Source organism: Barbus barbus (genome assembly GCF_936440315.1).
Source record: "Barbus barbus genome assembly, chromosome: 43".
Taxonomy (NCBI): domain Eukaryota; kingdom Metazoa; phylum Chordata; class Actinopteri; order Cypriniformes; family Cyprinidae; genus Barbus; species Barbus barbus.
In genome coordinates, this window is record NC_136721.1 from 440,997 (window position 1) to 513,085 (window position 72,089).

Here is a 72,089-nt window from a genome sequence, read left to right on the forward strand (position 1 = left end):
CATGTTACATTAAACCAGGAGCTCAGCCAAAATTAAAATGTGCTCATACTCAGGCTGTCTGAGATCAGGATGAGTGTGTTTCTTCATCAGGTTTGTATAAATGTGTCTCTGCATCAGTGTCTCAGCAATGGATGCTCTGCAGTGAATGGGTGCCGTCAGAATGAGAGTCCAAACAGCTGATAAAAACATCACAATAATCCACACCACTCCAGTCCATCAGTTAACATCTGGAGAAGACTAAAGCTCAAACAAATCCAGCATTAAGATGTTTTTAACTCAAATACATGGAGTCCATAATAACTCTTCCTCCAGTGAGAAAGTGTTCTGGTCTGAATCAGGAGAGAAATCTGCACAGATAATTGTTTACAAGCCAAAACACTGGAGGAAGTGTTATTATGGATTATGGACTCTATGGTATTTGAGTTAAAAACATCTTAATGCTGGATTTGTTTCATCTTTTGTCTTCTCCAGATGTTAACTGATGGACTGGAGTGGTGTGGATTATTGTGATGTTTTTATCAGCTGTTTGGACTCTCATTCTGACGGCACCCATTCACTGCAGAGCATCCATTGCTGAGACACTGATGCAGAGACACATTTCTACAAACCTGATGAAGAAACTAACTCATCTACATCTCAGATGAACTGATGGTGAACACATTTTCATTTTGGCTGATGTATTCCTTTAGCCTTAATGCATCCTCAATCAAGCTTTCTGCTTCTGTGTGTAACACAAAATGCTGTGTTCAAGTCCAGTTGTAAAGATTGTATTTACGAGTTTATTGCACATGGAGACCACTACAGTGTTGTGAATATAAGTGCGAAAATAGTAACTTCCTCTAATCCCTGAATTCAGGATTTGTTGAATTGAATGAAATCATGATTTTTCAAAATCAACTTTTTTCAAAAGTCACATGTACAAAACACCACAGTATTGAACAATTAATGCAGTTCTAAACACATGTTCAGGAGGAGCCTAAACATTCAGTCCTGTCAGTCATCATCACGAGCCTCTATAAGCAGCATCCCTCCACCTCCCCATCTCCTCCTGCATGTTCTCTCTCTGGGCAGAACCGCAATGTGGGGTTTAACTTGGAGCTCAAGCCGAGCCTCGGGTTCGAGCTTTCGTCGAGGACAGCAGCCCAAGTTTGTTTTCCTATAAAGGGATAGTTCACCCTTTAATTTAAAATTTTCATTTATGGGTGAACTATCCCTTTAACCATCAAGGCTGGATGGGCAGGCGAACTCGTAAACAATAAAATATATAATGGTTTGCTTTACAGCACCTTTATAAATAGAACAAAAACAAAGCCAAAAAACACTTTTACGCATTCTTTATTCATCATTTTTGTAGAAGTAGAGCATAAAAACCTCACAGAATTTTTTGTAGAAAAGGTGCATCGCCATCTTTCTCCGACCAAAGTAATCTGAACACACCTGACATCATAATCACAATTCCCCAACTCGTAAATATGAACTTTCCAGGAGGATTGAGCGCACCACTATTACCTACATTGATGAGGCCCTTATTGGAGCTTGATCAGTCTGAAGAACGTTTTGAAAAATGTGACAATGTTCATTTTTCTGTGAATTAACCCTTTAATGTTTGCCAGTGTATTTAGGTCAGTGTTTTCCATTGGTGTATGTTCTGTAATTGTTTGGCTGCTTTTCATTGGGTTTGGATTGTGTGTCTTCATGAATTCATGTCCGGTTTTTCTTCCTCGTCTAGAACGCCAAAAATGCTGTTTCAAGCTCCGCCGTTCCTCCTCAGCGGCTTCCCCGTACGAAACCAAAAAACCCCTCCACAGATCAGCGTCATGCCATCGGAGGCCTTTTCCCCGGCGGCTGTGTGTCCAGATGGCGGTCAGTCGAGAAACGCTCTGCCAGTACCCATGCCATCATACTCCTGAACTCGTCTGTCTCACACACACACACACACACACACGCACACACACACACACACACACACACAGGTCACTGGACTCTGCTGACCGTGGCTCCCTCCTCTGAAGCTGTAAATACGTCTCTGGTGCTCTGTGGTCACTCTGAATGTCCATTGCATGTCATGTTGGGTTGTTCGTGGGCTCGTTTCTTAAGCTTGATTCACATAGTGACACGATAACGAGTGCAATAGTTTCATTGAAGTGTGTTTCTCCCACTCCAGCACTCCACCAAAGAACTCCAGCAGCTCTCTATAGCGTGTGCATGGTCAGGGGTCCATGACTGGAGATGTGATGGAAACATGACACATGCACTCTGTAATTACACGTCAATCACCACACGTCTCGTAATAGTTCCTTTTCTATTGTATTTATTATTCTGACTCTGATGATTATTGTTGGTGTGGGAATGCTGTCAGCATCTTGTGAACAAGTGATGTAAAAATCTTCTTATGGTTTAATACGATGATTGAGATGAGTAGTGTGTAGCCTGTTAGTAACAATGTGTGGCATTAAGAGCAGGTTTATGTTCAATTCGTTACATTCATATAATCAGTGACGTGGGCTTTTATTTTTTCCTTGTTTATTTACTTTGTAATACAGTTACAATATGAGGAAATACATGTTTGTGTATGTTTTATTAAAATGTAACTACATCAAGGAAGTCTTATTGCTGTTTATTTCATTCTACACCAATAACCTAATAACCTTGGAATTTTATTTTACTTTAATGGTTTTAAAGAAGTGTAAACAACAGTAGGCCTATATATAAGAACACAAGAATAGCCCATATTTCACACTCAAAGAAGTTTTTCTTTTTGATATCGATTAAAGGTATGTTTTTACCTCAACGTCAAATTCAGTCGATTGAGATATAAATTATATTTAGTCATTTAGCAGATGCTTTTATCCGAAGTGCCTTACAAATGAGGACATTAGAAGCAATCAGAATCAACAAAAGAGCAATAATATACATGTGTTGTGACACGTCTCAGGTACGTAGCAAGGGTTGTTTTTTCCCTATATATATATATATATATAAACACACACACACATACATACATATGTACATATTATAAAAAGAAAACAAGTAGATAGAATAGAAAAGGAGTAGAGAAAGCTAGTTAGAGGCCTTTTCTTAAGAAAACAAGCAGAAAAGAAATAGTGTTAGTGTCAAGTGTTTTTTTTTTCTTTTAAATATATATATATACAGTATAATTCTATTTTATATATATAATAGATAAAATATAATTAGAATAGAGAGTGCTAGAGTCAGAGGGTCAGATAAAGATGTAAGAGATGTGTTTTTAGCTGATTCTTGAAGATGGCTCAGGACTCAGCTGCTGGGATTGAGTTGGGCAGGAGGGAACAGTTCATGTAAAAGTCTGTGAAAGTGATCTTGTGCCTCTTTGGGATGAACAATAAAGCCACGTTCACTTGCAGAACACAAGCTTCTAGGTTACATTAGTCTGAAGTAATGAATTCAGGTAAAGGGGTGCAGAGCCAGAGGTGGTTTTGTAGGCAAACATCAATGTCTTGAATTGTATGTGAGCAGCTATAGCCAGTGCAGATTGATAAACAGAGGTGTGACGTGTTCTTTTTGGCTCATTAAAGATTAATCTTGCAGCCTCTTTCTGGATTAATTGTAGATGTTTGATAGAACTGTCTGGAAGATCTGCCAAGACAGCTTATCAATAGTCCAGCCTGGACAAAGCAAGAGCTTGAACAAGGAGTTGTGTAGCATGTTCTGAAAGAAAGGGCCTGATCTTCTTGATGTTGTATAAAGTAAATCTGCAGGACCGAGTCGTTTTATCAATGTGGTCTGAGAAATTCAGCTGATCATCAAATCACAACTCCAAGGTTTCTGGCTGTTTTTGAAGGAGTTATGGTTGATGTGCCTAGCTGGATGGTGAGATAGTGATATAGTGGGTTTGTTGAAACCACAAGCAGTTCTGTCTTAGCTAGGTTGAGTTGAAGGTGATGGTCCTTCATCCAGCAGGAAATGTCTGTTAGACACGCTGAGATGCGAGCAGCTATCGTCGGATCATCAGGATGGACTGAGAGGTAGAGTTGAGTGTCATCAGTATAGCAGTGATATGAATAGCCATGTTTCTGAACGACAGAACCTAGTGATGCCATGTAGACAGAGAAGAGAAGCGGTCCAAGAACTGAGCCCTGAGGCACCCCAGCAGCTAGATGTTGCGCCTTAGATACCTCACCTCTCCAACATACCTTATGTTAAATTACATTAAAGAGTGTGAAGATGGGCAACTATCTGTTAAACTTATATCTATATAATATCTAGTAATGCCAAGGTGTTGAGTGCAGTGCGTCCAAATAATACTGCTCCTATAATAACTCTTCACTGTACTAAATTCATTCATTATACAGTTAAACACAAACCACTGTGATTGGTCCACGTGTGGCTCTTCTGTGGATGGACCAATCACAGTGTTTCACCGCATTATGAGGCGGAATTTTAGTTATTGCTCAAATTTCAACACAAAATCGTATCTTGCCCCCTTCAGGAATAATCTGTGTTACAGAAAGAAATTAATAGTCGACTTTCGACGTATTGTTTGAATAACCACGCCGATAATGCTATTGTTTAAATCGAGCTGTTTGTGTTCGAGTTGCGTGACTCCGCTCGCTCGCCGTAGCTGCGCCGGAACCGGAAGCCGGATCTTTCCTCTTTCAGTCCATCGGAAGAAAACATCAACATGAAGCTGATCGCGAGTCATGCGGTGATTCTGAACTGAACGGCGGCAGGATGAGCTCAGCACCGGACAGACTCCGCGGGGTGGCGATCTGGCTGATTATCGCGGGACTCGTGCGTCTGTCAGACGGAGGTAAGGTTATAAACACCGAATCCTGACAGAAACCCCCGGAGATGTGACCGGGCTCTCTGTCTCCTCAGATGCGGTCGAGGTCGCTGGCTCGTCGGATCCGGAGCAGGTGCTGGGAGCTCAGGCCGCGGAGATGGAGCAGCTGGCGGGGGAAGCGTGCGCTGAGGGCCGCTGTGAGACCGAGACCGTCACCGGAGAAACACCGACACACAACCTCACCGAGACCCCGAAGACCTACAAACTGACCTGCGATCGGCGGAACATCAGCGGGACCGAGAGCTTCTCGGTGCAGGTCCTCAACGCTTCTCAGGTGAACACACTGCTTCAGATCTCGGGCTCTTCTGCTACAGTTATCAGCAATACTGACAAATACTGAAATATTATTAGAATGTAAAACAGCTGTTTTCTATGTGAATATGTGTTAAACTGTAATGTATTTCTGTGATCTGCAGCTGTATTTTCAGCATCATTACTCCAGTCTTCAGTGTCACATGATCTTCAGAAATCATTATAATATACTGATTTACTGATCAACAAACATTTCTGATTATTATCAATGTTGAACACAGCCAAATATTTTTGTGGAAACTGATATATGACCATTTAAAAATCTGGGGACAGTTAGATTTTTAAAGAAAAATAATGCTTTTATTAATTTATAATGTTGCAGTAGATTTCTGTTTCTAATAAATGCTGTTTTATTAACTTTCTATTCATCTGTGAATCCTGAAAAATAACATGTATCACGGTTTCCACAAAAATATTGAGCAGCACAACTGTGTTCAACATTGATAATAATCAGAAATGTTTGTTGATCAGTAAATCAGTATATTATTATGATTTCTGAAGATCATGTGACCCTGAAGACTGGAGTAATGATGCTGAAAATACAGCTGCAGATCACAGAAATACATTACAGTTTAACACATATTCACATAGAAAACAGCTGATTTACATTCTAATAATATTTCACACTATCACTGCTTTTACTGTATCTTTGATCAAATAAAGGCAGCTCTGGTGAGCTGTATTTTCCTGATGATTTGAGATCTGTCTGGTTGTGTACAGCCGTGTAAGCACTATAGTGTATGTAACCTCCTGCACGAGGCTCTGTCACTCGTTTAGTTTGTGAAAATTACTGACAGACTTATTATATGGTAATAAAGAGATCATGCAAGTTATAGAGTTCAGTGATTGTTCTATCGGAGCACAGAATGTCATGCATCAAACTTTTCCATCACGTGCCTGAAGTCTCTGTAGTTAATAGTTAGATTTGCATTGAATCCTATACCTCCTTACAAACGAGGACAATAGAAGCAATCAAAACAAAAGAGCAATGATATATAAATGCTGTGATAAATCTTGGTTAGCCTAACATGTAGAACTTTTTTTATTTTTATAATAAATAAAAAGAAAGCAAGTAGATAGAATAGAAAAAGAATAGGGGGCACTTATAAGATGCGCTCATCACATTTTAATTAAACGTTAGGAGTTCAAACGCTTTATAATCATGAAACACATCCACAGATGAACGGCTCTCAGGAAGATCTAGAAGATGCATTTATGCTGTATTTTGGTTTCTCCGCAGGACCTGATGGAGCTCCTGAATGCCAACAGCACCGAGTGCTCCTTGGTTCTCTTTTATACCACGTGGTGTCAGTTTTCGGCTAACCTCGCCCCTCACTTCAACGCCCTGCCGCGAGTCTTTCCCAGCATGCACTTCCTCGCGCTCGACGCGTCCCAGCACAGCAGGTTGATCAGTGACGTTCCCTCATCACGGTCTGGCCCGCTGAGGGTGTTTCTGTCCTCATCAGCTGCGTTTCTCTCTCGCTCTGTTCACAGTCTCTCCACGCGCTTCGGCACGGTGGCCGTCCCCAATATACTCTTGTTTCAAGGAGCCAAACCCATGGCCAGGTTCAACCAGACCGACAGAACGCTAGAGACGCTGAGCTCCTTCATCACAAACCAGACAGGTGTGGTGTTCATCGTTCAGCTCCGTCTGCTTCATATTAACCCCTTAAGTGTGACCATAGACGTCAACGTGCACTATACAAACTTCAATTGCTATAAATCATGAACACTTTAGAATACAGACCTAAAGTTGGGCTCTTTTTTAAGAAGACAATCAGATTATTGCACGGAAGCGGAATCATTTCAAAATGTTAAACTATCAAAAAGTTGTAGAAGTTTACATCTGGGGGAAGTCATGGCCTAATGGTTAGAGAGTCAGACTCGTAATCGAAAGGTTGCAGGTTCGAGTCCCCGGCCGGCAGGGATTGTAGGTGGGGGGAGTGAATGTCCAGCGCTCTCTCCACCCTCAATACCACGACTGAGGTGCCCTTGAGCAAGGCACTGAACCCCCAACTGCTCCCCGGGCGCTGCAGCATAAATGCCCACTGCTCCGGGTGTATGTTCACGGTGTGTGTGTGTGTGTGTGTGTGTGTGTGTGTGTGTGTGTGCATTTGTTCACTACTCACTGCTGTGTGTGTGCACTTGGATGGGTTAAACGCAGAGCACCAATTTCGAGTATGGGTCACCATACTTGACAATATGTCATATGTCACGACATCTACTGTAAACAAAACGCATTGTACCATTTCTTTTTTTTTTTTATATCTTACAAATGATTTAAAAAATCCAAAATTGCTATAAAATTAAAGCCTTATGTCTAAGTAAGGTATGTTCCAAATTTGATATAAATAAAATAGAGGTTCCTGTGAGATTTTATCAATAGCATTATACCACAAACAGCCACCGGGTGGCATCAAAATTCCATTGATTTATTTATTTACTTTTTATGCGTTTTTGTGACACAAATGTCTAAATTTATCTGTAAATATATGACCCTGCAGCACAGAAGCAGTCATGAGTAACACAGGTATATTTGTAGCAATAGCCAACAATACATTGTATGAATCAAAATTATACATTTCTCTTTTATGACAAAAATCATTAGGATATTAAGATCATGTTCCATGAAGATATTTAGTAAATTTCCTACCATAAATATATCAAAACTTCATTTTTGATTAGTAATATGCATTGCTAAGAACTTCATTTGAACAACTTTAAAGGAGATTTTCTCAATATTTAGATTTTTTTGCTCCCTCAGATTCCAGATTTTCAAATAGTTGTATCTCAGACAAATATTGTCCTATCATAACAAACCATACATCAATGGAAAGATTATTTATTAAAAATAATTGACCCTTATGATTGGTTTTGTGGTCCAGGGTCATATATTACTATATCACAAAATAACCACCTAATATGGAATTTTGAGACTCAGACCTTTCCGACAGTGTTTTTTTGTCAAGATTATAAAAAGTTTTGATTCCAAAAGACTGTAATATGTTTTGTTTATATGACACTTGACTCCACCCACTAAGGGGGAGGAGACTGCTAAAATATTTTAAAGTACTATTTCCATGATAACACGATGTATGACTTGAAAATATTTAAGCTTCCAAATTATGTAAAATATGTGACATTATGTGAAATATATGTAAAAAGAGCACCAAGCGGCCCACAGGTGGCACTTAAGAGGTTAAACTGCAGCTGTTTCTATGATGAAGTGTGTTTCTATGATGACTGTGTGGTTTCTCCACCGTCCTCTAGGATTTGAAGCAAGTCCAGATCAGGCCGTGCTGGAGGAAGACCACGCCGGACCTCTCCCTGCGGTTCCTGTCAAAGGCATCGACTGGCTCTTTGTGTTCTCGGTGCTGTTCATATCCGGCTTCACTGTGTATGCCATCCTCTGCTCAGACAGCATCCGCTGGCTCATTCCAGGACAAGACCACGAGCATCAGGACTAGAGTCAGTGTACATACTTGCAGAATAAAGAAGTGTATGAATGTAAAGAATCTGCTCATATTGTTTAGTTCTGTTCTGTCGAAGCCATTCTGTAATATCAGTCTATGACTGGACTTGGTATTAAATCAGAATAGCAAAAGAAAGACCCTGGGATACACAAGTAAAAGGCACACAGAAACGCCGCTCAGAATGAAAGCACAGTGATGTTCTCAAGCTTCTGTTCCGGTGGGATCATGTCCTCCATTAACTTATTCCTGCAGTCTCAGCCCAGCTATATAAACTCTGTTTCATCACATCCTAGTGTTTCTAGTATTATGCATATTAGTGCTGTCAAACCATTAATCACATCCAAGATATATATATATTATATTTAATATATAAACATAACATTTATCTTAAATATATCCATGCATGTGTGTGTATTAATATATACATAATAAATATACACAGCACACACACATATTATGTAAACAAAAAGTTTTATTTTGAATGCGATTGTTTATTAATAACACTAAAAAAAACCCTTATACAACACTGATATGAATACTGAGATAAAAGACTAAAAATACAACCAAAAATTGTTACTTTATTGTAACATATATCATCAAATTGTTATATTAGTGCTTACAACAGAAACTTATTTGCAACATTTGAACTTTTAATGCAGTGTTAGTTTGTGATTACAGCATGTTAGTGCAGTCTTCAGTAACAGCTGCTTTATATTGATATGATTACCTAAATTCAGTTTATTATCCCAGCAGTCAGTATTATGACCATCATGTTTACTCCTGGGGCCACACTCAGTCTTTGTGAATTCATATATTAATACTAGACACCTTAAAGATAACATGCTCTAAAAACTCTTTATTTCTCTATATTTGAAGGCAGTGCAATAAAACAGTAACACTTTTAGAGCTTTATAAATGAGCCCCTTCTTTAATAGTGACCGCTGGGATTGAGTGGGTTACTGCTGGCTTGTAAGGGGCCTCAGTAGGGTGCACACTGTGACCAGGCTCCAGGAGAGATGAGCTGGTTAATGTTTACTGGACGGCCACTGAACTAGCTCGCTGTTATCTGTCTGCTGACGGTGCAGGAGCGGGGGAACGGTACGATATTATTCTCCTTTCGACCAAGAACGCTTTCCTGTGGAGTGTGACGTCGGCAGCTGCTCGACCAATCAGCGGCGTGCAGGATAACAGGATCTCGTGTTCGGAAGCTGTTTCAGAGAAAGCGAGGCTGGCGGGTTTATGCGCTGCTGCTTGACTTTGAGACACAGATGAAGCCAGTCAACAAACACGGAACTACAAGCGACACAACTATTATCTTTTGAAGGTTTTTTCCTTCTTTCTAGCTGTGCTAGGGTACTTTTATTTATTTACTTATTTTATTTTTTACAATAAAAAAAAAAAAAAAATCAGTTTTGTTATACAAAATGAGTATTGTTTCCGGGTACAAATTTGTCCTCAAAAGTATCTGAACGCACACTTATAACCAGATTTAACACAATATCAGTGTATTTCAGATGAGCTTGTGTGTAGTTTGCGTTATTTTGACTGAAACAAGATTATAAGAAGATTTGTATTGTTGTATAACCGTGTTCACCCGACAGGTGGCGCAATACACCCGTTATATAAATATGAGTTATTAGTCATATAACATACTACCTTAGAAGCATTAGATCAACACCTTTTGAAAGTGACAGTTTTGTATTTTTATTTTTTTATTAATAGTTTGTTGGTGTTTACATGTGTGTAATGTTTATATATTCTGTCTTGGTGTACATTTATAACACATTTATATGTAAATTTAGCCGTAAACCATAAAGTAAATTAATTTTACAAGTTATATTTTCATTCTATAATCACTGTATCACTGCTGTCATAATGAAAGAGTTCCCTTTAATCATCTTTGTAACGATACTAAAACACCATGGAGGATTTTACTAACTTAACTATGCTATATTTTAATTATTTAAAGAAATAGAAGGCTAAAATCAGCTACTTTTTAAATTTATATTATAAAACATATTTGCATGTTGAGGTTACATTGTAATAATTTGGTTTGATACACAGGTATTGTGTTGTGTTTTTAAATAAATGTCTAGACGATGGAAGAAGGAAGTTTTGAATCTGTGCAAGTTTAGAAAATACAATGTGCAGTTTAATCCTATTATGTGTTTATTCATTATATAATATGACACTGAAGAGATGATGATGTTTGCTGAACCAGATTATTGAGTGACAGCGATGCGTTTGTGATATTATATCTGACCCTGCAGCACAAAAGCAGTCATGAGTAACACAGGTATATCTGCAGCAATAGACAACAATACATTGTATGGATCACAATTATACATTTCTCTAGTAATATGCATTGCTAAGAGCTTCATTTGAACAACTTTAAAGGAGATTTTCTCAATATTTAGATTTTTTTGCTCCCTCAGATTCCAGATTTTGAAATATTGTCCTATCCTAACAAACCATATATATGTGATATGATCTGATATGATGATGTATGATGTGTTGTGTTGAGGCCGCAGACTGGCTGTCCTCCGCCGAGCGAGAGCAGTTTCTCCTGGAGCTGAGGGCCACTGGATGGGTGGAGGTCGAGGACCGCGATGCTCTTTACAAGGAGCTGCACTTCAAAACCTTCAACCAGGTTTGCCTCTACACACACCTGAACTACTACATCTCCACACACACTGTTTCCCTGTGTAACGCTGTAAAGCTGCTTTGACACAATCTGCATGGTAAAAAGCACTATATAATAACAGTGACTTGACTTGACCTAAAGCTACGAAGCATCTCTAGATGTCGCTGTCTGCTCTCACCAAACTCTTGACCGGCAGAGACTCCTGAGTTTGTGCTGCTGTTCAGGGCCGCTTTGCTCCAAATGGCTTTTACAGACAGAAACGCCTCGAATCCCACTCATGCTTTATTAGTTGCAGGTGCAAACCAGCACTTTTTCTCAAACCCTTGTGGAGGAGCGTGTGCTTGGATGGCCGAGTGAAAGACAAAAAACAATACTTTATACATTTTACTCTGCTTAAAAAATACAGTAAAATAGTGAAATATTATTAGAATGTAAATCAGCTGTTTTCTATGTGAATATCTGTTAAAGTGTAATGTATTTCTGTGATCTGCAGCTGTATTTTCAGCATCATTACTGCAGTCTTCAGTGTCACATGATCTTCAGAAATCATTATAATATACTGATTTACTGATCAACAAACATTTCTGATTATTATCAATGTTGAACACAGTCCATATTTTAGTGGAAACTGTGATACTTTTTATATTTTTCAGGATTCACAGATGAATAGAAAGTTCAGAAGAACAGCATTTATTTGAAATAGAAATCTACTGTAACATTATGTCGTTTCTGGCACTTTTGATGAATTGAATGTGTCCTTGATGAATAAGAGTATTAATTTCATTAAGAAAATAGGTCACACTGACCCCAGGCTTTGAAACACACATCGCAGTGTTTTTAGGCCTCGGCCGCCCTCCTCTCTCTCTCTCCCTTCCCCCTCAGAGCCCCTCGTGTCAGTCTCTATTACCCTGAGCCACAGCAGAGCTGTTCTTGGCAGCAATTTAAGTTTTGATCAAAATGATTTCTTTCACAAACAATCAGATTGGTTAAAATGTTTCATGTGCCTCAGAAAACCACTAACTATCCCATGAGTCTCTCTGTTTCTCTTACACGCCGTCTTTTGTTCACTCTGTTTGCCTCTCCTTGTAATAGTGGCCTCACGTTTTTCCATTTGCACATCTCAGTCGTTCTCTTTCTCTCTTTTGCGTGTATTTCGTTCTCGGCGTCCTTCTTCATCCTGGACTGGCGCAGATGATGGACACTGACATGTGAACTGATTTCTGTGCATCTCGTTCAGATAGAAATGTCTCTGATGGAGTTCTGTGCTAATCTGTGTGTTTTTTAGACTAGAACTCTTTCTTTATTTCATTTAATCTACTTCAGGGTTTCTGTGGGTCTCAAAAAGTCTTAATTCACAAATTAATGCCTAAAAGGTTTTAAATCATAGCAGAAAGTCTTGTATTCCAGTACAAATATCCTTAAATCAAGATACAGTTAGTGGAGATGCAAAAAGAACATACAGAGTCTTGTTTTCTGGAGAACTGATCAAAATAAAGTGAGTTTTTGTTTGAAGAACAAACATCTGTCGATGCTAAATGAAAACATCAATTAAGTTGATTATCCTTTGCCAGATATTTGTTCTTTTAATCATAAACTCGCTTAACTTTCATGAGATTCTCATAAAGCAAGATTTAATATCTTATGCTATTTTGTTTTTGCGGTGAATGATCTTTAGATTCGCTCTGGAAAACAAGACAAAAATATTGAGGAAAAACATCACCTTTTTAGCAGTGTTTAGAAGTTATTTATGAAGGTAAAATGATGTCAAAAAGATTTGCATGCGCAGGAAATAACTTCATAGTTACATTCAGAGACCATATTGTGTTCCATTCAGTTCATTACTGAAATGTTCTTTCTTCGCTCCAAAAAAAAGTGTTACATTTAATTAAACCTGCAGAAACGGTGTGAAGGAAATGTCCTCTATCACAGCCGAAACCCTTCAAAGAAATCAAACCCCCATCTGTTGTGTCTCAGAACGCGTGAGTTCTGATCAAAATCAATAGATGCATCAGTTTTTAAGAGACAACAAACCCTTTTGACCTTCATATGTGGAGCCTGGACCACAAAACCAGTCACAAGGGTCACATTTATTGAGATTCAAATTGAGATTCATATATCATCTGAGAGCTGAATACATAATCTTTCCATTGATGTATGGTTTGTTATGAGAGGACAATATTTGTCTGAGATACAACTATTAGAAAATCTGGAATCTGAGGGAGCAAAAAAATCTAAATATTGAGAAAATCTCCTTTAAAGTTGTTCAAATGAAGTTCTTAGCAATGCATATTACTAATAATAAATTACTAAATTAAAGTTTTGATATATTTATGGTAGGAAATTTACTAAATATCTTCATGAAACATGATCTTAATATCCTGATGATTTTTGTCATAAAAGAGAAATGTATAATTTTGATCCATACAGTGTATTGTTGGCTATTGCTACAGATATACCTGTGCTACTCATGACTGCTTCTGTGCTGCAGGGTCAATGCCGCATTATTACCTTTCTCCAAAGACATTCAGAGAGAAGCCTGCACATTCAGGAGAGCATTATATCAAGCTGATTGGCAGCTGTTGGCATCAGGAGGGCCGGGGCCCCTGAGAGGAGCCGTAATCACGCTCATTTATGCTCTGAAGCGTCTAACGCAGCCTCAGTGGCCGATCTGTGTGCGTTTAGGACACTGAGCCCAATCCTGCAATCCAGAAAGCACATGTGTTTGGAAGCGCGGAGGGAATGCCACCCTGACGTCCACATGGGCTCATCCAGTGCTTTATGACAATCATGCCGTAATAACAGAAAATGCCTCTAAAGTGGCATACGGGGAAACGTGCGGCGGTGGTTCTGATTATTGGGGATGAGGGCCTGCAACATGTCAAGACTAATTACCCGCTCCTGACAGAGCGAGGCGTCGTGGCACAATACAGAGCAAACAAAAGACCCCAGAACCTCCGTCCTTGACCTCTCTAGTGCCGATTAGTCTGCCGTATGCGTATTTAATGTTGAGCAACACAAGATTAGGTTTGTGTTTGTGATTCAGCGTTCAGAGCTCGGTTTGAAGCGTGAGCTCGAGTCAGATCGAATCGGACCAGTTCAGTAATCAAAGCTTATTTTGTTGTCATACGCTGACTTGTTTTTGCCTGCCAGAAACCAAACGCCAAAAAGGAAATGTTTTGGCGATCATTAACATGCCCTGCTATTGAATAATTGCCAATATTCCTAATGAAAACTGAGCAAAAGCAGACCGTGTGCTTAAACTGCAGATGGAGTCGAGTTGCAGGATTTTGTCAATCACTTTAAATGGATAACAGGACGGTTTGCTTGATAGCCGGTTTGATAAAATAGCCAATTGTGTTACATCATGTGTTCCCCAAATTACTTACAATATACGACACTCGTAATTTCCTCTTCCTCTTTTTTTTTGAACTACTCCTGTTTCATTATCAGAGCGTTTGGCCAAGCCCACAGATTTGTCTGCAAAGGCTTGTGTACAATGGCGGTTCAGTTGACTTAATTAGCTAAGGAAGTATTTAAAGGCTTAATTGAGATTGCATTGGGAAATTGCTCTGAAATAGCCAGTGCGTTTTTTTTTCGCAGGCGGCTTAGCTCGAGCGAGATCTGACCCGCTAGAATAACCTCTGATTGGAGGACGCAGTTACTCTGTCATCCTCCAATCTCAGCTCAGCTAAACATCTGAGCTCACATACTCACACTATTTAGATTGAGACTTCCTATGTGAAGTTTTATAAACTGAAACAATTGCTTTACTGGACTCTACAAAACATCTCTATTCACTTTGCCAAAGCTGCCATCCATTCCTCTGTTCAGTATATACAGAATGTTCCATTACAGTGTGTTATTGCATTTAACTGTGTATGCCTTGTTAAGTTATTAAAAATATATGCCTTTCAAAAATTGGTATTCACAGTGACTGGCTTCACGGTTAATATACTGTTCAGCTTTTTAACCGTCTGGTGCTGTTCAGTAAATTTTGACCTTTTTTTTATTACTTTATCGTTATGGTACGAAACATGGTAGAGGTTTTGGCATTTGCTGTGTGAATACACACACACACACACACACACACACACACACTCACACACACACACACACAGAATCATGGACATGATTTGAAAAGGTTAAATGGTCCTGAAAGAAATCGTCATGTGTGTTGTTCTCTGTCAAAACTGTGTGCTAGATGAGTTGAGTGAGTCCTGTGATCTTCCAGCACTGCGTCTGTTTTCTCTTCCTCAGGCGTTCGGCTTCATGTGTCGAGTGGCTCTGCAAGCAGAGAAGATGAACCATCATCCGGAGTGGTTCAATGTTTATAACAAGGTAATAACTTCAAACCCAGCCACTTATTTCTCACTGTTGAGCAGCAGTTTATAATGTTTTTCCAAATGTTTAACATGAACACACTGTGTTTAAAGTACATGAGAGGCCACACACATCAGGCTTTTGAAAGTGTCACGTTTGCACAGCAAACAATCGCACTACGTAGTGCAATAGCTCACATTTCATGTCAGGCCGAGTGAGAAAAGTGGAGTGAGCACTGGGAAATAATCCTGACGATCTGCAGTGGAAATTTTCTTTGTGAAATAAGCAGTAGTGGTTTCGTAAATCAGCTTACTGTGCGGTAGGCCGACGTCTTTATTAAAGTAACTGCAGGACAGGACAAGCTTGGGCTGTTCCAAATACTCACTACGGCAGTCGCCCAACACATGGATAGAGGATATCACTGTGTCATCAGCATAAAAATGAAAACTAGCATTTATAATGATAACGTCAACATGAGTAATAAAAAGTAGAGGTCCCAAAACAGAGCCCTGAGGAACACCCCTAGTGATTCCTTAGAGGTGTGGATATATCAAAAGCTAGCTGTTGATCATGACTGAATTTCTGGCTGTCTTTCAGGTCCAGATCACTTTATCGACACATGACTGTGGAGGACTGTCAAAGAAGGACATTCGTCTGGCCAAATTCATTGATAAGGTGGCTCTGTCCCTGTAGAGGCTCTTCCTTCTGGAACATACATTCATTTTCAATGTCAAATCTTTTGTGTTGTATTTCCAAAAAGGGAAATAGTTAATTTGTTAATTCACACATGTTTGTGTTTAAAATCATTTATCTTTATTCAGATCTACATGATTCTGGTAAATGCATATCAAACAGATGTTGGAATACTGTTAGTAGATACATGTCATATTCATTAAATATCTGATACAATTTTAAATCATTTGTTCAGGTGCATTTTTACATATGAAAAAATGTGCATTAAAAACATATATTATTAATATAATTTATCATATTCAAAACTCCGAAATATAGTAAGAAATGTCTGATAATTGCTATAGGCAGCGGGCCGGAAAATGTCCCTCTTCACTTTTGTATCGACGGACACTTGTTCTCTATGCTGTTTGCAGCCCTTCAGACTAAACATATACACTCCCTGCGCTTTACCACTTAAGTCCCCTTCACAGGGCACTGTCAGACAATAGGAAGTAGCTGACCGCTCTCTACATAGACAGTTACTAAGCTTTAATGGGTTTATGTGAAGTGCTCTATGAAGGCACACACAAATAGGCTCCCAGTTGATGCTCTTACAAAAGAGTTTGATGCTAGTATATTGCTAAGCTAAAAAAATTAAAAAATAGACAACACAAATGGAGATTCTTTTTTATCAACGCTGCAGAAGAAAATTTATTTTACATTTTTTTTTACTGGTCACAATGCATTTTGGGATTGACTAATATGTGTGCTGTGTAACCATGACAAGCATCTAGACCTCTGAGTATGTCATAATGTTTTTGAAAAAGAATATATATAATATTTAAAAAATATTATTTCTGTAATAAATCATTTCATAATGATTTGTGTACCAAACTCCATGCATTTAATTTGTAATGAGAGCTGATGTTAAAACCCCAGAGTGCTCCGAAATGTAAGCAGGAAACTTGTACAGATCCATTTTTTTCATATCCATTTAGTCAGTTTGTAAGCATGCAGCATTATGACTGTCCCACGTTTACTTGGGCTACACAAGATGACAACACATTTTCATAGTTTCTTAGGACGAGAAAGAGCGTACAGTATGTTTTCACAGTAAAGATGCCTTCCCGTTATATAGACGAGGTGTGCACCTCGAAGAGCCAACAGAGCGCAGGTGAAGGTGTTTACATGCATCCTGGCGGCCAGAGCTATCTGTGGCTCAGATCAGGCTTGCGAGTTTTGACCGTGGGCCACATTTGAAACTGATAAACTGATATATATATTTTTTAAGTATTCCAAGATTATTTCTTATTAGATGGAGACATTTTAGCATTGATAATTAAGCAAATGATTGAAAATAATAATAATTTTTAATAAAGTGCAGTTTATTGCAGTTTGCTGTTTTCATTTAAAATTACAGCATTTCATTCTTAATTCAAAATTTGCATAATTTTAAACAAGACTATATTTTAATATTATGAAATGAATACAATTTCTGTAACCATTAAGCCAATAATTATCATGCAATATTTGTTTTGTTTGCTGTGCAACAATTTTATGAAACTTCTTTGGCTTTAAAAATTACCATAAAATACACACCAAATGCACCATAAAATGATCATAAAAAGTATTTTATTTGTGTGCTGTAATCTGAATATCATGGTTTGCATGTGATTGCTTTGTGTGAGGAACAGATGCGAATACAACCTTCTTCTACATCCTCTGTTGAGTCTCTTACAGTCCCCTTTGTTAAAAATAAAAAGTACGACAAGCATTATGTTTCCCCACTTTCAGGTTCATTTTGTGCATTCATTTGCAGCATTTGGTAAAACATTTGGTATTAATATTTTTATGCGAGGATTGATCCTCTCGATACAATGTGAATATCGCAAGTGATTTCAACACTTACCAGCATTGTACTAATGACTTCTTTTTTTTCAGTTTCTAACCAGGGAATGACTCCTCAAACGCAGTCATGACCAGTATATCACAACTGTTCTGTAAAACTGCTACAGTAGACTCTACAGTACTTGTTTTCCACTGATTGATTGCAACAGTTTACTCATCTATGATGATTTCACCTCTGAAAAACTGGAGGAGTAAAACGGGTCTGTTAAGCTGCATTAATCGCTGGAGATCGTGGGTCACTGAGCTGTTGGTTTCTCCCACATGCCACCAATATCAGCTTGAGGATCAATTTTAGTGCTCCCATTGGTAGTCGCATACTGCTTCACTGCTTAGCTACATTAAGTTGCTTTGTTGCATTACCAATGGCCAATCTTATTAACTCACACTTTACTGAAGGCTACTGCACCAACTCTTTCCACAAACCTTGGATGTTGTGGTAAAACAGAGCTAGGTTGAGTTAGCAGTAGAAAACAACATCTTCAGGAACTGTAGTCTGGCATTGCTTGCAAGAATAGTATTTCTTGCCTGCTGCTGGAAGTCAAATGTTGTGGTGTTTGTGGACCAGAAGAGTTAAATATCTTCGAATCAAGATAACAAGGTCTCTTACATCATTTCCTTCAATTTAAATAAATTTTACTAGGTTAAATTTCAACCCCAACTGCATTGGTGTCGCTTGTAGGTCTGCGTGATAAACAAACTGTGCCTTCTGTGGTCCAGGTCCTCCAATAACATGCTGGCTTTGTCCCCAGAGCATCCATATATTTGCAGGGAGCACCGCACAGGTCACCGAGGCTATGCCATGCCTCAGTCAAAAGAGATTTTTTGAAAAACTAAAAAGATATTTACCAGACTGGAAATTATTTCAAAAATATTTCTAAAGAGTTTAGGATCCACCAATCTACCAGGCAGATTGTACAAACAAAAGAAATTCAACACCACTGTCCAGGCCCCAGTGTACTCAAATTGAAATTGAAAAATGAACATATTTGAACGAACTTGATGTTGAATGAAATCCAGCCAAAACGAAGGTGATTTTGACCTTCAGGAAAACTTTGATCATTAAACACAACCTAATTGCAATTGGCAGATGGAGACTCAATAGGTGGGTGTAACCTGGTGCTCCATCTCTAGCTGTTTTTAAACTTCTTCCAATTTTGGCACACTGCACTGTCTACTGGCTTTAGAGAAAAGAAAACCTAAGAAACTGGGATTGAATGTCTGCTTTTATTTTGCATTACAACCACACCTTGCCATCCCCAGACTGATGGTTTGGTTGAATGTTTCAACCAAACCCTGAATAGCATGCTGTGCAAATTTCTGACTGGCACCAGTGGTTACTGTACCTCTGGGATGGGCAGCTCTGGTGCTCGGGAACCACTTTCTTGCAGAGTTTAGCTCCAGTTCTCATCTCACCTGAGCCAGCTAATCACGGTCAGGATTGCTAGAAAGCTACATGCAGGTTTGCCTGTACAATCAGGGTTGGAGCTAAAATCTGTAGGACCTTGGACCTCAAGGGCCTGAGTTGCCCACTCCTGCTTTACCTAGTGGTTGCTCCTAACCTCCTTACCTACTGGGGCCCAAGGATGGTACATGCAGTGTGGTCCAATTAAGTAATCCAAATCAGAGACCATCTGGAAGAAATTACATCACTGGCCCAGGAGCCCAGCACTCTCAGAAAACTTGGTATGAGTGCCAGGGAGGGATTCCTAGTGCCAAGTTCTGAAAACAAGTTCCTTTGTTGGCATAGACCCTACAAAGCATTGTGAAAGACTGGCAGCATCACCTGCAAGATCTCATTGCCAGAGCAGGGTAAGAAAGAGCAAAACTGCTATATTAACTTGCTGAAAGAAGTCCACCGCAGGGCCAAGCCAACTCTTTGTGCCATTGGTAATGAGTATGAACCAACAGGACAGCACTTCCAAACTAGCTGGACACAACAAGTGCTGGAGGTTTCCCATCTGGAGCAACCTCAAGGAGACCAGGTAGAGCAGTTGAGCTGTCTCAGAAGAAACCTGGATTTACTAATCGGATGCTGACGTAACCCCATCCCTCCAAACGAGCTATCGTATCCCCGAATATCTGATAAATGTGATTACAGATAAACTGGACATTATGCGCTCCATAGGTGTCATTAAAGCATTCTTCAGTGAGTGGTGTAGTTTCATCATGCTAGTCCCCAAAAGGATGGAGCACTTCGATTTTGCATCGACTTGTGGAGTGAAGGCTCTTCCAGAAACCATTCTTCCAGCAGACAGATGCCTCTGGAGTCAGATCGAGGGCTGTGCTACTGCAGGAAATAGAAGGGGATTGCATATCGCTGGCATTCCTGAGCTGGATTTCCCTGAGAGACGTGATACTCTAGAAGAAGGGTTTGGCCAGAATATGGGCCCTGGATTCTCTCCATTTCTACCTTCTGGGGAGACCCTTTGTGCTAGAGACAGACCATCGACTACAGCGACTGGAATGCAGGAAAGACTCCAATGCACAAATTACAGTCTCGCTCCCTTCAGCCCTATGAATTCATTGTGAAATATTATCTTCTTTCAGATATTGTTAGACGGGCCGAAGTGTGATCCCAGCTGTCCTCTGAAGATGGTTGGGGTTGCTCTCTTGTTCCCCAATTCCCCTTTCTTTCAGTACCCTTATTTGTTTAATAAAGACATAGATTTAAAAATGATTTAACTCGATGTGGCACTGAAGTAGATGTTAGCTGGCACATTGGTGCTATAAACAGCTCCCATAGCAGACACTGTGGTAAACTGTTGTGTCTCAGACTGGCCACCTGAGGACCGAACCAACAGACATCACCCGTATTGCTCATACATGGCAGCAGACATTTTACATCATAAAAGCCCTGAAAGGACTTTATCAGTTTTCTTGTACCCTTGCTGGAATAATGACAGAGGAGGACGCCAAGTATGGTGGGAAGGCGAGGAACTGTTTGTTTGTTATGTTGCTTATGCATTTTTGAATTTAAGCAATTCTCTGTGTAGCCAAAGTGAATATGATAGTTTATGGTATCATGGTATCATATCATATATTGCATGGTATCATGCTGATCTGTTTAACGTTAAAGAATATGATTACCCGTGAGTGTAAACTGTCAGATAATAGCTGCTAGTTGGTCTGTAACTAGCGTTCGGTAAGATAAGTAATTATTGAAGAGTGCTGTTATTGAAAAATTGCAGTTCCTGGTTTGAGGTTGTTTCCTTTGTTTGTTTTGTTTATTTCTGTAAATAATTGGCGTTTTTTATATTGTATTGTATATTTATTTCCTTATTTTGTCACACTGTGCTGTCTGCTGGTTTGGGCTGGCAGTGTCCTCCATTCTTTAAGCTTGGGATTTCTGTTTCTTCATGTCTCTTTCTTGGTGACACCGTAGCTTTATTCGGTTTCTCAAGAAGATTCCTCTGGTCAAGCCAGGAGGTGTAACCTTCAGTAACTCCTCTTGGAGAGATGCTAGCATAGCCTTTATTTCCTGTTTTAGCCCATCTGTAATGTGAAAGCCTGCCACAGATCCAGTGGTCATTCCTGTCTTAGTGATCCTGTCATCTTATTCCTGTTCCAGCCAAAAGGTCAAGGCAGGCAGGTCCAGATAACCTGCTGGTAAATGCTGTAAATAAACCCTATTATTCTCCACTGACAGCCAGGGGTGTGTTTTCCAAACGCAAATATGGTCCATCATTACCAATAGAGTTCAATGGAATTAATGACCATAGCTATCTAACAGTGCTTTTGGGAAACACACTAATTGGACTAATAACTTTTCTGGAGATTGATGTCAGAACCCTTGACCCTTTACTGCAGGGGGTTCTGCTGAACATAGAAGAAGATATTTTGAAGAATGTAACCAAACAGTCCCCACTGACTTCCATTGTATGGACAAAATACTGTGGAAGTCAGTGGCTACCATCAACTGTTTGGTTACATTCTTCAAAATATCTTCTTTTGTGTTCAGCAGAAGAAAGAGACTCATACAGGATTGGAACAACTCGATGGTGAGTAAATGATGACAGAAATGTCATTGTTGGGTGAACTATCTTTTTTAAGACAGTTTCCACTTGACTAGATGTATCACTGAAACTGCTGGATTTAGGTTTACAGGTAAAGTTTTTCCAAAAATGACATCCAGTTGAGTTCATTACAACAGCAGTATATTCGCGCAGCGCTTTGTTTTTAATTTAACCGGGAATCGGAAAAGAAAAAAATAAGTCAGTCTTTTAGTGTCAGCTAGATTTCTTAATCGAGGAATGTGACCGACTCACTGACCGAGGAGAGCAAAATCAGCAATAACAGCTGTGAACTGTGTTGTTTAGCTCGGCTAGTGTGGCCAAACTAAATCTGTGCTAATATTTGTAAATGTTGTTTATCACTGTAGCGTTTTAATCAAGGATCTCCTTCAGTTTTTTATTTTAAATAGATTAACACTTTACCTACCAATGTCCACAATTACAAAAACAATTTCAATTATAATGTGTAATGAAAAAATAGGGTAACACTTTAAGTGTCCTTGATATACGGTATACATGTATTTAGTATTAGCACAAAATTATGCATAATTACATGCAATAACCCTAAACCTAACCCTATAGTCAATGCATGTAGTTAATTAATATTACTAAGTACTTGAATGTATAATTAATTACACTGTAGCAACACCTTTAAATAAAGTGTAACCAAAAAAAGTATTACTCTTTATTATTTATTATTATTTTATTACGGGTAATACAATTACTAGCTATTTATTGCTCATTACAAATATGCAGAGGAACACAGTGTGATCTTTATTTTTTAATCCCCAGAGGAATGTATTGTAGAATTGTTTTGTGAATTGTAGAATTCACCCTTGGCCTATACCCGACATATGCATGTAATATACTGAAGTATATATGTGATATTCACTGTCGATCCAGTGACAGACCCGAGATTTCACCAAAGTTCTCCTTCCCGAATGTTCTTATTGCACTAAAATTCAACTTTTACAAACACATGTGATTTTGCATTTAGAATGTAATTAAGGCTTACAATCCTTCTGGACTGAGCCGCCTGGCAGAACAGATGAGTGTCTGTTCCTCATATAGCAGATCTGGAGAGTCTGAAGCAGCAGGATGAAGAGAATCAGAGTAAGTAACTCTTTCAGGCACTGCGATCACAAACCCGCTGGTTAATCATTCTCTAGACATGATAATAGGCAGGTTTGTGAGTCTATAAAAGCCTTCATGGCTGAAATGCGACTGTTTTAAACACTTCTATTTCATGTTTTAAACACTTCTATTTCATGTTTTAAACACTTCTATTTCATGTTTTAAACACTTCTATTTCATGTTTTAAACACTTCTATTTCATGTTTTAAACACTTCTATTTCATGTTTTAAACACTTCTATTTCATGTTTTAAACACTTCTATTTCATGTTTTTGGGCTGATCAGAAGCATTGCTTTAATTCGCTCTTTGTGGTTTGTTTTCTTTCTGCTGACTTTCAGAGACAATGGTTTTAATAGATTTGTGCTAGTTTTTTGTCTTTCTTCATTTAGGTTAAAAGTCTTTAGCGACCTATTTTGAATTATATATAGATAATAATTGTATCTAAAGTTTATTGTGTTTTTTCGGGCTGTGGTTAATCACTAATGTCCTTATATTGCTTCTCCTGAATTATGTGATTTAAGTGTTCCGCATTTTTTTAACTACATGTTTTCTCAATCAATGTTATGGTTGTTCTGTCTTATCAAGCGTCCCATCTTCCTTTGCCACACAACCTTTGTGTTTGTTGTGACAGAATTATTACACAATATTACTCATATTACAAAGTGCAATGACTGTACTTTATAACATATAACCTCTTTTGATGTTTATATCGATGGATTATGATTAAACATACAAATCATTCAAATGTTAAGTGCGATTTCAGGTCAAATGTTGTCTTGTTCTTGTCATAACATGTAGGTTGCTACAGCTTTACACTGAACTAACTGATAAAGAGGACGAGCTGACTGAGCAAGACATAAAGAAAACAAAAAACAGTTCTTTAAATGTGCATCCTTTTCCAAGCAGATCATTTAATGTTGTCAAATGAGTGTCATATAGAGAGTAAAGCACCAGAGTAACTGTCACATTATTGTTATAGTTATTGTAAAACGAGCAGCAGCACCGTCACAGTATTGTAGTGACCCGGATTAGCCCGATTCAGTGATTATTACAGTACCATTTTAAACAGCAGCCTAAATATAGATGTGGCAACATTTTACATTACCCGATGAAACTTTGATAATTCAGTTATTTTGCTTAGTGTTATAATATTATATAATATATATTATAATAGTATTCCAAATACTTTAATGTTAAAAACTGGTAATGTTAAAAATCAGTTTGTTTAGCTTATATGTGTCACCGTTGTTGTTGTTGTTGTTGTTGTTGTTAGCCTAAATGCTTTAATTATTCCACGATTTGAATGTAGGCTAATTTGAATACTGCGACAGCAGCACACGAAGTAACACTAGATTTAAGCATCCATTATCTTATGAACACACTACACTTTGATATGAAAAAATAAGCCTAAGTGAAAGCATATCCTCTTTAATGTTCCAAGATCATTCTCTAAACCCATCTTTAATTGAAGGAGATAGGAAAGCCGAAGGTGCCAAAGTATGGATTTCCTAGAGACTGATGAAGATTGATTCAGAATGAGTAATTAAACTCGTCGAAGTGACGTGCATTGTCTTCTTATCATAAGCCATTAGAATATCCGTCTACACAATGTGCTTGACTTCATATCAGTGACTGATTGATCAGAGAGGATGATGGTCATTTACTGACAATATATTAGACCTGGATATGACCAAAAACAACTTCTTTTTTTTTAATAAACTTCTTTTAGAATGACAGTATATAAAAAAAATAAACATTTGCAAAAAATTCAAATTCTAAAAAAACTCCTTTAAATCCAACTGATCTAATCCTAACTAGAATTTACACAACATGGCTATTAGAAGATATAGCGTGATTCACTAGAATGTGTTTTTGTCAGAAACAATTGAAAAACCTCTCGAACTGTTACTTACAATGTTATTTCTACTCAAGGCTACTGCGCATAAAGAAATAATAGACTTCTGCTCGAGTGTTTTCTAGAATTATTATAATGTGTGGCAGCTCTTAACAAGTCAATGCGCGTCGGGTTCTGTCCAGACTGAACTGAACTGAACTGAACCGAACTGAACCGAACTGAACTGAACTGAACTGAACCGAACTGAACTGAACTGAACTGAACTGAACTGAACCGAACTGAACTGAACTGAACTGAACCGAACTGAACTGAACTGGACCGGACTGAACTGAACCGAACTGAACTGGAGAGTGCTTCGCTCTGTTTTCACCAGATTCTCTTGTCCTCGGTATGTGATGTTCACTTTCCTCAGACAGTCTCTTGTTTGATTTGGGGAATGGGTTTAACTCGTCCTTGAGAAGGCATGTCAACATTGTGCAGTGAACTCATTCTGTTAGCCTAACAGGGCAAAGCAGAGGAAGTGACCATTAACACGGACCCCTCTGAGCCGACCTTTTAGGAAATTAAAGGCATTATTATCAGTGGAAAAGGATCAGGGGCATTAAGGAACACATCAGTTACGACAGACCTTCTCCTACGTATCATCTAAATACACCCATGCAGATAAAACAGCCACTTAATGTGGCAAACCGTGATAAGGACTAGATTTTAAAGTTTGCCTTTCTCTCTTTCATCCTAAAGGTATATTTGGATATAATTGCGTGCTTTGGAAATCATTTATAATTAAGAGATGTGATGGAGCATTAAAAAAAGCAAAACAATAAAAATAAAAGATAAAAGACCAATGGAAGGATTTAGTGCATTGTCAGACTGCATATATGGACATATATCGATGTCAAGTGTAATTAATGGAAAGAGAAAAGGCATTGATTCGGTATGCATTGAAATTTAGCTCGGAGAATATAGGAGAAAATACGATAGATAGCCTATGATCGAAGATAGGATTGTTTAAAGATACAGTATTTTTTCAATTAAAAATGTCAATTCAAAGCTTTTTTCGATTATGTACAATGTTTTTTGTTTTTAATAATCAGTCTACAGCCCATGATTTATCCAGTCCTTTCGACGAATTATTTTAGGAATTCTTTCTTTCGAGGTTTATTCAAACATTACCATAAACATAAGCACAATTTTAATCAACAGGGGTACAACATAAAGTTATAACTTTGTTATTTAGTCTACACATTCATATCATTTTTACAAAACATTTTTAAGTAAGCATGCGGTAAATCTATCGACACAATAAAACAACTACGTGGAAAGAATCCAGGCTGTCGATGAAAAGCCACGAGGACAACAAACCTTCTCCGTGACACTGAATGCAAGAGAACACGACTCATCACGAGGCTGAATCACCACGACACGCTGCGATAATTATACGCTTGTTTTTGACAAACCATTGTTCCCACTTGGAGCACTGCGCATATCAGATTTGTTCCACGTTTATATTTATCTACAATGTATGAGTTTAACTTGTCTTCAAAACGTTGAAATCCAAATAAAGGATTTAAATTGTTGTGCAAGTTTAGGTAAACACACACAATCGCACCAAATCCAGCACGGCTGTCACTTCTGCAGGGCTCCGTTTACTGGAGCTGAACTCGTCAGCTGTTGTACTGGCATGCGTTTAGACTCGAGCCGGGACTCTGCAAACCGCTATATCCAAAAGATGGATGCTGCTTGGATTTCAGTCTTAAGGAGTTACAAGTGTCCCTGTAGACGCTGTAAGGAGATCCAGGAGGACCGTAGGGGCACGGCGACGAGCTCATGGCCGGACTGATCGCCGAGCTCCCGATACCGTTCAGGTTACCGATGTTGTTCAGGCCGGTGGTCGGCATGCCAGGCACGGCGGAGTGTCCCATCCCGGACGCCATACTCATGGAGGAGATTGAGGTCGGGGCTGAGAACATGGACTGGGACGTGAGGGGACTCATGGAATTAAAGAAGGTGAAGTTCTTTGTGGACAGCGGGGTTGGGGTCAGGCCTTTGTTGGTCCAGTTGTTGTAGGTGTAGGCGGGATAGACGTCCTCGTACGGCTGCATTAGTCCGCTGAACTGCGGCAGGTAACTGTTCTTACACAGATCCATCTGCTGGTTGCGCTCCCTTTTTCTCCATTTCGCCCTCCGATTCTTGAACCAAACCTATGAGAAAGTACGCTATATTAATATTCACTTTTTTTAATAGAAAGTTAATATTCACAATGAGATGAGCACATGAGCTAGATTTGTATGTGAATAGCTAAATTACAATTTACAATATCAGCAAGATATTTTTCATAAACCTTTACCACAAAAGCCTGCAGCACAAAAGCAGTCATCAGTAACACAGGTATATTTGTAGCAATAGACAACAATACATTGTATGGATCAAAATTATACATTTTTCTTTTATGCAAAAAATCATTAGGATATTAAGATCATGTTCCATGAAGATATTTAGTAAATTTCCTACCGTAAATATATCAAAACTTCATTTTTGATTAGTAATATGCATTGCTAAGAGCTTCATTTGAACAACTTTAAAGGAGATTTTCTCAATATTTAGATTTTTTTGCTCCCTCAGATTCCAGATTTTCTAATAGTTGTATCTCAGACAAATATTGTCCTATCATAACAAACCATACATCAATGGAAAGATTATTTATTCAACTTTCAGATGATGTATAAATCTCAATTTTGAAAAATTTGAAAAAAATTTCAAAACATATGAAAAAGCGTAATGCATGTATTTGTCTATATATTTAAGAAACAGTAAAGCATTGGTCATCTGGATCAGAATATGTTTTTTTGAATGCTGTGGATTTATTTAAAAGATCGGCCTGCAAGGAAATATTTCTGAATATCGCTGAAAAAAATGCAATAATATAGGCTACTTTTACTTTCGTGGCCTGTAAGTAGAGCTTTTAATCCTTTAAAAATTAATGAGAAGCAATCCTTAGTCTAATTAAAAAATGTTCTGTTTTCACATTCATAACAGGATACGCACTGAACGAACAAATCAACAATACTGAACACTTATTAGAACTGATAAAACGTGATTTAGTTATATTATTAAATAGGTCATTTTAATTTGCAAGTTAATCTGCACATTTGATCTGCATCATCTTGTAAATATCCCACTGATATAAGTAATAAAATACTCTCCAGTCTCGGCCTGAAACGCATCCAAGCTCATTCTGTAGCTAAAATGTTAGGTAACACTTTATTTTAAGGTCTCCTTGTTACATATTACGTGTAGTTATAATTATAATAACAAATTATGCATAATTACATGCATGATGCAAGTAATCCTAACCCTAACCATATAAGTAGCCTACGTTTTTAATTAATATTACTCAGTAGGTTTATATGTGTAATTACACTGTAACAAGGACACCTTAAAATAAAGTGTAACCAAATGTTGTTTCTGACTGGGCTGTTTTGAGGACTCTCGTACCCGGACTCGGGCCTCCGTGAGGTTGGTCCACACCGCGATCTCCTCTCTGGTGCTCATATCCGGGTATCGGTTCCTCTGGAAAGTCGCTTCCAGCTCCTGCAGCTGCTGGCTGGTGAAGTGAGTCCTCTGCCGTCTTTGTTTCTTCTTCTTGGACTCATCAGCATTTCCATCGTCACTTCTCTGCTCGACAGACCTCTCCTTTTCTGAGGAGAATAATGTTGAGGTGATATGTGGTGCTCAGTCGCACCTATTTTTGCAGGAGGTTTGGAAGGAGCCGGACACAAAACGGGAGTCGGACAAAAGGAATCACGATTCGTTTACACAGACTGACGTGCTCGTCAATCCATAAATATGCAAACATGTCTTATTAAAATATGGCTCTCAAACGGGACCTATTTGCACACAATGCTGACGGCTGTATTATTTTAAATATCCAGGATAGAAGTTAAAGGCTTATCCAGTGGAAAGAACTCTCGGCCGTGTTTTAAACTCAGGCCTAGTTCATTGTTGTTTACGCATCTCCATACTTTCAGATAATCATTTGCAGTTTATGCAAGAGCTTCTCCAGCTAATAAACGCGCATTTAATTGTAATATAATTTCTAGAAACCGGTTTGGTAGCGGTTATCGAGTTCTTTAGGGAGTGTAGGATCAAAACATCCAGCAGCTCAAATATTCTCTAATTAGAAAGTAACAAATGCGTTAATAATACGGACTAAACGTGAATTTATATTTAGTTTTTAAAATTGCAAAGCAGCAAGCTGCCAACGTGCAACAAGCGCTGCACTGCTTCTGCAGAATTAGGCCGAAAAAACAACAACAACAAAAAAACAGCTAAACAAATAAACAAGTTATTTCTATGTACTAAAACAAAAATTTGCATGCATATAGCAGATATGGCAGGGGACAATATAACATGTAAATGCATGCTTTTAGTCAAATAGGCTTGTTTGCATACTTTAGGCATGTTAATGTTGTATGGTTTATTCTATGGAGGGGTATGAAAATATATGTTGTTTACCTGTTGTTTCGTTATCTGAAGATTCGCTGCTCGAGTTCTCTAACGTTTCTCTGGTGCTGTTGCTTCTCGGCAGATGAAAAGATGAGGCCATGTCCAAATGTATTCCACCTTTAAAACAATCATGCGTGTTACAAAAGCTCTTCCAGCTCTGCGACGCAAGAGTCGCTATATTTGCTAAACAATCCACTCCGCTTTTCTAATGGACAGCCAGCGATCTCGCGCAATATTGTCCTCCAAACTACTGCAGATATATTCCTGAAGAGTAAATATGTTTGGTGTGAACGAATGGAGGTGCAGCAGCAGCAAACAGCAGGACCCACCCATCCTCTCGTCCCTCGTCCACTGTCAGTCCCACCCACAAAGCCCAATCCTTTCTTACACATGCTTCTCCTTCACAAACTTTCAGTCGAGCTTCTGGCAATATCGCTGCTCCAGTGTTTCTGGACTCGGGCTGCATGCGCCATGAACAGTAAGAGGATATTAGCTCAAAAATAAAATAAAAACATTTTTCAAACGCACAAAACCAGATTATGCACCCTGACAAAGACCAGTTCTACAGCGCGTTCTGCAGTTAGACTAGTTCAGCTGAATTGTGTTTATAATAAAGTTAAGTTCTTTTTTTACATCAACCATTTTATCCAATGTGCACAATTACTGTAATTCTCGTGCGGTTTAATAACAGTCATTGAAGCAATGTCAGCACCTAATTGTTAACATTAAAAAGAGGCTATTTTGCATTGATTCTATTAGTTCAGTGAGCAGTTGGGCTTTCGCTGCTTTGAATACTGGAGACATGTCGGAACAGCAAACCAACGCAAGCGGTGTGTTCAGAGGAAAGGTCTTTTGCATTTGAGGTTGATGAACACGTTATTATGCTCAGTGCCTGTCCAGGACTAATGCAGACACATTTACTCTTGCATACAAACATTATTACCACTATTGCCCAAATGACGGCAGATTTGGAAACAACGTAAAATGTCCAATAATGAGAAATATAATATGGGCTTATTGTGACAGTTTGATTGTCAGTCAGACAACATCTCAGTGTCCCGTCTGATTGTTCTGTGCTGGGGTTTTCAGGTTAGTGGCGCCTGCTGATCGGGGAGAATATAAGCCGCCTGACAGCCGCCTTACTGACGCAGAATCATCCGCGGCCCTTAAAACAAGAATACTAGACTCAAGAAAAGACATATTTCTAAATGTTTACGACACAGATTCAACCACCAGCTTTCTCAAATTATTTCCGCAGTTTCCACACTGCAGACAATTTTTATTTTTACTTTATAAACAAACAAACCGAAGGTTTATGTTTTTACTGTTGTGGCTTTGAAAAAAAAACAGTATGACTATATGAATAGCAATCCCCCCCCCCCCTTTAGCCTTAGCATCTGGCCTATTTTCTATGAATACTTTATTATTATTATTATTATCATTATTGTAATTTATGGAGAAAACATTTAGTCAGATCTGTGAGCCTGGTCTCATGAAAGTGCGTATAAATAGTAAGCCAAATAAAAACGAAAACTCATGGTAGCATATAATTCAGTTCAATTCAATTCAATTCAATTCAATTCAATTCAATTCAATTCAATTCAATTCAATTCAAGTAGCATGTACACGCCAAAATCCATTTTTGCGTATCAGTACCACGAGTTTTAATTTTTATTTGGCGTATTATTTATACGCATTTTCATGAGGAATAACTGCTGAGATCTGACAGCATAATGCACACTTTTTCTTCTTTAGGTATGAACTGACCCATATCTGCGGTATATTTAGTTTATATGTATTTTCATCTGTTGCTTTAGTTTTGCCATACTCTCGTGAATAACTATCCATTTAAATAATCTTCCCAATGAATATACCAAAACAGCATCATGGACAAAGAGCTAAAGATTTGTTTCGTTAGTTTGCAGGTGAATTATATATTTTCAATCAGTCTGTAATAGAAAACTATGCATTTCTATAATCACAATTCGCGAGAATTATTTAAATGGGAAATGTAATGTTGGTGTCCTCGATAACTGGCATTAACCTATCTTAACTGATATAGGTTAGTCTAATAGTTTAATTCAATCAAATAAATCGATGTTGTAGTATGTAGCCTATTGCTTAAACACCAACGAGCGCACTGATAAAGATAAAGAGAAGAATCATAGTTATAGGTCCATTTGACAGGAGATGATTTAGGATGAGGATGTCATACATTTGCATATTCTAGATATATAACTGTTCGCGTCTCTTCTGTCTAGCATCATTTCAAAACATCTGTGACTCACGAATTACAAACTACAGCCAAATAAAGGTGTTTAAAGAGCACGATCATTTTCATTTCTCTCTTAATGTACGGTTAAACTACTCGATGCTTCAAACGCATATTGCCAGTTCATATTGTCCTTCAGGTTCGTTTAGATAATGATGCTCGCACACACATTCAGACACATTTGTATGGGATGATATTAGACTCATAATGATTAATAGATGCACGCACAATTATCCATGTGTCTTACTCACCACAAACAAATACTATTCCCTTTGAATCTGAGGAATTCGGGATTAAATTATTGTGCAGAGATTTGTACAAATACAGACATGTTTGCGAATAAAAATGTTGTGCATTAATATACCATGAATTGCTCATATCATTAAACATTTGACTCCTTCACTAAACAAACCGAGTATTATTTGAAAAACAAATAAAAACGACTAATAAATTAATAATAATAATAATGTAAATATTTTAAGGAAGCCCATGCACTGAAAAAAAAAAGTAACAAAAATAGCAATGAACTGGTTTTATTCAATTCAAAAATATTATTTAACATCACTGAATCGACCTAAATACATTTATGTATACCAACAAAACTCATTTTATGGGTTAAATCATTTTGCAATGTGTCAGGCTTTAATGAAGAATAATTGTTGGATGCGTGGATGTTATCATTTTTAGACTATATGCATGAGCTGGTCTTAGTAGTGACAGCTACTTTGTTATAAATAAATATAGGCTGTTGTTGTTGTTGTTATTATTAGCCTATTATTATTATTATTATTATTATTATTATTTAGAGATCTAGAGATGCATTCCGCAGGACAACGGAGTAATAAGTAGCTAATAGCCTAATTTATTTATGAAAATACTCCAGATGATTTTGAACAGATAAGGAAATAGACCTACTTTTAAGATTTTAGAAAACTCTCAATCTCGAGCACAACCTTTCGCAAAACATGACAGTGTCTCAAAATACAAATTCTACAACACACTGAAAGCGCAAGGCTGTTTTATTAGTGATGAATTGAATTCGTGTGCTGTGTTTCTGTTCATTCCTACAGTATGGAGAGAGCTTGGGAGCAGCTGTGAAGTGCACGAGAGAGCGTGTTCAATCTGAGCACTACATGCAAAACACGCTTCTGTTATATTGTTACATATTCAGTGTTTATACTGAACTCACTCAGGCTTGCTCTGCACTGACCACACCAGGATTACCGATCACCTTTGAGATTGATCGAGTTATAACGGAACCTGTTATGCACAGCGATCATTTAAAATAAATACATCAACTTCATAGGCTAAACAATACTAGGCCTACAAGTCCCGCAATACTTCCAAACAAACATTGTTAAAAAGCGACGAATTTAGTGACTCACGTGTCAGTTCTCCAAAGGGCTGTTTGCTTCCTTTTCTCGTGTATTAAATCGTCTCCATGCATTTATAGTATATAGTTCCTCAAATGTGTGTTGGTAAGCAATGCTCAAGTTTATGCGGCTGAAGATGCGGCAGCGCAGCCTCTATCAGGTAGATGACGTGACGTCACAGAGGCATGACGTCACGCGCCGGCTCGAGGATGAGTGGATGGTGAGATGATATTTCAGATCTAGAACACAAATTATTGTGTGTGCCCACTTATGAGATATATACTGCAGTGTTTTTATTTAGCTACTAGTTAGTTTAATTAGCTACTATGTTTGTTTTATCCTCTTTTGAAATCGATTGTTAAAACAGTTACGCATTTTAATTATGCTTTATGTTGCCTGAATAGAAACGTTTTATTGTCGGATTGTTTGAATATATTAATTTATTGTAGCCTATACTTATTTTAGCATATCAAATGTTTGAGAATCTGTGTTTTATATTTACAATTTTAAAATAAGTAGCGTACACGGTCTTAAAAGAGCACTTAAAACTTGAATAAATGAACGAATACAAACCAGTGAAACAAGAAATGTTAATATATAGAATATTAGAAATATTAAATTGACTTATAGCCTATTAATAATTAAAATAATGAATTAAAAAGTGTTAGAATTCACACTATCGATGTCTCTATTAATAATTGGAGATCCATGTTCAGTATATTTATGTATATTCCTCTAGTATTTCTAAACACACGCACTGATAAAATATATGACTGAATTAAATTTGAGCAAACTTTAATGAGAGAAACAGATTCCAATAACAATCATTATATTATAGTTTACAGGTCGCTACTATACAAAACTCAAATTCACAAAATTACAGACTTTGATTTCTCTGTTGTTTTATGATTTTTTAAATACAGCCGGCCGAGCCCTTTATTGTGGAGAGCCGTGTATTTCTCACTAAGGTCTGTTGACGTAGCATCTAGGCTTACATTTAAAATTTTAGTATTTTGTAATGTTTTGGGATCTCAGAAGAGCTCTACACCTGCATGGACGATAAATGCACGGACAAAGCTGTACTTGCACGTTTAAAGATGTTGCTTCGTCATTTAAGGATTTACAAAAACATTAAAATCCAACTCGCTTGAAATCGTACCTCAATGTTCACCATATAACAGCATATTTGTGCATGGACTGAGCTCGTGTGGAAACTTTGTGAAAATGACAGCACTTCTTCACAATTGGTTTCCAAATTGTGCTGTTAACATCTGCCCATGCCACATTACCCTCCTCTGAAAATGTGTGTGTGTGTTTAATTATGTGAGGCTTGATCCACACGAACGCTTTGCCTCATGTTTTACGTGCCTCTGTTTATCTGCTGAGATTATTGTCTGATCTCCAAACGGAGTTTAGCATGAGATCTCCTGGAATATTGTTCTTGACACACTCAAGTGCTTCTGTATGCTCGCTTATGACTGCGAGATGCATCACTTTAGAAATGCAGTCAGTTATGTTGTCGGCTATTAACTGATTTGTTTGCTAATATTGTTTAATTTAGTTTAATGTGCTTATAAGTTAAAACAAAGCTGTAACTGAAAAACAGTGTAGGCTATAATGTAAGGAATAATTAATACGGGCCGCTGAATTATTGAAACGCGTGCTGATGCCATAGGCTACACATAAGGGAGTAAATTATTCTAATTAATCCAAGGTTACCGCACCTCACGTGTTTTATTTCAATGCATTTTTCAAGTTTTGGTTCTTAAACGCAAGTGTGTAATTTATTACATGGGCTATCCATTCAAACATAATTTAACTTGAACTGGTAAAGAAGACTCGAGTCATGATATGCAGTAATTGGAGAAAGTGTGTGTGTGTGTGTGTGTGTGTGTGTGTGTAAGACAGACAGAGAGAGGGAGAGGGAGATAATGTTCGGCTGCAACTTCTCTCTAATAACACCTCAGTTTAACTGTTTCTAAAACTGCGACGTAACCTCTCTCCGCTTCTGAGAAGTGTCGCGTGATGAATGGAACAAGTTTCTGTGCGCGTGAAAGTCTCCGTGTGCGCGTGCCAGTGTCTGTATGTGTGAGTTAATTCGATTTCAAGAAAGTGCGTTTCAATGGCACGATTTTCTGTTTCTGTGCGGAGTGCATATGATGCACATTTGGTAGGTTTACCGTTTGTGGATAAATAGCACGTAAACTACAAAAAAAAGAAAGAAAAAAGAACGTGCTATAGATATGCATTTTCAGAGTGTCGTGCTCTCTATAGATGAAAGCTAATTTCGTTTAAAAAGAAAATGGGCATTGTAATTTTTATCGCGCTGTTTGTCAAATTTATTCGGAAAATGAAATAAGACCACCTGTAATGCAGTTATGGCCTTTATTATTTCAAGCAAATACATATTTTATCAAACAAAATAATGGTTTTCACAAAATCAGTGTAATCACAGGTAAATCTAGCTTTTATTATGCAGGTTCGGGATCGGAATCTATTTTTTACTTGGCTAATTGAAATTTGTTAAGCATCTACATAACAGGCCTTTCTAAAGGCAGTCAGCTATGATATGTACGGGTAAATATAGTATAGTGTTTTCAGGAAACAGCTTTGTGGTTCATACTGGAGCGTTTTATGGAAAATCCAGGAGGCCTCTCTTCCTGCAGCTTGTATGTGGCAGGCCATAACTCCTGAAGGTCCTCAAACGGGTCCTGGTCCTCCTGGCTTTTGCCTGTCTCTCTGAGTGATATAATGAGAGGACGATGGTCCAGTTCAAAGGGACAAATTTAGCTGATTTGTCAGAGAGAAAATTGTGTCTCTTCCCATTCTTTCATTGTATTGCCACTTTGATAGCACATAAATGTTGTCAAGTCATTGGAATAAAAGTGTAAGAAATGATATACTGTATTTTTGATATAGAATGATATGTCTTACATCTTACAATACAATGCAACCTCCTTAAATAAACAATGCACAGTTCACACAGTTTTTTTTGTCCAACATCTTTATTTAACAGCTGCTTTAAATGACAATATGAGAGACAACTAGAGAAATCTGCTTTATAAGCGATTTGATAAGTCCAGCATCATTACTACTTTGCATAAGTGCAAATGATTTGATATGATTCAAACTCTAATCATTAAACTTCAGCGTGTACATCATCCTGTGGCATTTCTGCTCCAGACATGAATGATTCCTCAATGCATGTTGTTGAGGAGAGTGTGCTGCTGCTGTAATAAACACTATGTTTCTTCAGAATTAGTAATATCCTCAGCTGATGATCTGCTGTCCTGATCAGCCCTATCTAGCAGGTTATGCCTGGTTAAGATGCTGAGCATGAGCATTCTGCAGAATCTCATGCAATAGAATTTCAGTTTTCTGTATAGCATTAATAAAGCATGTTTATTCATCATTAGATTAACCATCATGTTGAGTCATTCTGACCCGGAGAGGATTTTCTTTTTCCTTAACATTCAGCAATATTATTGACTTGATTGCACAGACACTACTGGCTGAGAACTGAATAATGACCATTTACTGTTGTTTTAGAGCCGCTTTGCAGAATTGAATTCTGTTGGCATCACTGAATCATTATGTTCCTGTAAATCTGCTGTGATACAATCTATACTATATGAAGTACTATATAAATAAAGCTGACATGACTCCTGAAAATGCTAGTAAATATTATTACATTAGACTAAAACTAAACCTCACGCAGGGTATAAAATATTTGGTAATTTTTGAATGTTTTAGGTATTTTTTCTCACCTAGTTACACTTGTGGTGTTTCCAGTCAAAAATAACCAGCCTATAAAAATGCTCATAAATTTCCTGTTATGCCATATTTAATAACTGAGGAGCATAGGTTTACATTAATGAGGCCTACGACCAATCAGTTCCAAAGAAGAAATACAAAACACTGTGCTAATTGAAAGAAAACAAGCTGGTATAGCATAAAGCATAACGAGAGATTTACAAGGAATTTTTCAAAGGCTGGTCATTTCTGACTGGGAACACCAAATTAGATAAAGGATTTCCAGCAGCACAAGGGTTAAGAACCAGAATATAGCCACTCTGTGATGGTTTAGTAACATGTCATGAACCATCAGTTCTACCTTCTACAATTCACTGCAGTGATCGCACACAATTATTCTGCTGAAAGACCAGTATTATGCTAATTAGAGCTGATTAGACCTGGACTGGTGCTGGTCTATGTGCTGGACCAGAATAGTCATACAAAACATAACTTGTTGACCAAGACAGTTCAACCAGTTCAGAGACACCAGCACCTAAAGCACAACACCAGTAGGTGATTTTGGGAAGCTGTTTTGACGGTTATTTAAATTTTGTTTTCTGTTTGGTAGTTTTGTCTTTAGCCTGTTGTTCCAGTAATGCTTTGTAATATTCAGCTAATCTTGAGAAATCTGCTTTAACTCATTCAGTGAATATCTGTGTATATGTGTGTACATGCATTCACATTTATTTGGGAACATCTATGTGCAATATATACTCAATAAAGAATCAAACAATAAATATTTATTTTTGTCTTCATTTCTAAATATATTTGTACGTATCAATATATAGCTATATATTGTCAATGTATATATTGCTGTATATGGAAAAATATAAGCACTAGTTTCCAATATATGGAAATGTATTATGTAATATATTGCATTATATTTTGTGGTATATTACCATATATTTTTGTTTCGTAAGGGTTTGGACTGAAGTATCTTGGTGAGAAGACTGAATGCACATCAACAGTATTTTAGTGATTTGTGAGGATGTAACATTATTTATAAGTTTCATGTTTTCCTTTGCATGAGCAGTTATGACAATGTAAAGCACATGACAGCACACAAACTGTTTATAGATAGTTGATCAAATATAATCATGCTTTATAAAACGCATATATTTTTATAATGAATAAAAAAATATATTAAATTGGTAATGGATGAAGCATTAATGTACTTTCTTTTTTTTTTAACCAGCACGGATGAGCATCCATTTGATTGCTTTATAGAGTAGAGATTGGTGTGCAATTGACTGAAGTACATTTGTCAACAAGGAAATTACAAACATTTAGCTTGAGGTCTGAACCCAAGCCTTTGTTTTGACATCCAGAGGTGATCAAATAATATGTTAAAGCCCCATGATTTCTTCAATCTGACATAGTTTGTGTGTAATGCAAACTGCATTATGTTGTGCAAGATATTTCACACACAAAGGCCTTTAGTCCTCAGTAACTGTCTTTTGTGCTGGTTGTATCTTTAGGTGCTGTTTTGACAGGGCTTGATGAGGAAAAACTTCATCCGTGGGAGTTCAGCATTTTTACGCCATTACTGCTCTCTGTATTCTGGGCTCTTTATGTGTCCTGACAATAAGATTTATCGAGCAAACATTACCGTTGTGAAAAATACATATTTAAACAAATTTTCGGACAAACAAAGAGACAAAGTAAACGCAGGGTGATGTCAGAGCGCAGGGCGTAGCGGAGTGTGAGGACACACACCGGAGCCTTCGTAGTCTCGCTTCACGGCTTCTGAATGAGGGAAAGGTGAGGTCTTCACCAGAGTCCTCGCATGAGAAAAGCACACTGTCGAGAGAGACAAAATGCTGCAAAGATGATTAAAACGCTGTCAGGGTGTGTGCTAAAGACAGAGAGAGAGATTCAGAAAGGAAAATCAAAAACTGAACAAATAGAGAAAATAGAGTTTGTTTGAGGAGACTCTTTTGTAACTGCTTCAGTTTTCAAATTAAACAATCATAATGCATTTGCAGTTTAAAGGAAAGTGACTAGAGAGCATCATGTCTGCAGTTTCCTGCAGCCAGACTTCATTTTTGTATAATTTTCTGGTTTGGTCTGACTATGATAAACTGTATTTGCAGCCCATCTCTCAGATGATGTCCTCTGAGGTCAGGCTGCTTATTCAGGAGTAGGAGGACCATTACAGATATCAGAAGAATATATATGGCAAAGTGAATAATTTCTTGGACATGAAAGTCTTCCTACTGTAGGCCACAAGCAAGCATACTATATATATATATATATATATATATATATATATATATATATATATATATATATACATACACATACATATAGGTGCGTCTCAAAAAATTTGAATATCGTGAAAGTTTTTTTTTTTTGGTAACATTTCAAAAAGTGAAACTTTCATATATTCTAGATTCATTATATGTAAAGTAAAACATTTAAAAAAAAAATTGTTTTAATTTTGATGAGTTTACAGCTCATGAAAGTCAAAAATCAGTATCTCAAAATATTAGAATATTTACATTTGAGTCTCAATTAATGGCCATCTCTACAGTATAAATTCAGCGTATCTCTTTTTCTTTGAAACCACAATAATGGAGAAGACTGCTGACTTGGCAATGATCCAGAAGATGAACATTGACGTCCTCCACAAAGAGGGTAAGTCACAGAGGGTCATTACTGAAAGCTGTGGCTGTTTACAGAGTGCTGTATCAAAGCATATTAAATGCAAAGTTGACTGGAAGGAAGAATTTGGGTAGGAAAAGGTGCACAAGCAACAGGGATGACCGCAAGCTTGAGAATACTGTCAAGCAAAGCTGATTCAAACACTTGTGAGAGCTTCAGAAGGAGTGGACTGAAGCTGGAGTCAGTGCATCAAGAGTCTCCACGCTCAGACGTCTTCAGGAAAAGAGCTACCAAGCCACTTCTGAACCAGAGACAACATCAGAAGCGTCTTACCTGGGCTGTGGAGAAAAAGAACTGGACTGTTGCTCAGTGCTCCAAAGTCCTATTTTCAGATGAAAGTAAATTTTGCATTTAATTTGGAAATCAAGGTCCCAGAGTCTGGAGGAAGAGTGGAGAGGCACAGAATCCATGTTGCTTGAAGTCCAGTGTGAAGTTTCTGAAGTCAGGGATGATTTGGGCTGTCGTGATGTCTGCTGGTGTTGGTCTATTGTGTTTTCTGAAGTCCAGAGTCAATGCAGCCGTCTACCAGGAGATTTTGGAGCACTTTATGCTTTCATCTGCTGACAAGCTTTATGGAGATGCTGATTTTCTTTTCCAGCAGGACTTCAGCACCTGCCCACACTGCCAAAACCACTTCCAAGTGCTTTGCTGACCATGATATTACTGTGCTTGATTGGCCAGCCAACATGCCTGACCTGAAACCTATACGGAATCTGGATTTTAGAATATATGAAAGTTTCACTTTTTGAAATAAGTTACCAAAAAAAAAAAAGAAAAAAAAAAAAAAAAGTACTTTTTCACTATTGTTACGAGGCATGAGTCATAGGGATCCATTTGCAAGCTTTTATTGACAAACATGGTCAGTTAACAGGCTAGGTCAACAACAGCAGACAGGGTTGGCACAGACAAGACACAAGGGTATACCTAAGGCAAGCGTGGGTCGACGATCGGCGTACAGTATCCAAAGGGCTAGATTTAGAGGTAATCCAGTAGCGGGAGAAATAATCCAATCGAGGTGCAAACAGAGTCCAAACGGCAAGGCAAAGGGGTTAATCCAGGAAACGTGGGCAGGAATCAAAACACAGGAAAACAGGCTAGGCAAGACTTGGAATGGCTTGGTAAAGTAGCTATCGACAGAGACTGTGATAAATGCTAAACAATACTCGGCAGTGACAGAGAGGAAGTCCAAGGCTTATAAAGTGTGTGTGATTGGGTGATAGTTCTCAGCTGTGAGTGTGATTAGTGTAATCAGCTGTGTGTGTGTGGTCAGTGCAATGGATGATGGGAAATGGAGTCCAATGTGCTGTGTAGTGTGAAAGTCCATGTGGTGAGCGGGTGAACTCTGGTGGTGAACAAATGGAGGTTCATGGCCAGGATTCGTGACAACTATATTCAAATTTTTTGAGATGCATAAAAAATATATATTATATACTATATTCAATTTTTTTATATATACTGTATATATATATATATATACACAGTATATGCATTTATAGAGCAAATTCAACACTTATAATTGTGAATGAAAATACAAAACCAGGCAGTTTTGGTGGTACTATTGAGTTTTTGAACTGCTCACACTGACAGTCATTTACAAAACCTGGATGAGAGGTGCATTAGCAACATGATGCCTGGTAATAACCAGATATTCAAAGAATGAACACTGGATATGTTTATAAGGCCTTTACATACTGCTGCATAAAAGTGCTAGTTATTTCATAACTTATACAGTATTGCATTTTATTGTGGCTGTTGCACGAGGCATCGACTGGATAGAAAACCTGATGAGAGCGAAATTTGGCAATAATGAAGAAGACTGGGCTCTTGATGTAAATGTACCATCAGCTATAGATAGTTTATTGTCTCTTACAGTTTAATCTTTGCCAAAAAAAATGATGAATGAAACAATGACCTACTAATTTACATTTTCAGTATGACAAGGCTGTGCATTCCAGCCTCTTCAGGGTGAAATCAGTCCAGAAAAGCATTTCTGTCTCAAACACAATTTATTGCCAGGCCTAGGAATTCAACATGCTCCAGATCTGGGAAAAGCCCTCTCAAGCGCCACAGCCAGGAACAACCCTGGCTTTTTTATCTAGATGGTCAGATAAAATGCTATCTGCCCCCATAAAGCTGTTCATGGCAGTCTTTAGCAGGAGGCACTTCAATGTCCCCGCGGCCGGGGCTCTAACAAAGTTCAAGCCGAACACAGGCTAATTTAGAAGGCCAATAAAAGGCTGCCGAAACGCGGTACCTGGGAACGATCAGAACTCTTCCCTCTTTCTTGTCTACGGGCATCCAGGCACATGTGAAGGAATGGCATGAACTCTGGCTATACTCAGCGAGAATGGAAAGTGATAGTTCTCGGCAGAGCGAGACACGCATGTGTGCGACGGGGCAATCAAAGAAGCTCTGTTTGCATGCACATCTCCTCAATCCACTACTCAAGCACGGAGCGCTTTGGTAGAAAAGCATGCATCTTTCGGTAAGTTTCCACTCTTTAACTGTTTGGCAGATATGATTGGCATGCAAAACGGACCACGATGTTGGCTAACTGTTGGCTGTTCATTTTCCTCCCGAAGACGCTGTTTTCTTAGGAGAGAAGCCCAAACATGATGGGCCTGTTTCTTCGCAGAGAATACACCTTTGTCTGGGCCTCCCAGGTAAGATAAAGGAGACAGACAGAGAGAGGGCCTTAAGACGCTCCTTACAGGACCACCAGGGTTGCGTGCATGTGTGTCTGTGTGGCCGTGTTTGCCTGTGTGTTTGTTGCTGGGCGTGTTTGTGTACATATGCAAACATGTGTGACTAATTCAGGCAGCAGGACTTTGTATGGGATCGTTCTGTGAGCTAGGAGGTGTAGTAACTCGATCACTGTCACTCTAAACAGCACGTTTACCCTGGTCTGTCCTCATGCAAAACCAACAGAGGAGCAGAGTATATAGCGGCCAGAGGAGAGTCTGCAGGTAAGAAAAATGAAAAAACGAGAGCAATTTAAAGGGAAAACTTTGTAACTCAGGTACAGTTACTGCACATATTTTCTGACAATGTATGAATGAGTCACCTTTGAGCAAACATGCCACACTTTACTGGGTAATGGATGCTAAATTAAAACACACAGCCCTCTTTGGAATAGTTATAGTTTACTAAAGAGCCGCAATTCCATCAGTGTGACGCTGTCATGGACCAATAACTCCTGAAATAAATTAACATCCCCTATCTGTTCTTACTGCTGCTGCTAAAAATGATAACAACGTAATGAAATGTGTTTCTGATGTGAGTATATCATGAAGCTGGAGCTGTTGACATTGCTGACACGCTGGCACACTGACTGTAACATTGTTCCTGGATACACTGAAGGAAAATATTCAACCAAAGGAAAATACTATACCTACATTTTTGCAAAACTCAAAAAATGTACCTTTACTTACAATTCACTGCAGTTTCCAGCTGAAATAAACAGATTTTTTTAAATCAATAAAGTCACAGTTTATTTTAAGGACCAATTCTCACTATTAACTAGTTGCTGATTAGCATGCATATTACTAGCATATTGGTTGTTCATTAGTATATAAAGCATATATTAATGCCTTATTCGGCATGACCATATTTCTAGATCCCCAATACCTAAATTTAACAACTACCATACTATTAATAAGCAGCAATTTAGGTGTTTATTGAGACAAAAGTCGTAGTTAATAGTGAGAATTTGTCCTTAACCCTAAAACAGGCAAGAGTGGAAAATGATCAGCAAAAAATCATTTCATGTCACTTCTTATATCATCTGGACTTAAGTAAAACATATTCAAAATAATGTTTGTAATATTTGATATATTTATGATTTTATGAGCTGTATCTACCAGGTCACGTTGCCTGTTTAGGGTATAAAACAGCCCAAGTCATCAATAATTCTATGATTTATTTAATGTAAAAAAATTAAATGTGATTATTTAAAATATGCTGCATGTATGACATGTGTAAGTGTCCTAAAATTGAGGCATAGGCATTTTTTGTATTAACTGTCTCATCTTTATCCTCAGGGGTGGGCAATTCCAACCCTTGAGGTCCACTGTCCTGCACAGTTTAGTGCCATCCCTAAACAATCATATAATGTAATTTATGTAACAAAATATATTTTTTTTATGTATTCCTGAAGACTTTTGTCAGATGTGTTTGATCAGGGTTGAAGCTGGTTCATTACCAAACCCTGCAAGATAAAAAATCTTGTTAAAAATGCAAAGATGTACTCAACTAAATGTAATATTATCTATTTTACATGCAAATATTAACATTTGCACAATTTTTTAACTCAGATTAAATAGAAAGGGGACTGTGTGCAGGGGGCCAAGAGGCCAGGAATGCCTATACGGCTCTTCCCTAAGGGCCCCTGGCCCTGGAATGTGATTTCTACTGAGGGGGATCTGCTCTCCTTAATGTGATTTATAACCCCCCCACCCCACTTCTCTGAGAGATTTGTTTTTTATCAAGGGGCTCCCCCTTCTATTTTATGTGATTTCTGTAACTTCTGTGTATTTTCTGTGTATTGTCTACACCTCTCTCACCCCCCATAACCCCACCCCACTCCTCACACACACACACCCCACCCCATACCACCCCAGAATTCACAATAATGAAATAACCAGAACTGGGGGCACAATTTACCTTGTGACACCATTCATTGTCAATACTGAGGATAATCCTTTTTTTATAACCTAAACAGGCAACGTCTCTCAGGAGTTACACATATTTCAAAATGTGATAAAAAACAACACGAACAACATATGACTTAATTTTCTTTTTCAACATCTCAAGACAATGTTCTCAATTAATACGAATAGTTGTATTGCATTTTTTTGCTGAAAAAAGTAAGATTAATATATGCCTACTTTCAGCGTTTTCTGCATGTCCAGCCCCATGGACGGACGTGTTGGCTTTAGGTCAAACAAAGCGAGCACAGAAAGTTTGAACCAAGTGATGTGAGCCCCATAGTCCAAACAACCTCAACTAATGATAATGATAACAGTATTGGATGAAAAATTGTTCCTCGTGCCTCCTACAAGAGACTAAAGAGTATGTATGTCGTGGTACACGTGGCCTGTTTTATGGTTAAAAAATAAAGTGTTGCCATTGATAATTAGTATATTTTCTTGCATTTCCTTGCACAATACTGTTATGAGCTCAAAACACGTTTACCATAATGCATGATTTGTGATTTTGATGTTTGCATCACGTAACTAGCTCCACATGTGGCTTTTCTGGCGTAGTAAACTTGCTCTGTTGCTCACCTGGTACAGCGCTGGAGTCTCGTAATAACACAATAAAATAGTTCAGATATAAATGGCATGGTTGCTTCAGTTTTTTATCTCACCTTTGCTTTTGTTAACACTATAGGTTGGATTAGGGTAGGAACTGTAGGGTTTAGTTTAGCTGGTTCATTTTGATTTGTTTGTACAATAATATAGCGTAATATAATATTAAAATGTAACTGTATTTTTAAATACAACATCGAATTGTTGAACACTTACACATTTTTCAACAATTACAATTAATAATTTTTTATAAGCTAGTAAACTAGTAAATCTACACATTCTGAACAATTATAGTTTTAAGCAATGTATTAGCAGTTAGTTAGCATGCTACACTCCAAGAAAAGACTGTAAAAATAGGGCACAATGTACTATGCTAATATGAAGGAATTTTCCGTACTGATTTTTCACAGGTTTTTTACTTGCATTTTAAATTACGCTTTGTATTTTGTGTTTTTGGGTTACAGGGTTACAATAGATAATGAATAATGGATAACAGATAATGTCCTGGAAAATTACTAGTACCTTTTCCATTTTTCTGGATATATGCAGTGTACTAACTGATCAACAATCGCAGGTACAAGCTACTAACAAAGTGTATCATAAATTATTCAACAATTATTCAGTTGTTAGCATTATTAAATTGAACAAAAGCAAAGAGCAGCTAACATAATTCGTGTGGTGTGTGTATGACTAGGCATCTTTGGTTTCCTCTTTTTGTGTAATTTAGATGGAAAATATGTGCCACTTATCAAAAGTTGCTAAAAGTTGCCAAATAAATTTTAAAAATAGCTAAATTTATTGCTAGGTGCTTTTGGAAGGAAAAGTTGCTAAGTTGGCAACACTACAGTACATGCAACAGCTAACGAATTAAAACATGGCCAGATTTGCCTTAATTTGTTTTAGGTAAAATTGAACCTGCTTTTAGCATCACTCACTGCACATTTGATTTCCCAGTGATACTTACAACAATCACTGTGATAAAAACACCGCCAGATTCACTAAAAACTGGACATTTTACTTTGAAAGTGTCGCGGTGCAAGAAGCAATATCAGTTTAGATAAATGTGGCCACAGGCATGTTTCTCCAATGAGCCTGGGGTTTAACATCACAGAATGACATTCTATGGGATTGTTTCCTTTCAGTTTTGTGTGAGGAGTTTCCACAAGGCACCGACACACAGAAAGGTTCATCCAGAAACGGTTTGGTGAGATGGGTGTGTGAGAACAGGTCTGCACAGAGCCGTGACCTCAACCCCAGTGAACTCCTCTGGAATGAACTGGAACGCCATGCAGCCGGACTGATTAGCCTGATCTCACTGATGTTACTGGGCCTGAACACTAAATCCTCTCTGACATTCAAGATTCAAGATTTTTATTCGTCACATACACAATTATACAGAGTATAACCAGCAGTGAAATGTAGGTCAGGTCCGCTCCAAGGACAGTGCAATTGTATAGCATATAGAATAAAATAAATTTATATAAAAATCTAAATATAAATGTGCAGGTCAGTATGTTGTTGACAAATAGTAATAAAGAGGAATGTGCAAAAAAGTTGTACAGGGTATTTAAATAGCAGTAATATGAGGTAGAGAAAAATTATGAATAGCTTATTGATATGTTGATATTTACATGGAGTCAAGTGATGTTATGACACAGAGTTAGAGTTTAGGAGCCTGATGGCCTGGGGGAAGAAGCTCCTCCTAAGTCTCTCAGTTTTTGCCATCAGGCTACGGAAGCGCTTACCAGATGGAAGCAAAGTGAATAGATGGTTACCAGGGTGATTAGAGTCCTTGAAGATTTTAACAGCTCTATTTTTGCAGCGTTTGAGGTAGATGTCCTGCAGAGAGGGGAGAGCAGACCCTGAGATGCGCTCAGCTAAGCGCACAACTCTCTGTAGTGCTTTGCAGTCCTGATTGGAGCTGTTTCCATACCACACTGAGATGCACTGAGTCAATACACTTTCTATGGTCCCTGAATAGAAAGTTTTCAGGATTGCTGGTGAGACCCTGAATTTCCTCAGCTGTCGCAGATGGTACAGTCTTTGCCTGGCTTTCTTAACCTGTGTTTGGATGTGTGTAGTCCAAGTCAGGTTCTCGGAGATGTTTACACCGAGGTACTTGAAGCTACTCACCCTCTCCACAGGGGTCCCACTGATCATAAGAGGAGAGTAGGGCTGCTGCTGTCTCTTCCTAAAGTCCATGATCAGCTCTTTAGTTTTGCTCACATTCAGAGAGAGACAGTTGTCCTGGCACCATGATGTGAGTCTCTCTACCTCATCCAAGTATGCGGTCTCATCGTTGTTGGAGCTATCTATTATCAATTTGATAATAGATAGATGTAGTGGATGGGATCGTTTTCAGATAACGACATCATTTTTTTTCATCATACAACACATTATGCATTATGACACTGAAAAAGACTTTTATAGCACATGGTGCTAGTTCACATTCCTTGTTCATGAGTTCCCATAACGGTCCAGGCTGGTTTATGTTGGTTGGTGATGGTTTATGCTGGTCTAGCTGGTGGACCAGCATAGTTGTGCTTCTCACCAGTGAAACATAGCTGGCGAAGTTAGGCATCAAACATGGTTTTTCTGGTTCATCTAGTCCACCAGTGCACAAACTGATAAGCGTTCATACTGGATTATCAGCAGGGATAAGTCAATTTATGGACAAGAGATGCTATGAATATCTTTTTGTTTTCCAAACAGATTTTAAACATCATAAATGTGAGGCTAGAGTGACATGGAGTGAATGATCTCTATCAGTCCGAGTTCAGTGTCAAAGCTAAATTTCCTCAGTGCTGCTTTCATTGAGAATATTTGAAGTAATAAATATTCTTAGTATGTGTTATCATGAGCTTATAGTTATAGTATCTGTCAGCATTTGAGCTTTTAATAGTTCCTTCTAATTTATCCTCTTTCTTTACTAAATGTGTCTGTGCTTTCCTTCTAAACTCTTCCTTTGCTATTAATTAAGGTCTGTCCTCTCTTGGCCCTGTCTCATCTCCTTTGTCTCTCTACTTCCTCCGTTGTCAATAACTGAAGCACGAGCAGCTGCGTTTGGCTCCACACTGTTTGGTTCAGCAGAAGGCGCCGCGGCCAGCTAAAACCAATGGGCCATATTTCAGGCCCAAAGTAGCTGGCGGAGTGAACGGACAGGCTTTGATCAGTGCAGACGGCAGTGGGCTGATGGTGATGGGGTCAGCGCTGAGGGATTACAGCCTCTGCTGCACAACTTTACGCTCTATGTTCTGTCTGCTGAAATGCATGACCCTGAGCAGCAATCGTACCACCTCCCTTGAGTGTGTGTGTGTGTGTGTGTGGCAAAACAGAGCTGAATTTACACCATTATTTATTTCATGCTGACATGATTTGCTTATTATACTGTATATATAATGTATAGTATTATTGGTATTGATACGTAAAAATGGACTTTGGCGTATTTATGATACGAACGTGTTTGGCGTACATACAAAACGCAGTTTTCACGTGCATATAATATGAAATTTGTTGTGCATATGATACACAGTTTTCGCATACATATGATACGCATCTACCCCATAACCCTAATCCTACCCATCACGTAGCATATACATGCCAAAGTCCATTTTTGCGTATCAATACCACGAGTTTTCATTTTTATTTGCCCTACTATTTATACGCACTTTCATGAGATCGGGTTGATAATTTTGACCCATACAATGTATTGTTGGCTATTTCTACAAATATACCTGTCACACTACAGCTGCTACAGCGCATGAACGAGGAGACGAAGGAGATTCACAATCACAGACTTTAATGGACAAGATAGCCAGGAACATACATGTAGAGCGGGGTGTAGACAATTCAATACTAGACAGGAAACACAGGGCAGAACACACTATAAATAATGAACATAAGCAGGAGAAGACTGGACACACCTGGAACCAAATTAACAGATAATCAAACTAAACGAGGACAGGAAACAGTGTGGGGAACAAAACACAAGACACAACAAACACAAGCCTGACAATACCTGTGCTACTTATGACTGCTTTTGTGCTCCAGGGTCCAATATATTTAATATATAAACATAACATATTTTTCTTAAATATATACATGCATGTGTGTGTATTTATATATACATAATAAAATATACACAGTACACACACACATATATTATGTAAACAAAAACTTTTATTTTGAATGTGATTAATCGCGATTAATCGTCTGACAGCGCTAATATATATTAGTCCCTATTAATTAATTTAGTACAGACACTAAACATTTTTCCTCCAGTTTTCAGCTCATTGAAATTCAAAGCTTGTATATTGTGTCACTCATTTTTTATTCCCCCCCAGACCTAGTCATTTATTTAAAAATGCATTAAAATTGCAATTAATACAGAAAATGGCTTCAGTACAACTCTTCTGAACATGCTTTAAATTTTTCAAATGAACATTTATTTTGATATTATTTGTGGTGCTTAATGTAAAACATATCCAAGTAGATTAACTTTCCAAAGAAAAAAAAATTCTAATTAAAAAAATTATTTGGGAGGGGAGGGGATAAACTTTATTTAAAGCTGCACTATGGAACATTTTGCCCTCTAGAGGTTTAAGCGTTGAACTACAAGTTAACTTGTGGAGGAAAATTGTTTAGGTGATCTTGTAAATCGTGCTTCAGCTCCGCTGTTCTGCGTAGATGAATCTGTTTAGAGCCAATCATGGTTACAGATGATCGCGATACCATGCTAATGTCACTTATAACATAAAACTCCCCAATTACGGAAGATAGATATCTGAAATGATGTCTTGAGAGCAGGTAAGGCATTATATGTCGCTGCTGCTTTGACTTGTTTAAATCAATTGCTTTAAAGTTTGGCAATGCACATTAGACATAATGACTGCTACATCAGATAAGGATCATGGAAGCTATAACTTGGTACAGCTATTTGTAGGTGAATAGACTAAAGTAGTAATTGGTTTGGAGACTGGTATTGTTACCCACAAAAATGTAGTTTTGTGAACCCAGTCAGCTCACAGCTGCAGAGTATGTTGATTCGTGTGTTATTACGGGAAGAGACACTATCCAATTTTGCTTGTAAACTCTTTTTAAGTTTGAGGTTCAATAGTTGTGGCTTCAAGCTACATCCACTGCACACAGTAGTGGCCTTATCTTCTTTCCTTTATTTACGGATATGACGCAATCATGATACATGATTAAAGTATGGGTTTCCTGGGAAATCCATCCCGACATCTCTAAAATGTAAGTAATTATTATAGGCTTTCCATTGTGATTTAGGGTAAGACAGAACAGTCTTTAAAGATGCTTTTGTGATGTAGCTACTTAAATTTAAAGTTAATAAATTTAGAAAAAGTTACATAATGTAGTTTTCAATTCTTAACATAAGAAACTGTAATGTGTAAAACATCATTGATATTTTGGGTGGCGGATCTCTGCCAAATCAAAGTGTGGTGTACCCAGCATGCACGAAGCCAATTAAGTTAGTCATATGAGAATAAAACAATAAAAGAGAATAATAGACCCTCATGATTGTCTCTTATAAATATCAGATCATTTTTTATAAAGTAACAAGGTTAGTTCAGGTTGTCAAGTGGTAAAACCCCAAGAATGTCAGGAAAAAAGTCATTTGAAAATGCATTTAGAAGTATAGAGTTTTAGTAAAAAAATGCATTTAGTGATTAGATGTGTTCACTCATAATGTCATGGTCTAAGGAAAATATGTCAATACGTCTTTCTTGATGGTTGCACCACTTGACATTGTTGCAACCAGTCACTATTAATTATTAATTTGATACAACATACAAATCATTCAAAATGCAAGAAACCAACAGAAATTCAACGTTTCAATAATATGGCACATGCATTTTAAACTTTATTTCAAAAAGAGTCGTTTTCATAATCACAGACATGTCTTCAGTGTCATTGACCAGCATTCATTGGATCCATTAACAGATTATTAGTCAGAAGATGGTTTCCAAAATGACATCAGACTAATACTTTCAATCCATACATCTTGAGTTTGGAGCCGTTTTTAATGCCGCTCGTGTGAAGGAGCGTAGTGCATGTGTTAATCACGATGAAGGACGGCCGTTAGATGAGGTTCTGTGCCTCTGTCCAGAGGTCACGTAAACACAGCTGGTGTTTATGTCCTGCTTGGTTGTGTCTGGGGCAGCGGTATTCCTCATCCATACAAACGTCCATGCCTCCTGTCTGTGTTTTCAATAAATCAGTGCATCTGTACTTACAGCATGGCTTATCTCAACTCAGATCCTGCTCTTTCAGGAACTGTGATGTGTTTCAGTCTCAATCCCTGCTGTTCGTGCATCCTTCACATGTACGCATGCCGTTTGAGCTTCTTATCTGCTCCAGCATATTTAAACTTCTGCATTATCAGCATCTGGTCTGAGTACTTTGGTGGACAGTAGCATATATTTCAAGACAGTTAGATTTGGATCAGATGGTCTCTTGGTACATTTTCTGTTTTTATCCTTTGACCCAGGCATCAGAATTGCAAAGGAATTTTTTTGCATGAGTAAAAACAGCCATAAATAATATAGTGTATGTGTATGTGTATATATATATATATACATATATATATTTATTATATATATATATATTTTGGAATAATTATCTCTTATGCTTACCAAATCTGAATTAATCAAAATACAGTAAAAACTGTGAAATATTATTAAAATTAAAACAGCTGTTTCCTATGTGAATATCTGTTAAACTGTATTTGATTTCTGTGATCAAAGCTGAATTTTCAGCATCCTTACTTCAGTCTTCAGTGTCACACGATCCTTCAGAAATCATTCTGATATATATGTGAATATATACACAAAACCAGTCATAAGGGTCCATTTTCTGGAAAAACAAAGCGCTGAATAAATAATCTTTCCATTGATGTATGGTTTGTTATGATAGGACAATATTTGTCTGAGATACAACTATTAGAAAATCTGGAATCTGAGGGAGCAAAAAAATCTAAATATTGAGAAAATCTCCTTTAAAGTTGTTCAAATGAAGTTCTTAGCAATGCATATTACTAATCAAAAATTAAGTTTTGATATATTTACAGTAGGACATTTACTAAATATCTTCATGGAACATGATCTTAATATCCTAATGATTTTTGTCATAAAAGAGAAATGTATAATTTTGATCCATACAATGTATTGTTGTCTATTGCTACAGATATACCTGTGTTACTCATGACTGCTTCTGTGCTGCAGGGTCACATATATATTTGCAGCTTTAAATGAAGTGACATAAAAACCAGGAATATCAAGTGTGTTGTTAAAAGTGTTGCCGGTGTATCTTTTCATGCAGTCTGTGCAGTGTTTAGATACGCTTCTCGTGTTACTCTTGCCATCGATGTGCAGGATGGGAGAAGATAATTGCATTGTCATATGCAGATGTCATTTTTGTTCAGATGCACTTGCAGAATAATTCATTTTTTTCCACCAGTGCCACAGCTGATTCTCACAGCGACCTGTTTAATATGAAATCCTGCAGGCTCACCCAAGGTGCATTCGTATCGCCTGCAAAGACGTGATCTCCTCCTGACAGGGCCAAACAGCTGCGAAGTGGAAGACAGCTTCATTATTGTCTTCGTGTTACAGATGGATGACACCGCTGACAGACACCCTGAATAAATTGGCAGGGCTACGAAAAAGAAACGAGCTTACATTAAGGCTTTCCAGGAGTCTCAAGGTGTATTTTTAGTCAAATGAGTTGTTGCGCGGCAGTGTGTGGCATATGTATGTTAAACATATCCTGTCACCGTTCACTCGTCTTTGTTGAGGGTCTGAGGACATGATCGGAATGTCCAATGACATTTACAGAATCACACCTGAATTGGTTCAGAGTTTGAAAGAGAAGTCTTTTGTTTGCTTCATGCTACAGATGTCTGTCTGTCACTGTCTGCTGCTCGGCTGAACACCCAGACGTCTAGTATTACAATGATTGCAGCGTTTTTAGTAAAGTTTGTACACAACTCTCGGTTACAAGATGAATCATCCGTGCCCTGATCTGGGTCTCAGATATAAATCATGTGCTGCTGACATTCCTGAGAAAATTTTTAAAGCTAATTTGTCATGAAACTCAAGCAGCATCAGTGAGATATGAAACGATCGATTAGTTTGCCTGCGTTAACCAGATTAGCATTCAGTTCAAATCTTTTACATTCAGCAGATGTTATCCTTTAAAACAATTACACAAATATTGCTTATATGTGTCCCTGCAGCACAGAAGCAGTCATGAGTAACACAGGTATATTTGTAGCAATAACCAACAATACATTGTATGGATCAAAATTATACATTTCTCTTTTATGACAAAAATCATTAGGATATTAAGATCATTTTCCATGAAGATATTTAGTAAATTTCCTACTGTAAATATATCAAAACTTCATTTTTGATTAGTAATATGCATTGCTAAGAACTTCATTTGAACAACTTTAAAGGAGATTTTCTCAATATTTAGATTTTTTTGCTCCCTCAGATTCCAGATTTTCTAATAGTTGTATCTCATACAAATATTGTCCTATCATAACAAACCATACATCAATGGAAAGATTATTATTCAGCTTTCAGATGATGTATCAATCTCAATTTAAAGAAAGTTGACCCTTATGACTGGTTTTGTGCTCCAGCGTCCATATATGCATGTAAATACATGTAAATATTTAAAAAATATGTACATGCATGTGTGTGTATTTATATATGCATAATAAATATACACAGTACACACATATCTGCTGATATTTTTCACACTTGTGTGGATTTCTGTCCACTGTTTTTAGATTGTAGCTGACTGAAAACATACAGTGAGCTCTTTTTATGCTGCTGGATCTTTTCTCTTTACTAATGTGAATTTTCTTCATCATTTCTCCTGGGGTTTTGGTGATTTTTTTCATGCATGTACAGTATGAAGTCAGTTCTGCTCACTTTCACACAGGCATAGAAAATTACATTAACTGACAACATACCCACTAATTAACCATACAGTAGTCATGCCAAACGTTTTGCTTTAGACTTGTTCTTGTGCTGTCATGAAACCTTTGGGGCCACTGCATGTTTATGCCTATATTTAATATATGGATGTTTGCTGCGGTGCTGATGGACATGCATATATTTTCATTGACTGAATGAAGGCCGAACACACCTCTGTATTGTTCAGGAGTGATTAGATGGGCTGTTTGCCCTTTTGCCTTTAGCTGCAACAATGACATCCCAAACCGTTTAGTGCTAGTTCACTTACTCCTAATGGAGGGTGTGACAGAAAACTAAAGCCTCATTCAGGAGCGCCGGCCCTCGAGCTGACACATCGAATCTGATGGGCAAAGAGACTCCTACATTATCAACAGAATAAGAAAATTACTGGCTCGAGTAACTTGTCCTTTTAAGCTTCTGCAAATGTAAAAAAATTGTATTATGAACAAAATAATCCACAATGGCAATACACAAATAAGCTGCTTTTGTGTTTGCGCAAAATGTGGACATCAGTTTTATTCACTTATGAAATCATAAAACAAAGACCGATGGAAGTATATGTATAAGATGTATAAGAACCTTGTTCGCATTAAACCACAGATGTGAATGTCCATGTGTTGTGAATTTATATAAAGCTCATATTTGCTTGCTCTGTGCTTTTGTGTGATAAAAAAAAATGTAGTTCACATCCATTGCTATAATTATAACACATTCAAAACTGGCGCAGTGGATAAGACACATGCCTTTGGTGTGAGAAACCCGGGTTCGAATCCACTGTGAGACACCAATGTGTCCCTGAGCAAGACACTTAACCCCTAGTTGCTCCAGAGGCGTGCGACCTCTGACATATATAGCAATTGTAAGTCGCTTTGGATAAAAGCGTCAGCTAAATGAATAAATGTAAATGTAAAACAGCTTTAATATTAATAGAGCACATGTAACAGTACTGCATATCAAACAACATATCATTATAGCTCATGTTTTGATGAGTGAAGATATTCTAGAATGCAGCTGTATATGTTAAATAGTTCATAGTTCAGCTTATCAGAAATGGCAGATAGCAGATGTGTTTTTGCTGCATATGGATACATGATTCTGTTTGACTGACATCCTTGATATGAAGCATTCAGAGCTTCACCTCAGTTAAATTAAATGATTGCAATGACTTCAGTGTTAAAACACTGGATGAAATGCTTAAAATCTCTTCCTATATCGTCCCACTCTTACTTAAAACACAAGTGAACTTTCAAGCTCTTCAAATACTGATTTTGTTCTGTAATCCACATGCAGTCAGTTATTTCAGTATTGATCATCAGTGTTGAGAGTAACGCATTACAAGTGCGTAATCAGATTACTTTTTCAAGTAACTAGTAAAGGAATGCATTACTTTTTAATTTACAAGAAAATATCTAGGTTACTTTTTCAAATAAGTAACGCCAGTTACTTTGTTTCCCATTTATTGATTGACAGCTCTCCTGTCCGCATGTTGAGAGACATCAGGAGTAAGATGTTATTGTACTTCTAGAATAAATGTGACCATGGACCACAAAACCTTAAGTGTTGAGATTTATACATCATCTGAAAGCTGAATAATAATCTTTCCATTGATGTATGGTTTGTTATGATAGGACAATATTTGTCTGAGATACAACTATCTGAAAATCTGGAATCTGAGGGAGCAAAAAAATCTAAATATTGAGAAAATCTCCTTTAAAGTTGTTCAAATGAAGTTCTTAGCAATGCATATTACTAATCAAAAATGAAGTTTTGATATATTTATGGTAGGAAATTTACTAAATATCTTCATGGAACATGATCTTAATATCCTAATGATTTTTGTCATAAAAGAGAAATGTATAATTTTGATCCATTCAATGTATTGTTGTCTATTGCTACAGATATACCTGTGTTACTCATGACTGCTTTTGTGCTCCAGGGACACAGATGTGAAAACGCATTAATTCATCTCACTTGCAAAAAAAAAAACAAACAAACAAAAACAGATTCAGTATTACTCAAAATGAATAAAAACCGTGAAATGCAACTCAGAATATGATGCAAACCTGCAATAAATAAATGTTAAATAACATATATATCCTTTATGCATTTAATCTTATTTTATTAATCCAAATTTAGCTTTTTTTATTGCTGAAGTGTGCTGAACTTCCTTCTTCTGCGTCCTCTACTGTACAGATATGAATTTACTTTTCCTTCAGCCTGAAGCTTATTCATTTCACTTTTGATTTTCATTTTTCAACTTGCCTTTGGTGCGAAAGTGCTTTACATTTGCCAAAAATATAACTCTTTTATATTAAAAACAAACAAGGAAGCCCTGGCCAGATTTAAAAAGTAAAACGTAAACGTAACTAAGTAACATAATCAGTTACTTTTTTAGGGAGTAATGCAATATTGTAATGCATTACTTTTAAAAGTAGCTTTCCCCCCAACACTGTTGATCATGTAACCTCTGAGGCCGATCTGATCTGATCTGACCGCACTAATGTGTGCATCAATCAGGAGACTCTATCTCAGTCAGGTTCTCGTTCAGAATAATTAAACGTGGACAGACTTGAGAAAAGAGCTTTAGTCTTTGAAATGAATCTTTTTGGATTGCTGAGAAGAGACGCTCCCTTCTGCCTCGGTTCCTGTTTTCTCAGACTGATGGAACGCCCACTGCGGTCACTCATTGTTCACCGCTATGACAAGCAAACACTTTGTAGGGGCATGTAGACACACCTGGTGCAGACATGTTGGCGGAGAGTGTAAAGAGAGGCTCTCGGCGCTCGTATGAGGCTCGGCTCTCCCGCCGATCAATGCAGCTCCTCGGAAATGGCTCTCCGGAGCGCAGTCAAAACAAAAGCAGGCCTAAAGCAAATCTGGCTTCAAGACAGGTAAAACCTGAAGACCAGCTGAGCTGTCAGTCAAGCCAAGACATCTGCCCTTCATCAGTCTGACAGGTGGATAATCTCCCCTCTCCGGTGACTCCTTCCCTTTCACATTACAGGCTCGGCCCATTATCCAGCCTCGCACTCCAGCGCCTCTCCTCCAGTGACATTTCACTCAGACAGCGTTATGAGATGCATCCTGGGATGCTTTCACATGCATCAGTAACACTATTTCAATAGTTCACCTCAGACATTCAAAGTTACTACACTCTTAAAAATAAAGGTGCTTAAAAGTGCCATTAAATGCCATTTTGGGTTCCACAGAGAACCATTCAGTCAAAGAACCATCTCTTTCTTACCTTTTTATAATCTGAAAACCGTCTTTCGCCACAAAGAACCTTTTGGGAAACAGAAAGGTTCTTCAGATGTTAAAGGTTCTTTATGTAAGCATTTAGACAAAAAGGTTCTTCTTTGGCATCCTGAAGCACCTTTATTTTTAAGAGTGTACTTTGCAAGCACATGTCATCTTATTCCACTAACCCTAACCTAACAGTCTACTAATACTCTAATGAGAGTTAGTTGCAAAGTTAGCTAGTAAGATGCCTATAGTGGACTATCAGAATAAAGTGTAACCTATATGTATCTGCTCAAACTCATCTATTAAAATGATACAAATAGGTCATTCTAATTCTGACATAATTTATATCTACACACTTAAAACAAAGGTTCTTTATTGGCATTGATGGTTAGTGTATTAATTGTGGTTACAATTATTCATGAGATTGTACAATGCATTATAAGGTGCATTACAAGGCATAATTAATGCAATAAAATATTATACATAAAGGATTTGAAAACCTCAGTGGGGTCCAAATGGGGTTTAAGCAGAAGCCTTTGGATCAGAAGGCTTTTGGGATAATGAGAAACGTAAATTAAGGTTACTGTATTTATAACGAAGGCTGTTTCCATGCGGATCTGCTGCATGCAATATGTTATTTAAGTTTGTACTGAATGCAGCCGAATGTTTCCCACATGCAGCAAGATACGTTCATTATTGCGCTACACGCTGTTTTAATCAGGTCACATGAAGACTCTTCATCAGCAGAGGTGAATGAACTTGAAAAGTGAGCTGGCTTACAGTAAATGCCTGATGAATGTACTTTTAAGACGTGGAAAAGAAAACACTGCACTCTTTCACTGCGACCACACCTAGTTTTGTGAAAGACCTCCCGTAGCGTCTGCGCTCAGCTAGATCCCATAATCCCTCAGTTTGCACTCTAAGTAAATTATGAATTGAGTTGCCAAATTGAACATATGAGAGATAAACTGTGTTTTCTCTATCTGCTTAAGAACGTCAAGACGTCGCGGCTTATATATTCATGCATGCGTGATTATGTCAAACGGTAAAGTACCACCAGAGTGTTTAGATATCTAAATGCAACATTTTTATTCCACATATCCTGTCAGGATTTACATCCAAGATCGTGCTAAACACCATCAAAGAAAGTCACGTTTGACGTTTTCATTTCAGACTTGCCTTTCAGGGGTCTGTGTGTTCGGTGTTTGACTGACAGCAATAAAAGGGGGAAAAACAAGTCAAATGTTATATCAAATTGCGTTTGTTAGCCAGAGAGGGGCCATGCCTGACTGTCCCCGCGGGGATTTGGGATAAATATACATGAGAGGTGCAGCTCCAGTCTTTCCATCTAATTTGCGAGCGAAGGTGTGGATGTGCGGGGAACGATGAGCCGTGGATCTGTAATGGGGGCCGTCGTCCTAACAAGCTGCTTCTGAAGGCTTACGCAGGCATAAATCCCACCGTCCCGCTCTCTTTACCTGTATCTCGTCCTGCTGTAAGCTTGCACATGTCTGTTATTCTCATTTGTGAAACGCTGTTGTGTTTTACATGCTTTGCTCGCCCTGGAACCACATTAGGTCGAGTCTTTTTGACATTCGTTAGTATTCACACAAAGCAGACCGAGAGCGTGTTGTTTGGTGTAAATTGGGTTCAGTCGTCGAGATTCAGAGTTGTGTTGGCACCAGAGCTGGGTAGATTACTTACAAATTGTAATCCATTACTGATTCCAAATTACATGACAAATTCTTAATGTAATCCATTACATTACACACTGCAAGTACTTTTAGGTTACTTTGATTACTTTTGACCTAACTTGTTTATCACATTGATTTAAATACAATAATCTTGTACCATATTGACTTAAAAATACAAAGAGTAAGGAAATATCTTCCATATGTTGTTATTAAAAACATAAACCCTGGTTTCACAGACAAGGTTTAAACCTAATCCTAGACTAAAATGTAATTCTGAGCTGTTTCAACTGAAAGAAACTTGCACTGACTGATCTTAGTATGTCAGTGCTTTTGTTTTGTTTCAAGATGCACACCAGTAATGTTTTTTTCTAAGCACATTTATAAAAGTTACTTAAATGTCCTAATTGAGCTATGGCCTAATCCTGGCTTAGTCTAAGCCCTGTCTGTGAAACCAGGCCAAAGTGCATTAAACATTACATTATGTCAAGGTTTTAAAATCTCAGGTGTAATTTAAGTAAATATTTTAGGGGAAAAGAGGATCAGATGACAGAAGGTTTGTGAATTTGTGCATTTTAATGTGTTTGAAAGACAAAAGCCTTCAAAAGACATAGCAACACATGGTTAATTAACCTACAGAGTGATCAAATAAAAATAAACGTGTTCATCAGTAATTGATGCAATGTTGAAACACTTCTTAATGTGCCTGTAATGATTTGTGTAAATCCAGTGGTCAAATGCTGTGTGTATCCACCTGACTAATGACTGATCTCTGAGTGAACGTCCACAAAACTGGAAGATTTTCTGAGTGTATAAGTAGTAGACTATTTTAGAAAGGAAAATTTAAAAGATGAAATACAGGAACTAGGGAGAATTAGTCTCAATAAATTAGATATATTGTTAAACTGAACTGTTAAACTGAGATGGATATGGGAGTATTGTGTGACAGGTGCTGCTGTTCTCAATCTGGTCAAAATAAAGTCCTGCCTCTGACATATCGGGCAAACCAAAAACATTACTGGCCCATGCCAATAATTCAAAAATTCCAAATATTGGCCAAACAGAAATAAAAGAACCGGTAACAATCATTTAAAAATTCCAAATATTGGCCAAACAGGAAAAAGTTATTGGCCGATGCTGATGATTAAAAATATAGACAAATATCGGCCAAACAGAAAATGAACCGATAATGCTAATAAAAATGCCGAATGTAGCACAAATAGAAAAAAAAATGTGTAGCCGATGCTGATCATTTTAAAAATTACAGAATATCACCCAAACACCGAAGATGATAATTACAAAAACCAAATATCGGCCAAAAAGAAAAAAATATTAGCTCATGCCGATAATTTTGAAAATATCAAATATCTGCAAATATATCAGCCGATAAAAGAAATCTATAAATGTATTGCTATTGCGTGGATTATATGTGATCCATAAAAAAAGTAACTGTAATCTGATTACGAGTATTTTAATATATAATTTAATCTAATTACAAGCACTTAATTTTTGGAATCTGATTAATCATTCAGATTACATGTAACCCAGCTCTGGTTGGCACTAACGCAAACTCACCTCCTGCACTGCTCCAGATTCAGCTCTTGGCCTTTGGTTTTCTGAGCAACTCACACAGATTAACATGCACATCAGTCTCCAGGTAAGATGGCTGCGGGTTGTCGGCAAGCCTTGTTTGATGAGCTCCATTTCAAATGGTTCTCAATACAATGGTGAGATTATGCTTTGCATAAACCGTTAAATCCAAAGATACGAGTTTCTCTAGAGGACTCTCGTGACTCGCGTCTATAGTGCTCTCAAATACATGTACGTCTTCTGTTATGCTCTTCTATTTGTAATAGACTTTGTAAATGAGATGATTGCAGAACAGAAGGGGTTTCTCTGGTGGTCTGTGTATGTTTTAATGACTCATTATGTGCACCAGGTAAAACATGCTAACGAGAAGCAACCTGCAGAATGTCATGCAATACAAGCCTCCGTCTCTCACGTGGCAGAAGGGCCACCAGGCAAACCTTACGATACACATAAGGCAAAAAAACAAAAACAAATTGTCACATGGCAACAATATCCTGCAGGTTTCTTCTCCGCATTTACAGTCGAGTGCGGCTGGTGAATGGACAGGACAAACAGAAAGATACAGAGGCACGCATATACAGACGCAATCACATTTATTTACACTCGGACATAAAATACACATTTGTCAGCGGGAGGTTTTGCTACCAAGAGAATGTAAAAGAAAGAGGAACGTCATTTGTTGAATGGGTGGGCAAGCTCACACATGGCGCTCAGCCAACATAAGCCACTCAATAGACTGCTGAGGTATTTCTTGAAATGTCAACCTCGATGATCTTTCATCAGTCGACACCTCCAACCGACCAGCACATCCAGCTCTGATCAACAGCCAAACTCGCTCGTCAAAGAAACACCAATAACATCTTACATTTACACAAGAACAGTGAGGAAGATGAACTTCTCACGCGGGACGTTGTTCTTATTGCTCATTTCATTACCTTCCCAGGACAAAAAAAAAGTACACTTCCATAATGTACTTAAAGTGCTCTATTTTCACGCACTAGTTTTGTACTTAATATACTAAAAAGTTTCTTTGGTACTTCTTGAGATAACATACTATCTCTGTATTTAAAAAAAAATATTTAGTTAGGGTTAACACTTGAACCCGTCTTTCATACACTAGTAGATTCAAGTGTACTACAAGTGGTGACTAAATACATTTTTTAAATAGCATAGTTGAGTACATTACGTAGCATAGTTGATCTTACGCATGTTTTTAGTATATTAGGTACAAAATTAGTGCGCAAAAATAAGCACTTTAAGTACATTACAAGTGTACTTTTTTAATCTGGGTTATCTTAAAGGTGGACAGGTGGATGTTCAAATACATTGCATAGTTCTTTATGGAAGTAATCCATAGGTTGATTATTAAAAAAAACAAAAAAAACATTACTATCAAAACATCGCTCTGTTTGTTTGAGCGTTCGCGATACTGTGGCAGTGACTTGACCTTGGGACTTTCTGAATATTTTTAATATATTGAATTAAATGAAATAAAGCGCACAAAGCTCATTCGGCAGCTTTCTTATAAATGCAGTTGACATCTCAGGAACTTCAATACCGCTGCCACCAGACCATGAAGTCCACGCCTTAACCTAACACACAAAAAACAACATCCTCCATCTTTGCAAATGTTATCAGCCTGAAACTTCAGCTTTAACAAAGTGTGATGAATGTCTTGTTTTTGTAGTCCTGAAATGCAGGTTGAGTCAGGCTTTCTGATGGGCTTCTTAATTATGCTGTTGTGTTTTCGCTTGTATGACTACTGTCCTGGGAGGATATGTCTGTAATTTGTTTACTACTGACAACTCTGAATTAACATGGAAGACATTTGACAGGCAATGAGGCATGGCTGCTTTAGAGCGAGCTGCTGTCAGCGGGTATTGTAAGTCACAGCCATTTAAAAAAAAATTATCTTGTGCCAGTGTTCATTGCTTAATTTCACTATAAATGGCTACAAATTACAGAGAGAAGAAAAAACTATGCCCTTTTGACAGGGTGAATACTGAAAGAAGAAATCTGCAGACCTTGGAAAGTATATAGACTCAGAATTCCTGTTCGTCTACAAAAAAACAAGCTCCATTTATTTCACAGACATAACACTGAAATAATGTGGATAATTATGTTTGTGGATGCCTAGTTTACTTCTTTACTGCTAATCATCATCTTAAACAAAACTCTTCAATATCTGGGTCATTCTCACAAGACTGTATTTATGCCAGAACAACAGAATTAGTAGTTCATAATTAGTAGTTATTCTATGGTTCTTACAGGTACTTTTAGCCTGAGCTGTGAAAATACTACAGTTTCTACTGCCGTTCAGCATCAGTTAAAGGAATAGTTCACCCACAAATATAAAATTTGATGTTTATCTGCTTACCCCAAGGGCATCCAAGATGTAGGTGACTTTGTTTCTTCAGTAGAACACAAACGTCACGTGCCGGCTGCTGTGAACACGCTCAGGACAGTTAGACCGTGCGGTGGATAAGAGGTTAAAAAGCTATATAAATACTGTTCAGTTTCTTGCACAGACCGATTGTTTCGAGTCTTTATACCTCAATGCATCGTCACGAGCTGCAGGGTTTAATTTGGTTTTGTCTGTGTATGTATTTTTTCCTCTCAAAGCCGTGATTATATGACTGACAGACTGAAACAGTTTGAGTTAAAAATCTTCGTTTGTGTTCTACTGAAGAAACAAAATCACCTGGGGGTAAGCAGATAAACATCAAATTTTAATTTTAGGGTGAGCTGTCCCTTTAACCTCTTGAAATCAGCTGGAGAAATCATGCTTTCCCACCTCAGGCCAGGATTATTATTGTTAACTAAAACCAGTAAAAGGAAAGAAACAGGACACTGTGTTTGTGTTCGAACAGTGGCATCACAAGGTGGTTTGGTGTGTCTCCATGCACAGTGTCAAGAGCATGGAGGAATAGAATAGAATAGAATAGAATATACTTTATTGTCCCATTTCTGGGAAATGCATCTTGGGCTCCATGACATGGCCAATAGTACACAATACAACTCACATAACACAGTACAAACAATCAATAATTTAGGCATAAACAAATATATTAAAAAGCTGCAGTGTACAGAACTACCACCTCATCTCCACAGTTGGCACAAAACAATTTTTGTAGCAATTTGATTTACTTATCGAAATGCTCAGTCATCTTCCTGAGGGTAACATGTTAAAATTCTCATATAAAATATGTCATTGGCAACAATATTCTTAGCTTGTCTTCAAACAGATACCCCATACATCTCCTGAATAGGTTGTTTCACTTCCCAACCTACAATTTTTTAAGCAGTCTGTACAAGTCAAGCAAGTTTCAATTTTGATTGAACAGTCAGATTTCCATACCATGCTGTAATATCATATCTTATCAAACTCTCAAAACAGACTGATAGAACAGAAATAAAATCCTCTGATTTACCCTAAAGAGTTGTAACCTTGGCGTTGGGTCAGTGATGGACTGGGGAGGAATATCTTGGAGGGTCACACAGATCAAGACAGGACAATGCCCTGCCCCATGTGACAAGAGTGTGTGGGCAGTTTCTGGATGATGAAGGCATTGATCTGTAATTTACATTTTTTACTTTGATTTTCAGTGTGATTTTGAATCCAGCCCTCAGTGGGTCGATGATTTTGGTTTCCATTGAATATTGTCACATCATTTTATTTGGTAACACTTTAGAATACTGTTCCAATGTTAATGAATATCTTCACAGGAACAAATAACAAATGCACTTACAGTCTAGTAACTACTATTAACTAACAAGAAACTCTGATTAATGATTTAGTAAGTATTAGTACTCAGTTGAAACTGGTAGTTCACTATTGGTTAATTAATAACTACTATTTTTTTCATGTATCATGGAGAACTACTAACAACTACTGTGTACAGGTTCATAATTAATGTGAATTATGCATAATGTATAATTAATTCTAAATTGAAGATTGATGACTGAAGTATTACCAAATTTGGATCAGTATTCTAAAGTGAAGATCACAGTAACCCACTAGTAATTATTTAAGTGTTACCAAATCTAGCAAAATCAATTACTAACCAGAACCTTACAAAAGCCTCAAAAGTTTACAATGATTTCAGTCATTACTAGGGAGTTATCATTATCTTTACTTTAAAATACTGATCCAAAAAATTAGTAATTCCTTCTGAAGAATATAGTAATACTTGAGTCATTACTAGTGGGTTACCATGACCGTCACTGTCACAGCCCATTGGTTATGTTCCTGTTCCTGTTCTTGTTGTGTCATTATTAGTTGATTCACATCACCTGTCTGTCATCAGTTCCCTGCCTTATTTAAGCTCACTGTTTTGTGCTAGTCATTGTCCAGTATTACGTTTGTATTGGTGTGTCTACCCCTCATCTACGTGGATTACCTTCTTCCAGGATGTTATTAAAGGGGTCATATGACGTTGCTAAAAAGAACATTATTTGGTGTTTATGCGGTTTAAGGTAAAAATAAATCACATTATTTTCCACATACTGTACATTATTGTTGCTCCTCTATGTCCCGCCTTTCTGAAACGTGTCGATTTTTACAAAGCTCATCGTTCTGAGAAGCGAGGCGTGCTCTGATTGGCCAGCTATCCAGTGCGTTGTGATTGGCCGAATACCTCAAGTGTGAGACGAAATGTTACGCCCGTATTGTGATGGCGTTTCCTGGCGAGATGAGACTAAAACAATAAAGCCCATTATAAACGAGACATTTGTTGCATCCAGTGGGGACATAATTACTGATTATAATGACTTATACTGTCTTTTTATGCGTCGCGTTGCATCGCGCTGCGTAAACATTACCACGTCTGCATTTGTGATCGGAGAAACAACAAACACTACTCTACTCTGCTCAAAACTCGCATTTGAATCATCAGTAGCAAATTCTTTAAATAAGAAAACGTACTTACAGGCTGAGAGTCAGAAGCACCAGACTGTCCTTGCAAAGTTGGAATTGCCCCACTTTATAGAAACAGTCTTTGTGCAGCCAGCATTGTAGGCTACTCTCAAAAAAAGCGTAAAATGCGCTGCACACACTCCAATATTTGGGTTGAACTGTTCTGGAACAGTGCTGTAAATACAGCTTAACCACTGATTTCTAGTTGTGTCCAAACAAAGTACTTTCACTTTTACAATGAAGCACACGTCTCCAGGACATGGCGCTGGCAGCAGCAACAATACTACAGCCAGAATAATACTTCCACCTTCTTTCATTGTGTGTACGTTTGGGCGTTTTGCAAATCTTCCCACACTGTGACGTATACATGGACGTGTGTTTGAATGAGCCGTTTTAGGAAGGTGTGGACGAGTCTTAACTTTTATAAAGAATACCTCTTTGGTTTTGAGACTTTAGTCTTTGTAACTTCAGGGATCTTATCTATGCATGAACAGCTTGTAGCACTCCAAAGAGAAAGGAACACTTGAAATCGCATCATAAGACCCCTTTCAACTACTTTTTGAATGTAGCATCATCTGCGTGTGCCTTCCTCGACACAACCATGACGTTCACTTAGAATTAATTACACCTTATGCATTATTCATATTAATTATGAACCTGTATACAGTAGTTCTAAGGGGGAGGTATGAAAAAAAATAGTAGTTATTAATTAGCTAATAGTGAACTACCACATTCAACTAAGCACTATTACTTACTAAATAATTAATCAGAGTTTCTTGTTAGATACTAGTAGTTACTAGAGTGCTAATATTGTGTTACTCATGTGTTCTTGCAGTTATTCATTAATGATGGCACAGTATTCTAAAGTGTTATCTTTTAACAAATTACACAATGTATATAAAGTAAAGAACATCTGCATTGTAAACAGTGCTATATACGATGCTGAATATATTTTACACATGCATAAGACAAAAGTTTTTAGTCTTCAGGTTTTCTCAGCTACACAAACTGACTAGTTTTTAGGAGGCTGTTTGCCACGCTCCTGCCAGCAAGATTCATGCAGCACTTGTGATGAAGTACACAATATTCAATCTTTGGATTTATGGCCTGTTTCTCTCTTTTTGACGTCCTGTTCTGTTTCTGTTCAGATCTGTTTTGAAGGGACGGCCTGATCACTTTTCTCTTTAGTATAACAGACAGTCTCATAGCTGTCTAACGCATGACGCAATAAAATGATGCAAAACAAAGAAGCGAATGAAAATGCCTGCGCTAAACCGGAGCTGGAAAGTGAGTTGTTTTCCACTCAAGTTCCCAGTGGTTTTCCAGGAGGAGTGAATAAGATGGATGATGTTTAAGGAGTCTAATCCTGAGATCAGATCGGGCCTCCGCTGACCCCGCTGTGCAGCAGTAATGATCTGTGGATCTTCATGAGATGGAGACACGTATGATCTGAGGCTGAAGCTCCTGTGTGTTTGTGAGAAGATAACGGTAGCAGACAGAAGACCGGACTGCTGAGATAAAGTCTGGTGTGCCTGCATAACGCTTGTGAACTGTCAGTTTTGCATATGCATGCTTTAATATTTCATGCTCGCAGTTTTCAGGATTGACTTTACTCAGGTCAGTCGTTCATCTGCCTCATTAGAAATGATGTATGTGGAGATCATAGAGCACAGTTTAATTTCAGTTCCCATTAAAATACCATGAATGTGAGTTTTAATTATATGCTTCAAATGCATTTATATTTTAGATGCTTTATATTTTAATAGTGAGGTGCAGTGAGAGAATCTGGAAACTCTGACCTGAAATCAAACGGACTAATGATCTGAATGAATTGTATTTGAGATTACGAGTTCAGAACGCAGCAAGTTTATTATTAAAAAATTATTTGAATTAATATTTTTTTACATGTGGAGGTATTCATTACACTTTGCTTCAAACTCCTGATTCTATTTTCTCACAAAATGTGTTTTCCTCACCTGTAATATATGAGTAAGTCACTGTCAGATACAAATACTGAACACTGTCATATGAAGTGGTTATTAAAAACGGTCAAATTAACTTTGATTAAGAATTGATTTAGAATACAGGATGTCTTGAAACTGATTTTTTACTCTGTTTTATGGCCAAGTAACCGTGTTCTGGATAATCACTCGTCTTGTGTACAGTAGTATTTTGTTTTCTGTTGCTGCCACTAAAAGGATTTTTTTTCATTGTGTGAGTGAATCTAAACATAATTACCTATTTATAATTAAATAATGAATTATATACTACACTTATTATACTGTGTGACATTGTTTATAGTTGGTGCAATATTGAAAGAGGATCTTGACAGCAAGTAGGGACACTGTAATGTTATAATTTAAGCAATTGTCAAGTCAATTTGTTGCACTTTTCACAATATACATAATTTCAAACAAGCTTTACAGACAATCATGATGTTTAAGTTTATAATATCTTAATATCTTCATGCCTTGGTCACTATAATAGAGTTCATTTTGTGACAATATTGTGATGCCAGGGACGAGGAAGAAGGAGGAGGAGGATCAGATCTGAGTGCAGCTTTTTAATGATAGAAAACAAAACTGAAGGAAATCAGAAACACATTAAACAACTCAGAAGGAAACACAGGGAAAGCAAGACTTCAATACACAAGGGTAACTAGGTTAACAAGACACAGGTGTGAACAATGAGGGACTAACGAGGGAAACCACTATAAAACTAGAACAGGAAACCAAACAAGCAGAACTTCAACGTAAGAGTCCAAAACAACACAAAACAGACATGAGCAATCAAGCAGTCGAGGTTTGCTGTATACTCTGGCTTTACATGAGTGTACTGAGATGAAGTTGGATATACTTATATACAGTTAGGTCCATTTACAGTGCCCTCCATAAGTACTGGAACAGTGAAGACAAAATTGCTCTGTTGGCTGTGGAGTCAAGACATTTACAAATATGATTAAAAGATGAATATGAGACAAAACTACAGAATGTCACATTTTATTATTGGGTGATTCAACACATACATGTTTTACCAGCTAAGAAGATCAGCACTTTTAGAGTTCATCCCTCTATCTGATGTGATCATAAGTATTGGAACAGTTGCCTCTCAGGTCTTTCTAAGTGATCAGCTGTGTCCTGTTGCATTAATTCTTCAGATATTAAAAGCAGGGAATGTGTCGTATCAGTTATATCCATTACTTCTGTATTCTGAATCTTGCATTCGATGATGACACACAAACCAGGATGAAGACGAGGGAGCTGACTTTGAGAGAAAAGCAAGCAATTTGGATGCTAAAAGAAAAGAGCCTCATCTGTAAAGCATGGTGGAGGTGGTGTCATGACATGGGCATGCATGGCTGCCTCTGGAACAGGCCCTCTCAACTTTACCGATGACTTAATATATGATGACAGTAGCAGAATGAATTTGGAAGGGATCTTGCCTACCAGTATTCAAGAAAATGCCACCAGATTCATTGGGAAGTGCTTCATATTGCATCAATGACACCCTGCCAGTTCAGTCAAGGAATTTATAAGGTCAAAGAAATAGAAAGTCTTAGATTGCCCAAGTCAAACTCCAGATTTAAATCTGATTGAACATGAATTTCACGAATTCTGAAGAGGAGAGTAAAGGCAGAAACTCCCTAAAACAAGCAACAATTGGAATTGGCTGCATTAAAGGCTGGGAAAAGTATTTCAAAGGATGAGAGCAAGAGTCTGGTGATGTCTATGGGTCACAGACTCACTGCTGTGATTGTGTGCAAGGGATCAGCAACTAAATAATAGCTTTTAATCTTTTATATCTGCCTTATGTTCAACTGTCCCAATACTTATGCTCACATCAATGAGTGGGATGAACTCTAAAAGTGCTGTCCTTTTTATTTGGTAAAACATATACAGTGGTGTGAAAAAGTGTTGGCCCCCCTTCCTGATTTTTTTTTTTTTTGCATGTTTGTCACACTTTAATGTTTCAGATCATCAAACAAATTTAAATATTAATCAAAGATAACACAAGTAAACACAACATGCAGTTTTTGAATTAAGTTTTTTATTATGAAGGGAAAACAAAATCCAAACCCACATGGCCCTGTGTGAAAAAGTGCTTGCCCCCTAAACCTAATAACTGGTTGGGCCACCCTTAGCAGCAACAACTGCAATCAAGCGTTTGTGATAACTTGCAGTGAGTCTGTTACAGCGCTGTGGAGGAATGGCCCACTCATCTTGGCAGAATTGTTGTAATTCAGCCACATTGGAGGGTTTTCGAGCATGAACTGCCTTTTTACGGTCATGCCACAGCATCTCAATAGGATTCAGGTCAGGACTTTGACTAGGCCACTCCAAAGTCTTCATTTTGTTTTTCTTCAGCCATTCAGAGGTGGATTTGCTGGTGTGTTTTGGATCATTGTCCTGCTGCAGAAGCCAAGTTCGCTTCTGTGAGGAGTCTGTCAGAGGTGAGTATCGAACCCGGGTCTCTGGTGTGTGAGGAAGCGCACATTAACGTAGAGCTACTCCCTCAATTGTGTGAATCCATGTGCAGATGTGAGAACAAAGGAGTATTCAGGCTCAGGTTTTAAAAATAGAAGAGTCTTTACTGTAGATGTTTCACAAGAAACAAAAGTAACAAGAAGCCGAGCTTCTAATCAAAAATAAACAGGAAAAAACAAAGAGACACAATGGTCAAAAAACAAAGAGCTAATCTTGTTAAACAGTACTCACAGAAACACCGAGGCAACAGAGCTCAAGACTGAACACAACAGCAAGTAAGAAGCAGACTTAAGTAGGGCTAGAAACAGGTGGTGCAAATGAGGCTAATGACTGGGTGATTTTAAGACAGTTCCAAGTGATGATGCCCTCTTTTGGCTCGGAGGACGAGTCACTAGCCGACCCCCAGGAATGGGCGGACCAGGGCGCCGCCCGCTGGTGGGGAGACCAACAGCCGTCTGCTGATGAAGCCCTACAGCTTCAGCTTGAGGTCACGAACAGATGGCTGGACATTGTCCTTCAGGATTTTTTTGGTAGACAGCTGAATTCATGGTTCCATTTATCACAGCAAGTCTCCCAGGTCCTGAAGCAGCAGAACAGCCCCAGACCATCACACTACCACCACCATATTTTACTGTTGGTATGATGTTCTTTTTCTGAAATGCTGTGTTACTTTTACGCCAGATGTAATGGGACACACACCTTCCAAAAAGTTAAACTTTTGTCTCGTCAGTCCACAGAGTATTTTCCCAAAAGTCTTGGGGATCATCAAGATGTTTTCTGGCAAAACTGAGACGAACACTTTTTCACACAGGGCCATGTGGGTTTGGATTTTGTTTTCCCTTCGTAATAATAACCCTTCATTTAAAAACTGCATGTTGTGTTTACTTGTGTTATCTTTGATTAATATTTAAATTTGTTTGATGATCTGAAATATTAAAGTGTGACAAACATGCAAAAGAATCAAAAATCAGGAAGGGGGCCAACACTTTTTCACACCACTGTATGTGTTGAAACGGCTAATAATAAAATGTGACATTCTGTAGTTTTGTCTCATATTCATCTTTTAATATATTTGCAAATGTCTTGACTCCACATCCAACAGAGCAATTTTGTCTTTACTGTTCCAATACTTATGGAGGGGACTGTATATTTGGACACAGGCACAATTTTTATTATTTTAGCTGTTGACCAAAACATATTCAAGTTACAGTTATATAATGAATATGGGCTTAAATAGCAGATTCTGAACTTTACTTTGAGGGTATTTGCATCAGAATTGTAGAAAAGGTTAAGGAAATACAGCTCTTTAATTTGTAGGCTACCTCCCCCTTTTTCAAGAGACCATAAGCAATTGGACAATTGATAGTTTTCAGTCGCGTGACCGGCTCGAAGACTTGGAGGGCAAAATATCCATAGAACTGCTGCACAAGCGTGTCAATGTTTCCCATCCGCAAATATTTAGATCACTTCTCAAAAGAATAAAACAAAGGTATTTCTGAACAAAATGCACATTTTGGCCATTTGAAATCCATATTAAGCATCCGCAGCAATATTTCAATCATAAACAGTGTGACAAAACATTGTAAAAACACTTTAATATATTTAAAACAGTAATATTAAAAGATCAAATTCAGTAATCTCTATATTAATGATGCATAGTTTACACAGGCAAGCAGATGAGGCTGGAATATGAACACAGTTCGCGTAACGGTTCAGTGTTTTCCTTCTAATGGTTTTCTATGGGAAGCCATTTAACGTGAAACTTTGCAAATTGCGTTTATATTCTGGCTTCATCCTATTGCCTGTACAAAACATTCATCATCAATGAGGTGTCCACTGAATCTTGCCTTTTAATATATGCCTTTTACTACATTATTACTTGATGCAACCTGCGTAAAAATAGCTGGCGGTCAGCAGAGCAAAGCTTCGTTTGGCCCGCCAGGTGGGCGTTCCTATAAGGGTGTGACGTCACGTGAAAACTATCGTTTGACTCAAAAGCTGTTTTATGGACAGATGTGGGCTATTCCTTCATTATTTCTGCAGGTAAAAGGTCTGGAGTTGATTCTAAGTATGTCGTTTGCATTTGGAAGC

At 37.8% G+C, this 72,089-nt stretch overlaps 4 protein-coding genes across 6 annotated transcripts in view; 3 read left to right on the top strand and 1 right to left on the bottom strand.

Annotated features, from left to right (window-relative positions):
* Positions 1-2,599, top strand: part of LOC306862047 (UPF0461 protein C5orf24 homolog) — a 5,543-nt gene extending 2,944 nt beyond the window's left edge. The window contains exon 3 of the mRNA XM_079404639.1: positions 1,730-2,599. Coding sequence (XP_079260765.1) covers positions 1,730-1,910 — 181 coding nt within the window. The 3' untranslated portion in view covers positions 1,911-2,599. The remainder of the gene's footprint in view (positions 1-1,729) is intronic.
* A 2,028-nt stretch (positions 2,600-4,627) lies between these two features.
* Positions 4,628-8,894, top strand: txndc15 (thioredoxin domain containing 15). 2 transcript variants are annotated; one of them, XM_079404632.1, is made up of 5 exons: positions 4,628-4,789; positions 4,858-5,096; positions 6,375-6,538; positions 6,629-6,759; positions 8,405-8,894. In XM_079404632.1, exons 1-5 carry the CDS (start codon positions 4,711-4,713, stop codon positions 8,599-8,601), a joined length of 810 nt encoding a protein of 269 aa, XP_079260758.1. In that variant the 5' UTR covers positions 4,628-4,710; the 3' UTR covers positions 8,602-8,894. The 2 variants fall into 2 exon arrangements, with proteins under 2 accessions (XP_079260758.1, XP_079260757.1); XM_079404631.1 differs by having other exon boundaries at positions 4,642-4,789; positions 6,375-6,759; positions 8,405-8,893.
* Positions 8,895-11,116: 2,222 nt separating this feature from the next.
* On the top strand, positions 11,117-16,264 carry LOC306862247 (pterin-4-alpha-carbinolamine dehydratase 2-like; the record flags this gene model as incomplete). The annotated part of the gene is made up of 3 exons (XM_079404998.1): positions 11,117-11,257; positions 15,509-15,589; positions 16,169-16,264. The coding sequence occupies 3 exons, from the start codon at positions 11,117-11,119 to the stop codon at positions 16,262-16,264; spliced, it is 318 nt and encodes a 105-aa protein (XP_079261124.1).
* Positions 16,265-25,023: 8,759 nt separating this feature from the next.
* Positions 25,024-33,430, bottom strand: LOC306862045 (pituitary homeobox 1-like). 2 transcript variants are annotated; one of them, XM_079404637.1, is made up of 4 exons: positions 33,315-33,430; positions 29,667-29,774; positions 28,647-28,849; positions 25,024-27,352 (listed from the first exon to the last, which is right to left on the bottom strand). In XM_079404637.1, exons 2-4 carry the CDS (start codon positions 29,755-29,757, stop codon positions 26,816-26,818), a joined length of 831 nt encoding a protein of 276 aa, XP_079260763.1. In that variant the 5' UTR covers positions 29,758-29,774; positions 33,315-33,430; the 3' UTR covers positions 25,024-26,815. The 2 variants fall into 2 exon arrangements, with proteins under 2 accessions (XP_079260763.1, XP_079260762.1); XM_079404636.1 differs by lacking the exon at positions 33,315-33,430 and having other exon boundaries at positions 26,210-27,352; positions 29,667-30,025.
* Positions 33,431-72,089: the final 38,659 nt, after the last annotated feature.

What these genes read in the sequence shown, in the direction of transcription:
- LOC306862045 (XM_079404637.1), bottom strand. Translation starts at nt 29,757, where the DNA reads ATGGCCTCATCTTTTCATCTGCCGAGAAGCAACAGCACCAGAGAAACG. An exon ending in TTCAGATAACGAAACAACAG is followed by an intron (nt 28,850 to 29,666) that starts GTAAACAACATA and finishes TATTCTCCTCAG; the next exon opens with AAAAGGAGAGGTCTGTCGAG. An exon ending in TCACGGAGGCCCGAGTCCGG is followed by an intron (nt 27,353 to 28,646) that starts GTACGAGAGTCC and finishes ACTTTCTCATAG; the next exon opens with GTTTGGTTCAAGAATCGGAG.
- txndc15 (XM_079404631.1), top strand. Translation starts at nt 4,711, where the DNA reads ATGAGCTCAGCACCGGACAGACTCCGCGGGGTGGCGATCTGGCTGATT. An exon ending in AGGTCCTCAACGCTTCTCAG is followed by an intron (nt 5,097 to 6,374) that starts GTGAACACACTG and finishes GTTTCTCCGCAG; the next exon opens with GACCTGATGGAGCTCCTGAA. An exon ending in CTTCATCACAAACCAGACAG is followed by an intron (nt 6,760 to 8,404) that starts GTGTGGTGTTCA and finishes ACCGTCCTCTAG; the next exon opens with GATTTGAAGCAAGTCCAGAT.